The 72,089-nt window shown below is 45.5% G+C and overlaps 2 protein-coding genes and 1 pseudogene across 2 annotated transcripts; 2 read left to right on the top strand and 1 right to left on the bottom strand.

Moving 5' to 3' along the window:
• Positions 1-30,273: 30,273 nt before the first annotated feature.
• Positions 30,274-31,401, top strand: LOC109743518 (glutathione S-transferase U17). The gene is made up of 2 exons (XM_020302612.4): positions 30,274-30,734; positions 30,858-31,401. The coding sequence occupies exons 1-2, from the start codon at positions 30,357-30,359 to the stop codon at positions 31,233-31,235; spliced, it is 756 nt and encodes a 251-aa protein (XP_020158201.1). The 5' UTR covers positions 30,274-30,356; the 3' UTR covers positions 31,236-31,401.
• Positions 31,402-50,627: 19,226 nt separating this feature from the next.
• LOC109761478 (uncharacterized) lies at positions 50,628-52,067 on the bottom strand (annotated as a pseudogene).
• A 1,029-nt stretch (positions 52,068-53,096) lies between these two features.
• On the top strand, positions 53,097-58,200 carry LOC109761480 (cytochrome P450 704C1). The gene is given in 7 exon segments (XM_020320294.4): positions 53,097-53,283; positions 53,286-53,557; positions 56,276-56,491; positions 56,592-56,885; positions 56,988-57,323; positions 57,437-57,640; positions 57,800-58,200. Coding segments are annotated over 7 exon segments (1,539 nt in total). The 5' UTR covers positions 53,097-53,246; the 3' UTR covers positions 57,980-58,200.
• The last annotated feature ends 13,889 nt before the right edge of the window (positions 58,201-72,089 follow it).

Below are 72,089 nucleotides of genomic sequence, written 5' to 3'. Positions count from 1 at the left end.
ATAGATCCCCTATACTTGTGGGTCATCAAGACTCTTTTCTGGCGCCGTTGCCGGGGAGTGAAGCGCCTTTGGTAGGTGGAATTTGGTAAGGAAAAATTTATATAGTGTGCTGAAATTTACTATCACATGTTACTATGGAACATAATCCTTTAAGGGGCTTGTCCGGGGTATTTTCACCCTGACCAGTAGAGCAAAGAGTTGCTCCTCAACCTACTGAACCTACTGAAAATGTTTACTTTGAAATTCCTTCGGGTATGATAGAGAAACTGCTAGCTAATCCTTTTACAGGAGATGGAACATTACATCCCGATTTGCACCTAATCTATGTGGATGAAGTTTGTGGATTATTTAAGCTTGCAGGTATGCCCGAGGATGTTATCAAGGAGAAGGTCTTCCCATTATCTTTGAAGGGAAAGGCATTGACATGGTTTAGGCTATGTGATGATATGGGATCATGGAACTACAACCGACTGAAATTGGAATTTCATCAGAAGTTTAATCCTATGCATCTTGTTCATCGTGATCGTAATTATATATATAATTTTTGGCCTCACGAAGGAGAAAGCATCGCTCAAGCTTGGGGGAGGCTTAAGTCAATGTTATATTCATGCCCAATCATGAGCTCTCAAGAGAAATTATTATTCAAAAAATTTATGCTCGGCTTTCTCTCAATAATCGCTCCATGCTCGATACTTCTTGTACTGGTTCTTTTATGATGAAGACTATTGAATTCAAATGGGATTTATTGGAAAGAATTAAACGCAACTCTAAAGATTGGGATCTCGACGAAGGTAAGGAGTCAGGTATAACACCTAAGTTTGATTGTGTTAAATCTTTTATGGATACCGATGCTTTCCGTGAATTTAGCACTAAATATGGACTTGACTCTGAGATAGTAGCTTCTTTCTGTGAATCCTTTTCTACTCATGTTGATCTCCCTAAGGAGAAGTGGTTTAAATATCATCCTCCCATTGAAGTAAAAGTAGTTGAACCTATTAAAGTTGAAGAAAAGACTATCACTTATAATGTTGATCCTATTGTTCCTACCGCTTACATTGAGAAACCACCTTTCCCTGTTAGAATAAAGGATCATGCTAAAGCTTCAACTGTGGTTCGTAAGAGTAATACTAGAACACCCACACCCCCTAAGAAAATTAAAGTTGAACCTGGTATTGCTATGGTTAAAGATCTCTTAGCCGATAATATTGATGGGCATGTTATTTGTTTCTGTAATGAAGCTGCTAGAATTGATAGGCCCGATACTAAGGGTAAACATAGACCTGTCGTTGGCATGCCTGTTATTTCTGTTAAAATAGGAGATCATTGTTATCTTGGCTTATGTGACATGGGTGCTAGTGCAAGTGCAATACCTCATTCCTTATACAAAGAAATTATGCATGATATTGCACCTGCTGAGATAGAAGAAATTGATGTTACAATTAAGCTTGCCAATAGAGATACTATTTCGCCAGTTGGGATTGTTAGAGATGTTGAAGTCTTGTGTGGGAAAGTTAAATATCCTACTGATTTTCTTATTCTTGGTTCCCCACAAGATGACTTTTGTCCCATTATATTTGGTAGACCCTTCTTGAATACTGTTAATGCTAAGATAGACTGGAAAAGGATATTGTTACTGTTGGTTTACGAGATATGTCTCATGATTTTAATTTTGCTAAATTTCGTAGACAACCCCATGATAAAGAATTGCCTAGTAAAGATGAAATTATTGGTCTTTCTTCTATTGTCGTGCTCCTAATGATCCTTTAGAACAATATTTGCTACACCATGAAAATGATATGTTTATGAATGAAAGAAGGGAAATAGATGAAGTATTCTTTAAACATGGACCTATTTTGAAACACAACTTGCCCTTTGAAATTCTAGGGGATCCTCCTCCACCCAAGGGTGATCCTGTGTTTGAACTTAAACCATTACCTGATACTCTTAAATATGCTTATCTTGATGAAAAGAAGATATATCATGTTATTATTAGTGCTACCCTTTCAGAGCAGGAAGAAGAGAAATTATTGAAAACTCTGAAGAAGCATCGTGCTGCTATTGGATATACTCTTGATGATCTTAAGGGCATTAGTCCCACTCTATGCCAACACAAAATAAAATTGGAGAAAGACACTAAACCGGTTGTTGATCACCAACGATGGTTAAATCCTAAGATGAAAGAAGTGGTAAGGAAAGAAATACTAAAGCTTCTGGAGGCAGGTACAATTTATCCCGTTGCTGATAGTCAGTGGGTAAGTCCTGTCCATTGTGTCCCTAAGAAGGGAGGCATTACTGTTGTTCCTAATGATAAAGATGAATTGATCCCACAAAGAATTGTTACAGGTTATAGAATGGTAATTTAATTTCCACAAACTAAATAAAGCTACTAAAAAGGGTCATTACCCTTAACCTTTTATTGATCAAATGCTAGAAAGATTATCCAAACATACACATTTTTTCTTTCTAGATGGTTATCTGGTTTCTCTCAAATACCTGTGTCAAAAGAGGATCAAGAAAAGACTACTTTTGCTTGCCCTTTCGGTACCTATGCTTATAGACGTATGCCTTTTGGTTTATGCAATGCACCTGCTACCTTTCAAAGATGTATGACTGCTATATTCTCTAACTTTTGTCAAAAGATTGTTGAGGTTTTCATGGATGATTTTTCCGTATATGGAACTTCTTTTGATGATTGCTTAATCAACCTTGATCGAGTTTTGCAGAGATGTGAAGAAACTGATCTTGTCTTGAATTGGGAAAAGTGCCACTTTATGGTTAATGAAGGAATTGTCTTGGGGCATAAAATTTCTGAAAGAGGTATTGAAGTTGATAAAGCTAAAGTAGATGCTATTGAAAAGATGTCGTGTCCTAAGGACATCAAAGGTATAAGAAGTTTCCTTGGTCATGCCAGTTTTTATAGGAGGTTCATTAAGGACTTCTCAAAAATTTCTAGGCCTCTGACTAACCTCTTACAAAAAGATGTTCCTTTTATCTTCGATGATGATTGTGTAGAAGCATTTGAAATTCTTAAGAAAGCCTTGATTTCTGCACCTATTGTTCAGCCACCTGATTGGAATTTACCCTTTGAAATTATGTGTGATGCGAGTGATTATGCTGTAGGTGCTGTTCTAGGACAAAGAGTTGATAAGAAATTAAATGTTATCCAATATGCTAGTAAAACTCTAGACAGTGCCCAGAGAAATTATGCTACTACTGAAAAAGAATTTTTAGCGGTTGTATTTGCCTGTGATAAGTTCAGACCTTATATTGTTGATTCTAAAGTAACTGTTCACACTGATCATGCTGCTATTAAATATGTTATGGAAAAGAAAGATGCTAAACCTAGACTTATTAGATGGGTTCTCCTACTACAAGCATTTGATTTGCATATTATTGATAGAAAGGGAGCAGAGAACCCCGTTGCAGACAACTTGTCTAGGTTAGAAAATGTTCTTGATGACCCACTACCTATTGATGATAGCTTTCCTGATGAACAATTAGCTGTCATAAATGCTTCTTGTACTGCTCCATGGTATGATGATTATGCCAATTGTATTGTTGCTAAATTTATACCACCTAGTTTCACATACCAACAAAAGAAAAAGTTTTTCTATGATTTAAGACATTACTTCTGGGATGACCCACGCCTTTATAAAGAAGGAGTAGATGGTGTTATTAGACGTTGTGTACCTGAGCATGAACAGGAACGGATCCTATGCAAGTGTCACTCCGAGGCTTATGGAGGACACCACGCTGGAGATAGAACTGCTCATAAGGTATTGCAATCCGGTTTTTATTGGCCTACTCTCTTCAAAGATGCATGTAAGTTTGTCTTGCCTTGTGGTGAATGTCAAAGAATCGGTAATATTAGTAGACGTCAAGAAATGCCTTTGAATTATTCACTTGTTATTGAACCATTTGATGTTTGGCGCTTTGATTATATGGGACCGTTTCCTTCCTCTAATGGTTATACACATATTTTAGTTGCTGTTGATTACGTTAGTAAGTGGGTAGAAGCTATTCCAACTAGTAGTGCTCATCATAACACCTCTATTAAGATTCTTAAGGAAGTTATTTCTCCGAGGTTTGGAGTCCCTAGATATTTAATGACTGATGGTGGTTCACATATTATTCATGGTGCCTTTCGTAAAATGCTTGCTAAGTATGATGTCAATCATAGAATTGCATCTCCATATAACCCGCAGTCTAGTGGTCAAGTAGAACTTAGTAATAGAGAGCTCAAATTAATTTTGCAAAAGACTGTTAATAGATCTAGAAAGAATTGGTCCAAGAAACTTGATGATACATTGTGGGCCTATAGAACTGCATATAAAAATCCTATGGGTATGTCTCCGTATAAAATGGTTTATGGAAAAGCATGTCACTTACCTCTCGAACTAGAACATAAGGCATATTGGGCCATTAAAGAGCTCAATTATGATTTCAAACTTGCCGGTGAGAAGAGGTTATTTGACATTAGCTCACTTGATGAATGGAGAACCCAGGCCTATGAGAATGCCAAACTGTTTAAAGAAAAAGTTAAAAGATGGCATGAAAAAAGGATACAAAGGCGTGAGTTTAATGTAGGTGATTATGTGTTGCTATTCAACTCTCATTTAAGATTTTTTGCAGGAAAACTTCTCTCTAAATGGGAAGGCCCTTACGTTATCAAGGAGGTCTATCGTTCCGGTGCCATAAAAATCAACAACTTCGAAGGCACAAATCCGAAGGTGGTGAACGGTCAAAGAATCAACCATTATATCTCAGGTAATCCCATAAATGTTGAAACTAATGTTATTGAAACCGTAACCCTGGAGGAATATATAAGGGACACTTACCAGAACGTTTCAGACTCCGAAAAGGAATAGGTATGTGGTACGGTAAGTAAACCGACTCCAAAACTGTTCTAATAGCAATTTTTCTCCATTTTGGAATATTTAAGAAAATAGGAAAATAAGAAGTAGTCCGAAGAGGACACGAGGCATCCACGAGAGTGGAGGGCGCGCCCTACCTCCCTGGGTGCGCCCCCTGCCTCGTGGGCACCTCGTGTACCCTCCGGACTCCGTTTTCTTGCACGATACTTCTTTTGATCGATAAAAATTCATTATATAATCTCCCAAAGGTTTTGACCACCATACCATGCAAATATCCTCTGTTTTTGTTTCGAGCTGTTTTCTGCCAGAGTTGTCAAAGGCCAGGCATCATGTCGTCCCCCTCCTCCAACAATGAGGGCAATGATGCTTGGCTAATGAAGATAGAGCTAAAGAGAGAACAACCTGGGGAGATCAACAAGGATGATGGGATCAAAAAGGCCATGGAGGATCTCCTATGCTTGATGTGCGACTATCCATCATCACCACCTCCGAAGGGAGAGACATAATCACATGGGTATGGGCACTCCCCTTGGCAACTGCCAAGCTTGGGGGAGGTGTCCTGGTATCGTATCAACATCACACTCCTATCTTTACCGTTTTTCTTAGTTTGATCCTTTTAGTAATATCTTGATCTAGTAGAATAAAGTTTTAGTATGATTTAGTTTTGAGTTTTGTTTTATGATCCCTCTATGTAATCGAGTCTGTGAGCTATATATAATAAAGATTAGTTTTGAGTCAAGGGCTAGATTATCTTGCTATGATCGTGAGGGAATAAAAGAAAAAGAAAGAACAGAAAGAAATAAAGAGATCATATTGATCTTATGTAGAGTAATGAATTCATATATACAGAGTATGATGAATAAAAGTTGTTGAGAGTTGACAAACATATTTTTGGTCATCGTTGCAATTAATAGGAAGTAATAAAGAAAGAGAGGTTCTCACATATAAATATACTATCTTGGACATTTTCTATGATTGTGGGCACTCATTAAAATATGACATGCTAAAGAGTATATGTTGGACAAGGAAGACAACGTAATGGGTTATGTTTTCTTATATCCGAAATAAAGTATACTGTCATGGATTGTCCAACATGTTGAGCTTGCCTTTCCCCCTCATGCTAGCCAAATTCTGTGGACCAAGTAGAGATACTACTTGTGCTTCCGAATACCCTTAAACCCAGTTTTTGCCATAAGAGTCCACCATATCTACCTATGGATTGAGTAAGATCCGTCAAGTAAGTTGTCATTGTTGCATGCAATAAAAATTGCTCTCTAAATATGTATGATTTATTAGTGTGGAGAAAATAAGCTTTATACGATCTTGTGATGTGGAAGAAATAAAAGCGACGGATTGCATAATAAAGGTCCATATCACAAGTGGCAATATAAAGTGACGTTTTTTCGCATTAAGATTTTGTGCATCCAACCATAAAAGCATATGACAACCTCTGCTTCCCTCTGCGAAGGGCCTATCTTTTATTCTTGTCTTATACCCTATACAAGAGTCATGGTGATCTTCACCTTTCCTTTTTACATTTTATCCTTTGGCAAGCACATTGTGTTGGAAAGATCCTGATATATATACACAATTGGATGTGAGTTATCATGAACTATTATTGTTGACATTACCCTTGAGGTAAAAGGTTGGGAGGCAACAATATAAACCCCTATCTTTCTATGTGTCCGATTAAAACTCCACACCCATAAGTATTGCGTGAGTGTTTGCAATTGTGAAAGACTAAATGATAGTTGAGTATGTGGACTTGCTGAAAAGCTCTTATATTGACTCTTTCCGATGTTACGATAAATTGCAATTGCTTCAATGACTGAGATTATAGTTTGTTAGTTTTCAATGAAGTTTCTGATTCATACTTTACATTCAGAATATATTGTTACTTTAGCATAAGAAATCATATGAATATATATATATATATATATATGTTGCTAATATAAGAATGATCATGATGCCCTCATGTCCGTATTTTATTTTATCGACACCTCTATCTCTAAACATGTGGACATAATTTTCGTTATCGGCTTCCGCTTGAGGACAAGTGAGGTCTAAGCTTGGGGGAATTGATATGTCCATTTTGCATCATGCTTTTATATCTATATTTATTGCATTATGGGCTGTTATTACATATTATGTCACAATACTTATGCCTATTCTCTCTTATTTTACAAGGTTTACATGGAGAGGGAGAATGCCGGCAGCTGGGATTCTGGGCTGGAAAAGGAGCAAATATGAGAGACCTATTCTGCACAACTCCAAAAGTCCTGAAACTTCATGGAGGCACGTTTTGGAATAAAAAAATATTGGGCGAAGAAAGAACCAGAGGAGGGCCACCCACCATCCACGAGGGTGGGGGCGCGCCCTACCCCCCTGGGCGCGCCCCCTACCTCGTGGGTCCCCTGGCAGGCCTCTGGTGCCCATCTTCTGCTATATGAAGTCTTCCGTCCTAGAAAAAATAAGGCGGTAGCTTTCGGGATGAAACATCGCCGCCACGAGGCGGAACCAATCTAGGGCTCCGGTGGAGCTGTTCTGCCGGGGAAACATCCCTCCGGGAGGGGGAAATCATCACCATCGATCCTCTCATCCGGAGGGGGTCAATCAACATCAACATCTTCACCATCACCATCTCATCTAAAACCCTACTTCATCCCTTGTATCCAATCTTTATCCCAAATCCTCAGATTGGTACCTGTGGGTTGCTGGTAGTGTTGATTACTCCTTGTAGTTGATGCTAGTTGGTTTATTTGGTGGAAGATCATATGTTCAGATCCTTTATGCATATTAATACCCCTCTGATTACGAACATGAGTATGATTTGTGAGTAGTTACGTTTGTTCCTGAGGACATGGGAGAATTCTTGATATAAGTAGTTGTAGAATATGAAGTATAGGCTGTGTAGACACAATGCATTGATCAGTGCACCAGGCACGTATATATGAGTACAGAGAGGGGCCACAACCTCGACTATACAAAGGAAACAGGAGGTGGGCTCAATACATAATATACTCAACACCCCCCCCCCCCCCCCCCGCGCAGTCGAAGCGGCGCCAGTGACGCAGAGACTAGAACGAAACTCCTCGAAGGTGGAAGTCGGCAGTCCCTTCGTCATCACATCGGTGAACTGCTGTGCAGTTGGAACATGAAGGACCCGAATACATCCAAGGGCCACTTGCTCGCGCACAAAGTGAATGTCCAGCTCAATGTGCTTAGTCTAGCGATGATGAACGGGGTTGGCGGAGAGGTACACCGCAGAGACGTTGTCGCAGTAGACAACCGTAGCCTGGGAGACATCGTGATGCAGCTCCTAAAGTAACTGTCGTAGCCAGGTGCACTCGACAACAGCGTTAGCCACAGCTCGGTACTCAGCGTCCGCGCTGGAGCGCGATACGGTGGGTTGTCGCTTGGACGACCACGAGACGAGTGAAGGACCGAGGTAAACGCAGTAGCCGGAGGTGGACCGACGGGTGTCGAGGCAGCCAACCCAGTCTGCGTCGGAGTAGGCCACCATCTCTAGAGAAGCGGACGCCGTGAGGGTGAGCCCAAGAGTCATCGTGCCACGAATGTAACGGAGGATCCGCTTCACGAGAGTCCAATGGGAGTCACGAGGGGCGTGCATGTGGAGACACACCTGTTGAACTGCATACTGTAGATCTGGTCGGGTGAGAGTCAGATACTGAAGAGCACCAACAATGGACCGGTAAAAGGGAGCATCCGACGCTGGCGAGCCCTCAAGACCAGAAACCTTGGCCTTCGTGTCAACAGGAGTAGCAACAGGGTGACAGTTGAGCATGCCAGCACGCTAAAGGAGCTCGTGCGCATACTTCTGCTGATGAAGAAAGAAGCCATCCGGTCGCCGAACGACCTCAATGCCAAGAAAATAATGTAGAGCACCCAAGTCCTTGATGGCAAACTCGTCATGCAGCCGGAGAGTAATCTGCTGAAGAAGAGCTGCGTAGGAGGCTGTCAGGATGATGTCGTCGACGTAGAGGATCAAATATGCAGTCGTGTCACCATGGCGATAGACAAACAGTGAGGCGTCCGAGCGAGTGACGCTGAAGACCAGTGTCTGAAGAAACCCGGCAATCCGCTGGCACCAGGCGCGAGGTGCTTGCTTGAGCCCGTATAGAGACCGGGACAGCAAACACACATGGCCAGGAAGAGATGCATCGACGAAACCGATGGGCTACTCACAATAAACCTGCTCCTCAAGATGGCTGTGGAGGAAGGCGTTGGAGACATCCATCTGATGAACTGGCCAGCCTCCGGACACCGCAAGCTGGAGGACGGTGCGGATCATGCCCGGTTTGACAACCGGTGCGAACGTCTCAGTGAAGTCAACTCCAGCGCGCTGTCGAAAACCATGAACCACCCAGCAAGCCTTGTAGCGCTCAAGTGTACCATCCGAGCGGGTCTTGTGGCGAAAGACCCACTTGCCGCTGATGACATTGGCGCGAGGAGGCCGGGGAACCAGTGTCCAGGTGCGGTTCCGCTGGAGAGCGTCGAACTCTTCCTGCATCGCGGCAAGCCAGTGAGGATCACGAAGGGCTGCGCGAGCGGCCGCAGGAATAGGGGACAGCTCCATGGTGGAGGCGGCAAGGAGGTACTCGTCGCTCGAGTACCGCAGACTCGGACAGCGAACGCCAGCTCGGGCCCGTGTGACGGGGCGAGACGGCAGCGCCGGGATGTTCGACGAGACAGCCGGCGAGGCGGCCAGCGAGGCGGCCGGCAAAGCCGCCGGCGAGGCACCTGGCATGACAGCCGGCGACGGGGCCACCCCTGAGTTGGCCGGTGAAGATACTGGCAACACGGCGGCCGGCGAAGATGCCGGCGAAGAGGCCGGTGAAGATACCAGTGACGCGGCGGCCGGCGAAGAGGCCGGCGATGCAGCGGCCGGCGAGGCGGGCGACACTGAGGCCCCTGACAGAGTCGGCGAGGGCGACGTGGGGGCGCGAGGCGCAGCTCGTCCCACGGCGCAAGGACCGCCGAAGCCCGGAGGCGGTCCAAGAACCGAGCGGGGCTGTCCACCTGACGGGGTCGCTAGAGGGCCGCCGGTGGCCGGCGGCGACGGGGCGACGGGAGGAACCTGCTGAAATGGAAACACCTTCTCATGAAAGTAAACGTGTCGGGAGGTGAATACATGATGTGAGACGGGATCGTAGCAGCGGTATCCTTTGGTGTTAGGTGGGTAGCCGAGGAAGATGCAAGCGACGGAGCGAGGCAAGCTTATGAGGTGTAGTGGCGGTGATGCTAGGATAGCAGAGACAACCAAAGATGCGAAGGCCATCATAAGATGGGGGCGCACCAAACAGGAGATGGTGAGGGGCATAGTTCCAGCATGGGCGACACAGACGGATGTTGATGAGGAGGGTGGCGGTGGCGAGAGCGTCCGGCCAAAACCGGGGAGGCACGTTAGAGTGAAAGAGCAACGTGCGGACGCAGTCGTTAAGAGTGCGAAGGATACGCTCGGCGCGGCCATTTTGTTGGGACGTGTAGGGACAAGTGAGGCGGAAGATAGTGCCTTGAGAGGCTAGAAGGTTACGAACAGCGATGTTGTCAAACTCTTTTCCGTTGTCAGTTTGTAATGCAAGGATAGGACGACCGAACTGTGTGGTGGCATAGGAATAAAAGGCGGTGGGTGTGGCAAGGGCGTCGGACTTGCGACGAAGAGGAAATGTCCACACATAATGAGAGAAATCATCTAAGATCACCAAATAGTATAGGTAGCCCGTGTTGCTCGCAACCGGGGATGTCCAAACATCACTATGCAATAACTGAAATGGAAAAGTGGAAATAGTGGTAGAGGCGCTAAAGGGAAGACGAACGTGCTTGCCAAGACGACAAGCCTCGCAAGAATGGTCGTCAATCTTATTGCATGAGAAGGAAAAACTTTGAAGAATTTGACGCAAAGTGGCGGGGTTCGGGTGTCCCAAACGAGCATGCCAAAGGTTGACACCTGCATCGAGGGTGACTGGGGTGGTGGAGGCGGTGGCGGAGGAGTGCACCGGATAGATCTCGTCAGGACTATCACAACGGTGAAGGACCATCGGAGTACGGGCGTCCTTCACAGAAAAACCGACATCATCAAATTCAACAGTAATGGGATTCTCACGAGCAAGACGACGAACAGAGACAAGGTTCGTAACTAAATCAGGAGAAACAAGAACATTAGACATGGTGACAGGCGTAGATGTGGAAGGAAACGAAGTACGACCAACATGTGTGATAGGTAGAGAGGAACCGTTACCAATGGTGATGCGAGTAGGAGTACGAACCGGAGTGAAGGAGTTTAAGGTACTGGGATGAGATGTCATGTGGGCGGTGGCGCCCGAGTCCATGTACCAAGCGCCGTCGATGCCGAAGGGGTTCGGTGATGAGGCCGAGTGCAGGGCAGCCAAAGGAGTAGGGCCCCAGGACGGGGAGACCGGCAGCGAGGCGAAGCCAGCGTAGGGCTGAACCGGGGTGGGCGGAGCATGGCCGCCGGCCATCGACGGGGCGGGCAGAGCCGCGGAGCCGGCACCAGTCGGCTGCTGCAGCACGTCGAAGTTGGCCGGATGGCCCGCCGGGAGAGCCGGCGGCGTGTTGTAGCCGCCGAGGGGCTGAACCAGGGCGGGCGGAGCGTGGCCGCCGGCCATTGGCAGCGCCGGCTGCATGTGGGTGAAGGGAGATGGCGCGCCCGCGTACATGGGGCCGAAGGGAGACGACGCAGCAGAAGACATTGTAGCGGCGACAGCGGTGGCTGGGGAAGGAGGCGCGGCGGCGGCCTGGAGAGGGCGTGGCGGCGGCCGGGGTGGCGGCGGCGCAGATGAGTGGCTGCGGGCAGCGGTGGCGCGGGTGGCGGCTGGATGCGGCGGCCCTGGGCGAAGGTGGTGCGGCGGCGGCGGCTATGGAGAATAGCGGCAGCGGCGGGTAGATGGAGAGAGGGCAGGAGCGGGGGTGGGGAAGGGCAGCTACGAGGAGCTGCGGCGGCAGCGGCGTGAGGGAGGCGCGGCGGCGGCTAGGGTTAGGGTTGGAAGGAGGAGGTGGCGGAAGCGAGGAGCAGAGTGCAGCGGCGACCGGCGGCGCAGGAGGCGCGCGGCGGCGACGACGGCGGGTGGCGGCGGCGGCGTGAGGTGGGCAGGGCAGCTGCGACCGGTGGCGGCGGCGGCGGCGCGGAGGGCGTGCGGCGGTGGGTGGCGGCAGCGGCGGCGCGGAGGACGCGGGGCGGCGGCGGCTAGGGTTAGGTCGACCGACCTGCGATAGATACCATGTAGATTTTGAAGTATAGGCTGTGCAGACACAATGCATTGATCGGTGCACCAGGCATGTATATATGAGTACAGAGAGGGGCCACAACCTCGACTATACAAAGGAAACAGGAGGTGGGCTCAATACACAATATACTCAACAGTAGTCATGCGAATTTGGTATTCGTTCGATATTTTAATGAGATGTATGTTGTCTCTCCTCTAGTGGTGTTATGTGAATGTCGACTACATGACACTTCACCATTGTTTGGGACTAGAGGAAGGCATTGGGAAGTAATAAGTAGATGATGGGTTGCTAGAGTGACAGAAGCTTAAACCCTAGTTTATGCGTTGCTTCGTAAGGGGCCGATTTGAATCCATATGTTTCATGCTATGGTTAGGTTTACCTTAATACTTCTTTTGTAGTTGCAGATGCTTGCAAGAGGGGTTAATCATAAGTGGGATGCTTGTCCAAGGAAGGGCAGTACCCAAGCACCGGTCCACCCACATACCAAATTATCAAAGTAACGAATGCGAATCATATGAGCGTGATGAAAACTAGCTTGACGATAATTCCCATGTGTCCTCGGGAGCGCTTTCCTTTATATAAGAGTTTGTCCAGGTCCTTTGCTACAAAAAGGATTGGGCCATCTTGCTGCACCTTATTTACTTTCATTACTTGTCACCCACTACAAATTACCTTATCACAAAACTATCTGTTACCAATAATTTCAGTGCTTGGAGAGAATACCTTACTGAAAACCGCTTGTCATTTCTTTCTTCTCCTCGTTGGGTTGGACACTCTTACTTATCGAAAGGACTACGATAGATCCCCTATACTTGTGGGTCATCAGTCTTCTAGTCAATGCTTGGATGAGTTTGATAATTTTATTGTTAAACAAGAAAACATCAATGCTTATGTTAGTAGACAATTGAAATGCAATGCTTACATGCTTGGCAACTTGGGTGACTATATGAGTAGAACTGTTAATGATCTTAAGCTTATTAGTAAACATGCTTCCATGGCTACGACTCAAGTAGAACAAGTACTTAAGGCACATGATGATTTTCTTAATGAGTTGAATAGTAAGAATAATGATAATGTTGTGAGGGTTATGAGTAGAGGTGGTAAAACAACCAAAGAACCTTTGTATCCTGAGGGCCATCCTAAGAGAGTTGAGCAAGATTATCAAAGAACTAATACTTACGCACCTAGTCCTTCTAATAAAAAGAAAAAGAAAACTGATAGGACTTTGCATGCTTCTAGTGAACCTGTTATAGATACACCTGAGAATCCCAATGATATTTCTATTTCAGATGCTGAGACACAATCTGGTGATGAAAATGAACCTAGTGATAATGTTAATAATGATGTTCATGTTGATGCTCAACCTAGTAATGATAATGGTGTAGAGATTGAACCTGCTGTTGATCTTGATAACCCACAATCAAAGAATCAACGTTATGATAAGAGAGACTTCGTTGCTAGGAAACATGGTAAAGAAAGAGAACCATGGGTTCAGAAACTCGTGCCCTTTCCTCCTAAAACATCCAAGAAAAAGGATGATGAGAATTTTGAGAGCTTTGCTGAAATGATTAGACCTATCTTTTTGCGTATTCGTTTGACTGATATGCTTAAAATGTCTCCTTATGCTAAGTACATGAAAGGTATTGTTACAAATAGGAGAAAGATACCGGAAGCTGAAATTTCCACCATGCTTGCTAATTATACTTTTAAGGGTGGAATACCAAAGAAACTTGGAGATCCAGGAGTACCAACTATACCATGCTACATTAAAAGAAACTATGTTAAAACTGCTTTCTGTGATCTTGGAGCTGGTGTTAGTGTTATGCCTTTCTCTTTGTATTGTAGACTTGAGTTGAATAAGTTGACACCTACTGAATTTTCTTGCAAATGGCTGATAAATCAACTGCTATACCCATCGGTATTTGTGAGGATGTGCCTGTAGTGGTTGCAAACGTTATTATCTTAACAGACTTTGTTATTCTTATATTCCCGAGGATGACAGTATGTCGATTATTCTTGGTAGACCCTTTTTGAATACTGTAGGGGCTGTTATTGACTGCAACAAAGGCAATGTCACTTTTCATGTTAATGGTAATGAGCATACGGTACACTTTCCGAAGAAACAACCTCAAGTTCATAGCATCAATTCTATTGGAAAATTTTCAACTATTACTATTGGAGGTTTTGAATTCCCTCTTCCTACTGTCAAAAAGAAATATGATATACTTATTGTTGGGGACATGCATATCCCCGTTGAGGTAACCTAGTGTTATTCAAAAATTCTCCGGTTTCATGTCATTCAGAAGTTTGTTAATAAGACTTGATCAACCTTGTTAATGGATTCCTTTTGATGAACATGAGATGGATGAATTTAGAAGGCACAACTCTCTGTACCCATCTTCTACTTTCTGTTATTTAGATTAAATAAAGCAAAAACAGTATTTTCTGTCTGTTTTCTGAATTATCCATGCAATAAAAAATGTCCCGAAAATAAAAGTTCTCCAAATGCCCTGAAAATTTAGTATGATTTTTTATAGAATATTTGAGAATTTATGGCACTTAACACACACCAGGGGGCCTCACCAGTGTGCCACAAGGGTGGAGGGCGCGCCCTACCCCCCTGGGCGCGCCCCCTGTCCTTGTGGGCCCCATGTGGCCCCCTTCACTTATTCCAGCACCCATCCACTTCGTCTTCCTCCAGAAAAAATCACTCCATAGCTCAAATTCGTGTTCTTGCTCATTTTGCTGCCATTTTCGATCTCCTTGCTCAAAGCTCCATTCACAAAACTGCTTTGGGGGATTGTTCCTCGGTATGTGACTCCTCCAATGGTCCAATTAGTTTTTGTCCTAGTGCTTTATTTACTGCAAAATTTTGCTGCTGTGGTGACCTTGTTCTTGAGCTTGCATGTCAAATTTATATGGTCCAAATTAGTTTTGATGCATGATATAGCCTCTAGGCACTTGTAGGAGTAGTTGCTATCAATTTTGTTGAGTTTGGTTCACTTTTATTTTGAGTCGCTAAAAATTTCAGAAATTTTCAGAGGAAGAAAAATGTCAAGGAGAATGTACCAAGGTGGTTCTTCGAGGAAGCAAGCACCGAGGCTCGTGATACGTGAACCGGACCTGGAACCACCAAGGGAAGCTCAAGTGCAGCCTTGTGAATGGCCGACGAATGAATTCATGGTTCGTGCAGGTTTCAAGGATGAGTTCTATACATACGTACAAAATGTCGGCCTTGAAGACTTCTTGTCAGACAAGTGCCTACAGTATTATTATCTCACCGATTTCTTTGTGCGGAGGTTTGAGTTCTCATCCAAGCGTAATACTCATACTGTCTTGTTTGATCTTTATAATGAATCTTATACATGGACCTAGAAGATTTTTGGGATGCATGCAAAATTCCACAATGGGGCATTCTTAGTGAGCCTCACAAATCTGAATACAATGATTTCCTTGTTAGAATCACCGTGGGGGAAACTAGAAATATCACACAAGCCACCATAGGGAGCATTCACTTTCCTGCTATACATTATTTTGCTCTCTTTATAGGAAGATGCATTAATGGTAAACATGATCATAGCCACCTTTGTGTTCCACATCTTAGTGTCCTCACGTGTGGGGTGTTAGGTGATAAGCGATATAGCTTGGGGGGTATTATTGTGAGGAGGTTACATCTTAATGCTAAAGATGGAGATTTATTTGGTGGGATTTATGCAACTCGTTTAGCTAATTATTTGGGTGTACCCATAAGAGGGTATCATATTGATTTGCCACCTAATTTTCTGGATTATAATGCTATGGTACGCTACCGGTTTCTTAAGAGGAACGAACAGTTCCTCCAGTACCGACTAATCTTTGATAGACGATGCGCCGTCCATGTTACTCTTCCTGCTCCTGCCTTCTTTAACTTTCAGGTAAACGGGAGATATTTTACAACTAGAGAGGAGGCAAACAAGTATGAGAGAACAACAGAGGCTGCTCCCCTCCATGCTGCAGCCCTTCAGGCGGTAGTTGCTGCATCTCAGTACAACCCCGACTACAACTTTGGATATCCGCCAGGCCAACCATGGCCTTAGACCAACTTACCAAAAGCCTAAGCTTGGGGGAGTACGTATTTCTCACCAACGTTACATTCATGTTCACACATTCACTTCAGTTGTCGGTGTTCATACTTTTTCATTGTATTATCAATGTTAGTTTATTCCTTCCCCCCCCCCCTTTCTTCTTGTGTGTTTGTTAAACCTTAAGAAAAACCAAAAAAATTAGTTGTAGTTAGTTTACTTTCTATGCATGCTTAGTTGTAGTATTAAAAGAAAACCCAAAAAGATTTCTCGTTCTTCTTTTGCTTGTTGGGAGCTTTCCCGTGTAAATAGTTTTTCTCGTTCTTGTTTTACTTTCTTCAAAAAAACAAAAACTTCAAAAATATTCCAGTGTGTTTCTTTGAAATTCGTTTCTTTTCTTTGGAGGTCGAGAGGAGAAGACCACGATGAAAATCTTGAGTGGCTCTCATATGCATTATTGTTGATCTAACAAAAGAGCCCATATTACCTTGTCTTCTCCTTTGAATAAATGTTTGTAGATTCCAGCTTAGTCCAATGCACGTGCACTATTATTATTATCCACACTGTTCGGTCGTGCAAGTGAAAGGCAATAATGATGATATATGATGAAATGATTGAGATGAGGAAAAGCTGGTATGAACTCGACCTGTCTTGTTTTTGTAAATATGATTAGTTCATCGTTCTTGATTCAGCCTATTATGAATGAAACATGTTTGCAATGGCAATTAGATATTATAGTTATTCATGCCATGCTTAATTAGCTAGGAGTTTATAATGGTTTACCTTGCGTGCCAACATGGAAATTAAAATGGTTGTGATGTAGTATGATAGGATGGTATCCTCCTTTGAATGATTCGAGTGGCTTGACTTGGCACATGTTCACACATGTAGTTGAAACAAAATCAACATAGCCTCCACGATATTTATGTTCATGGTGATTTATATCCTACTCATGCTTGCATTCAATGTTGGTTAATCTCAATGCATGTTTATGACTGTTGTCGCTCTCTAGTTGGTCGCTTCCTAGTCTTTTTCTAGCCTTCACCTGTACTAAGCGGGAATACTGCTTGTGCATCCACTTCCATAAACCCAAAGTTCTTCTATATGCGTCCACCATACCTTCCTATATGCGGTATTTACCTGCCATTCCAAGTAAATTTGCATGTGCCAAACTCTAAACCTTCAAATGATAATCTATTTTGTATGCTCGAATCGCTCATGTACGAACTAGGGTTGTCATTATCTTCCATGCTAGGTGGGTTATTCTCACGATGAATGGACTCCGCTCATCATTCACGAGAAAATGGTTGCTAAGCGGGATGCCCAGTCCCATGCTATATCAAATCAAAATTTAATTGCAAATAAAACTCCCCCAGGACTATTGTTAGTTGGACGGTACCCGTTGTTTCGGACCAGCCGTGGAGTGTGCTTGTTGGTGGTGGGGGAGTATAAACTTTACCATTCTGTCTTGGAACCGCCTATAGTCTATGTGGCATGGAAGATCCCGAGATCTCTTGGTTGTTGCGTTGACAATGAAAGCATACCGCTCAAAATAATATTTATCTCTATTTAAAAACTCGAGCTCTGGCACCTCTGCAAATCCCTGCTTCCCTTCGCGAAGGGCCTATCTATTTTACTTTTATTGTTGAGTCATCATCCTCTTATAAAAAGCACCAGTTAGAGAGCACCACTGTCATTTGTATGTGTTGTTATTAATTTATATTGAGTATGACTGTGACTGGATCTCTTTTACCATGAATTACAATGTCTAGTCAGTCCTTGATCTTCAGGGTGCTCTGCATTTATGTTTTGCAGTCTCAAAAAAGGGCTAGCGAGATACCGTCCTGTTATATCATATCATGATTGTTTTGAGCAAGTGTTGTCATCCGAGATTTATTATTATTGCTCGCTAGTTGATTATGCCATTGATATGAGTAAATGTGAGACCTAAATGTTATTGTGAACATGGTTAGTTCATAATCTTTGCTGAAAACTTGAATGCTGGCTTTACATATTTGCAACAACAAGATCAAATAGAGTTTGTAAAAGTTTTTCATTATCACTTTTAGTTTTAAAACGGAATTGCTTGAGGACAAGCAATGGGTTAAGCTTGGGGAGTTGATACGTCTCCATCGTATGTACTTTTCCAAACACTGTTGCCCTTATTTTGGACTCTAACTTGCATGATTTGAATGGAACTAACCCGGACTGACGTTGTTTTCAGCAGAATTTCCATGATGTTATTTTTGTGCAGAAATAAAAGTTCTCGGAATAACTAGAAAATTCACGGAGATAATTTTTGGAATTAATAAAAAATATTGGTGAAAGAATCAAGTGAAAGGGGACCACACCCTGGCCACAAGGGTGGGGGCGCGCCCTCCGTCCTTGTGGGCCCCCTGGACCTCCACAGACCTCAACTCCAACTCCATATATTCATGTTCGGGGAGAAAACAATCAGAGAGAAGGATTCATCACGTTTTACGATACAGAGCCGCCGCCAAGCCCTGTTCTTCCTCAGGAGGGCAGATCTGGAGTCCGTTTTGGGCTCCGGAGAGGGGAATCCGCCGCCATCGTCATCATCAACCATCCTCCATCACCAATTTCATGATGCTCACCGCAGTGCGTGAGTAATCCTATCGTAGGCTTGCTGGACCGTGATGGGTTGGATGAGATTTACCATGTAATCGAGTTAGTCTTGTTAGGGTTTGATCCCTAGTATCCACTATGTTCTAAGATTGATGTTGCTATGACTTTGCTATGCCTAATGCTTGTCACTAAGGCCTGAGTGCCATGCTTCCAAATATGAATCTATTATGTTTTCATGAATATATTTGTGTTCTTGATCCTATCTTGCAAATCAATAGTCACCTACTACGTATTATGATCCGGCAACCCCGGAGTGACAATAGTCGGGACACTTCCCGGTGATGACCGTCGTTTGAGGAGTTTATGTATTCACTAAGTGCTAATGCTTTGGTCCGGTACTGTAGCGATCTAACCTTAGACGGTCAAATCTCTGTGCATAAGTGTCATCCCTGGATCGGTAATGCTGACACACACAGTACTTGAAGGATTTATAACAGAGTGCAATCACACACTTATTACATCGAATGTCTCAAAAGAGAACTTATTACAATAGATATGGCTTAAGGCCATCTAAATAAGATAACAGCGGAACGCTTGGAAGATAAAGTCCATCAACTCCGACGGCATAGCTGAGTGCACGACAACGACCTAGTGCATCTTACTCTTTGTCTGAAAAGTCTGCAACATGACATGTTGCAGCCCGAAACGGGTCAGCACATGGAATATGCTGGCAGTATAACACAGTAGAGCAATGAACAGAATAAATGCTATCACTACATGCATATATGGCTGGTGGAGGCTCTATGGTTATAATGTTTTTGCGAAAAGCCAATTTTTTCCTACAACAAAGGAATATATTCTATTCAACTATCATGGTAGTTGATAAACATTGAGAATGGTAAATCCCCATCTCAATCCCAATTAAAAAGGTAATTAATAACCCAACAAATTAATTTAGAGTGATGAGATCAACATGATAATCCAAGAACCAGATACTCAAGATGTCCATAACTGGGGACACGGCTAACCATGATTAGTTTGTACACTCTGCAGAGGTTTGTGCAGTTTTCCCCACAAGACTCGATCTCCTCCGTTGGATTTCTCGCCATACATGGTGTTTGAGAAACGGATGACCGAGACACAGTCTTTCCGAAACATTAACTCTTTACTCTGGGTAGAAAGTACCAACCTACATCCCCTACATCTGCTAGTCTACCATTGAAAGAGGTCATGTAACATACTCAACTATGCTAGAGCCCATAATAGTTTGTGGCTGCACACGGAATTTTCTAGCATGAATAATCTTATGATCCCTTTGAGCCTGGGTGGCGAACCAAAGGACAACTCTTGTATATCCCAAGGTGCCCGCAACCAATCCACCCAGATGTGTGTTTAAGTAGCCACCTTAAGTTAACCATTAAATTACCAATCTCACATCTGTCATGGATATACTCAAACCCAATCCACGTCTACGAGCATAGCTTAGCAACATGAGCATAACGTAGAAGTAACTCCCAGGGTTTGATAATAAAAGGGCAATGGGTTCTACCTCAACATCTACTTCCCAATACCCACAAGTTAATCATATCCTAATCATGCAGTGTTTGAGGATTATAACTAATGCATAAAAACTGCGTAATAAAGGGGTATGATCAATGTGTTACTTGCCTTGCTGACGATCCGCAAACCCTAGAGACTCGTAGCGCCACGCTTCGCACTCCGGAAATTCTATCACAAACAAACAATAGCATACATAAGCACTCAAGCACAGATGCAAGGGTAAAACTCAAATAAGAAAATCGAATATGAAAGGTCAACTGAAGAGATTCGATCTGCAAAAAGAATCGATCAAAACGAAGCTACGGAACTGAAACTACGGTCAAAAGAACTTCGAATTCAAATCTGCTTGAAACCAAATTTTAGATTGTCAAAACCATGTTCAAGTTGATTAACCAGAAAGAGGGGTTCGAGACGAAGATTTTGGTGTTGGTTTCACTAGATTTGGACAAACGGTTAAAAAGTGCGAGGTTTGAAAATCAGGGGCTAATCTGCGATAAAATAATCGCGGATAGGTCCCTGGCCGAAAATAAACGGAAAAAAGAAAAAAATATCAGACGAACGTCCGCTAATAGAGACTAACGAACAAAAACGTTCGTTAAAACGAGCTAACGAATGAACGTTCGCGGAATAAGCTAAACCAAGAAAAACCGAACCGATCTAAAAATAAAAAAACCAATCTAGGGTTTTTAAAAAACCGACGGTTTTACCTAAAACGAAAAAAACCGACGAGAACCGGCAAATCCGGCGGCGGCGGCTTCCGGCGAGGCGCGGGGTGGCGCGGGGCGGCGAAGTGGAGCGGCGCGGCGGCGTCTGCGGGGCGGTGGTGGGGTGCGGGACGAGGAGAGGAGGGCGGCGGGGCTCTGGTATTTAAGGGGGGGCGGGGTGGCTCCGGCTTGCGCGAGGGGCGACGCGGGCGGCGTGGCGCGGCCGGACTCCGGCGAGTCCGTCTCGCCCACGACTCGGGAAGGCGGCGGCGCTCGGTTGGGCCGGCTGGGCTGTGGCCCAGTTCGGTCCGAAGTTTTTTTTAAAATAAATTCCGCCGAAAGGAAAAATCCTAAATAAATATAAAAAATTTCTAAAAATTGCAAAAACAATTTTTGCCGTCTAAATAAAATATTTAGAACAAAGTAAACATTTTTGGCCTAAAAATGCATATTTTTCTAATTCAAATAAAACAGCAATAATAATCCAAATAAAATAATTATTTGATTTTAACATTTTTCCTCCAATATTTCTTTTATTTTGGACAAGTCATATTATCTCCTCTCTTTTATTTGAAATATTTTCGGAGGGAAAAATAATTAAAACCAAAGTGATCCTCTTTTCAATATTTGGGAAAATTCAAATATGAAAATGAATAAAACCCCCCAACTCTCTCCGTAGGTCCTTGAGTTGCTTAGGATTTCTAGGATCACAAGCAAAATGCCATAAAATATGATATGCATATGATGCCTATGTATAACATTCCAAATTGAAATTTTGGGATGTTACAGGTACTCTATTAAAAGGAGGCCTTAATATCCCTTAGTTTCCAATAGGACCCCGCTGCCACGGAAGGGTAGGACAAAAGATGTCATGCAAGTTCTGTTCCATAAGAACCTATGACTATATTGGGAATACATACCTACATTATATTGATGAATTGGAGCTAGTTCTGTGTCACCCTATGTTATAACTGTGGGATGATGAATGCTATCCAACATAATTATCCATCATTGATCCATTGCCTACGAGCTCGTTTGATATTGATCTTTGCTCCATCACTTTTCCGTTGCCACTGTTACGATTGCTACACAACTGCCACTGTTACTTTTGCTACCGTTACCACTACTTCCATACTACTTTCCTACTAAATATTTTGCTGCAGATATTAAGTCTTTCAGGTGTGGTTGAATTGACAACTCAGCTGCTAATACTTGAGAATATTCTTTGGCTCCCCTTATGTCGAATCACTAAATTTGGGTTGAATACTCTACCCTAAAAAACTGTTGCGATCCCCTATACTTGTGGGTTATCAGTGGTTGGCCTACTTGCTACGGTTGCGAGGTGGAGGAGGCACCGTCGGCTGAAAACTTCATCGACAATGATGTTGTGGTCACCATTTTCCCTTCTTGAAGGCGTCGAGTTTGGCATTGTCCCCCCCCCCCAAGATCTCAAATCCCGAGAGAAATCTCGGACCCGGGATTCCCCATGTCAGATGGTGTCGACGTCTCTACGTTGTTTCCTCCTTGGGGGCATCTTCTTGGATTTCTTCTGCTTCGGGTGGACTCGCCTCTTGCTACTTCATCTCCACCCCGACTTCGATCCTGGCTGGACATTGTTCTTCGCGACTCGAATGGAGCTCGCTTGGACATCCTGGGATGGCCTCAACGACACGCTGCCCTTCGACCTCAGCGGCAGTACACCGATGTTGCACCCTTCGGTCTCGGTGGCACGTTGCCTTCTCCGCTTCGCCGACGGCACACCGGTGCCGCCGCTCGAATTCGGCTATCTGACACTCTTCGTTCACGCCAGTGAGGCTTCTCGGTATGCTTCTAGTTTGGTGTCTCCTTTTCTGCAGGGTTGTGCTTCATGGTGGCTCGGACGATGTTCACGTGGACATCCCGGGGTGGCCTCAGCAGCATGCTGCCCTTCGACCTCGGCGGTGGTACACTAGTGCCATGCTCTTCGGTCTCGGTGGTGCGTTGTCTTTTGGCTTCACCGGCGCACACCGGTGTCGCCGCACCAACTCGACTATCCGACGCCCTTCATTCATGCCAGTGATGTTCCGTTGTGAGTTGGTGGTCTGGTGCCCATATGTTTCTCCGTAGGCCTTGTTGTGGTTCATTGTCAGTGGTGGAACAAGCTGCTCATCGGAGGGGTTTCGGTTTGGTTCTGTTGCCAGCCTTCCCCTCCATTTTCTTTCTTTCTTCTAGTTTTGGGCTTTCTCTTTCCCTTCCCTGTATTTTTCTTTTGCGCCTTTGTTCGCTTACTTGTATCTGTACTGACTGCCAAGTCACCTTAGAGTTGGAATATAACAAGCGGTGTTATTTTGCCCCCACCCTCCCCCCCCCCTCCGGCCGTCAATCTCGAAAAGAAAAGGTTTGACATCTTCTCAAGATAACTGGACCTAATGGCTTACATCCGAACACGTACATGGGGCTTAAATGGGTTGTAGTCACTGCCCATTTTACATAAGTTATTTTTTGATAATTTTGTAAAGTTAGAATATTCCTGTATTATAAATAATATACATAAAAATAAATAGCTTATTTAAAAGAATGTTCGTGTAATTATAAAATAGTTTCACATATTATTTGGAAAAATAATTATATAACTAACATAATATTTATAACTATAATAATATTTGTATAATTCAAAATAGTGAACATATATTTAATAAAGTATAAGTAAAATTTTAAAATATATATATATATATCATTTTTTAAAGTGTTTACGTTTGTTATTGTAGTATATATGAGAATTTTTTTATGTTGTTGTAGAACACGTGTTTTAATAAAGCTTTTGTGTTTGCCAAAACATTTATTTATTTTTAAACAATAATAAATATATAAAAATAAATATGGACCTAATAAACCCCCAGACTGCAGATCCTCAAAAGAAAACTCTGAAATGTTATTCTATAATAAATGAAAATTTCATAATTCTTAAATTTAGGTATAGGAATACTTTCAAAATAATATCTGTATATTTTTATTAAACATACTACAAAGTACAAACATTTTGTTAATAGTTTTTATTAAATATATGAAAACAAACATTCTAATTTTATGTTTTTACAATGATTATAATTTATATATTTTACAGAATTCTAAAAGGGGAGAAATTAACTAACATATGGAAAATAAACCACAATGACTGCATCCCATTTAAGCCCCATCTGGATGTTGATATAAGGTATCAGGTCTATTTATCAGCTTGATCTTTTGTGGCCTTGGTGGCCACCAAAACTGTTGTAATTGGATTAAGTCGCGGGTTTGAACCCACCATGGCAAAATTTTCCAGCTAAATTTTCCTTTGTATTGTTTCCTGGTGGGTGGGGCCCAATGGTCGTTGAGATGTATAGTCGCATTTCGCTGGATTTTTAGAAAAATCGGTATTAATGTGGGGGGTTTCGCCAAAAAAACGACACTTCAACTCCGCCTAGTCACTAACATTGGGCTTGACGCCGCGCGAGCGGCATATACGGCTCCTGACGAGAGTTGCACCATACGTGCATGCTCAGACAAGTTTCAACACCGGTTTCCCGTATTTTTTAACTTTGAGCACCAAATTGCACATGTCGTACAACTCATGATTTTATCTCTATTCCCATGCAGCGCCAACCCCTCGACCAGCCAACAACAAACTACCCATGCCACTACCACAAAACCGTCCATCGACCGGAGATGAGCCCGTTGGCAACCGGACGACACTTGTTTAACGATCAAAACATCAAATAGGGGACGAGGTAGCGTTGCACACGCCTATGAAGACCTAACTTTGGCCACCTCGAGAATGACAAGGTGATATAGGACAAGAACCAGATCTGACGATAAGGAGCCCGGATCTGGACGAGCGATGACTGGAGAGAGCAACCAGCACAAAGTCCGACCAAGCAACCACTGTGAGAAGTGACCAGCCGCCAGATCCGACAAGAAAGCGCCCTGATCTAGCGAGAAGTAATGAGGGACATAGGAGGAGATCCGGGCAGAAGGTCGTGATGGGGCCGGTGACTGATGGAGGTCCTGCTAGGGGAGGGGTGAAATAGCTCAGCGCTGAACAGGAGCACCACAACACCACCACCGAAGAACCAAATTGGCGGCGCACGATCGGGATTTGCGCCTCAAGAACCAAAGGCAACGCGGGGATGGTGATTCGTCACCGCCATCCTTGGAGGACGCACGGGCTCTGACGTCGGTGAACTACGGCGGCGAAGAGGGGGGCTGGTGGTGGAGTAGGGGCGGCTAGGTTTTGGGGAGGTCAGGGGTGAGATAGGTTCATTCTAGTAAGTGTTATTTTGGTAATCGAGTTTGAGTCGTTTTACTTTACGGATGAGTTTCCGGCTTTGTAGTGGACGGTTTATCACTTCCATGTCTTGTGATGTACCTTTTGCTATAGTCTAGGTTGGGTTCAATCGTCTTGTTATGGATCACCATGATCCTTTGTCATTTAGTTTTCGGTCGTGTCACGTCGCGTCACTATGGAGTTGTTTGGGTCGTGCCTTTCTTCTTTCTTAATGATACACATGCAGTTTTCTTGCAAGCTTAAAAATAATCATGTAGTACTACCGTGCTAGCAACATAGAGTACACCAAATAGTAATTAGAGTATTTAGAAAATTAAAAGGTTAGGTATATTTCAATACAACCTAGCAAAATATAAAATTTAATTCAAAGAAAGAACATGCAAAAGGAAAAAAAACTCGGTTATGAATAGTCATTTCAGACTTTCTATATATTTTCTGGGAAATAACTTTTACGAAAGCCTCAGTTTATGGGAATGCACGAAAAATCTCTTATATGGCATGCAAACTACTCTCAAAATAAGGAACAACAAGACATCAAATTTAAACTGAGACGTACGTGCTTAGCCTAAATCATTCATGGTACTGGATTATGCCCCGCATGTTGCCACGGTAACAATAGTAAAATAAATTCATGAAAAGGTGCTTAAAATAACTAAAACTAATGGGAAAATTTTTAAGAGTGTTCATGATTTAATTAGAAAAAATAAAATTAAAATATATGAAGTATGTGACAAACTAACGTATAAAAAGAGGAGAAAATTTGAACTGCACTTAACACAACACAAATAATGAACTATATATTGTTTTCTCCAAACACCCACCCCATATACCATACATTACCACACAAAAATTAGCAAAAAAATCTGACTGGCATGCATCCATGACTTGATTCGAGGGGGAGGGGCATGCATTATTCGATTGGGTGGTATGATTTTCATGGATAGATTAAGGCAAGGAAATAACTTATGAGTTCATGCATGACTTATGATGTCACACAATTCTGATCAGATAGCGACCAATTATTAAGGTGATGTGAAAGCACGCATCTGTAGAGAAATCTAGTAGTGGGGGTTAGATATTTTGATATAGAAGATATATGAGCCTTATTTCCCAATACAACACTCACGTGAGCCTGTGGCACAAAGACAACCGATATCAACTAAATGCCTACATAGGCTAATAAAGAATAGAGGAAACCATGTGTCCTAATAATACAACCGTTAACACATAAACCATGAAAAGAACAATTATAACCCAAAACCCGAGTAACATCTGTCAAACAACTTCTACCACCTTTTCTCTACCACCACCTTTCTTGCTTTTCTTCATTTACCATATGCACATTATCCACGACGCTCTGTACTACCATGAAGGGTTGTGTTGGTACCGGGACTTGAAGTTCTTGATGAAGTATACATGGGTCTAGTAATTGATTAAGCATATATTTCTTATCTCTTTTGGGTACTTATGCATCTCAAACCTATCAGGAACAATAAATACAATAAATGAAGTCAATTTTTATGACATAGTAGAGCAATTCATGCCCGTCAATTCAGCTAAAATTCTTAAAGGGTCACTTAATCAAACTCTTGGCCCATCAAAGAACCTAGTGGAAACAAAGGGCCACTATTAGGTGGGTGAAGCTTGGGGAGGAAAACACTAAATTCATTCATGTCAATGCCGCCATAAAATACAGGCAAAATAATATCCCAGTAAAACAAGATAAACAAGCATAGATTGGGGTCTCAAATCCACACATCTATCAGACTTGATCCATTTTATGTCAGCAAAATGATCTATTGAGCTTGATGCTTCTTTCACTAGTGAAGAAATAGAACAAGTTATCAAGGAATATCACCCTGAGAAAGCCCAAGCTCTGATGGCTTCAATTGTGCTTTCATCAAAGCTTGTTGACACATTATAGAGTCATATTTCCTTAGATTAATCACTAAGTTCTATCATGGGAGAGTGAATCTTCAAAGTAGCCAAGAATTTAGCATGTATATGTTTGCTCAACTGCTCAATTAGAATTATTACAAATTTGCTGGGTAATAAAATACTATTCTTAGTATTATTATTCACAACAATAACTATGCCTTTGTCAAAATTAATTCTGTTCAAGATTTCCTGTCTTGGACCTGTAAATATTATTTATACAAGTCTCATCCATCCAAAGAAGAATCATAATACTCAATCTTGAGCCTAAAAAAGCCTTTGACATGATGGATATCTTGCAAGCAACAGGTATTGGACATAAATGGCTTAGTTTAATCAGAATGAGAATGATGAGTCGTATATTGAATTCTCTTCTCAATGGAGTGTCTTGTAAACAATTTCACTACACGAGAGGGGTCAGACAGGGTGATCCCTCTGTCCCCTCACATTTCTTGTCCTAGGAGACCTCCCTGAAACTATGTTTAATAGAGAATTACACTATCAAGGGCTACTTCCTCCTATTGATAATCCAACAAGCCCTGACTTCCCAGTAGATCAGTATGCCAATGGTACAATCTTGATCATGCAAGCCTAACCTATCCAAGTGCAAAAGGTGTGAGATATTCAAAACATTTTTGCATATGCCACTTGTCTAAGTATTAACTACCATAATTTTATCTTAGTAACCCAGTAAAGTGGGGTACAATAGAATTCAAGCCCTCATTCAAAACCTGCAATGTCAACAAGGAAGCTTCCCTTCCATCCACATGGGGCTGCCATTGCATTTTAACAAGTTCAAAACTGACGACCTCATTCATATACTTCACAGAATTCATCAAAGATTGTCTGGTTGTTCCACATTGCTGGCCTAAGGGGGACACTATAGCTCCCTAAATCTCTTTTCACCTCCCTGCCTACTTTCTTCATGTGGAGCTTGAGTATTCTAGCCACAATTATTGAGCAGATCAATAAATATGTCAAACACTATCTTTTGAGAAATTGGTATGAATGATAAGGGAACATCCCTGATTGCCTGGGGCAAGGCCTTCAAGCCAAAATCTGGAGAAGGATGGGCAATTGAAGACATTGCAACACAAAACAAAGCTCTTCCGATTTTTTTGCATAAGTTCTATAGTTACTTAGACCTTTCCTGGGTCGATCTTATTTGGAACTCCTACTACACACACAACCCCCCACTAGGAAGATGGAAGGGTCATTTTTTGTGAAAAGTCTACTTAAAGGTCATTGCTCAGTATAAGAAAGTAACAATCCACACTCCTGCCCGAGAAAATGCGGTACTGACACGGGCATATAATTGGTTAGAACAACCCTTATGCAGCAATCCCTAGAGCTTCATTCATTTGTCATCACCAAGAAAATCACCAAGAAGTGATAGGAACAAAGTATACACTTATAATCATCACCGATCAATATCAACTCAAGCTTCTGATTAGTTCGTTCAACTCCAAACCATATTAGCTAATATCAAAACCAATGCAGACAAAGATTAGTAGCATTACTCATAGAAGATGGCAACTTACGGTTCAAGACAGGTGTACAGATGGTTGAAACAAGATGCCCTGCCCCACCACCTTCAATTGGATATGAAAAAGTTCCTACCAACTTAAGCACAAAGTGTACTGGTTACTACTTCATTGACAAAGTTAACACCAGAAACCTGCTGCAAAGTAAATCATTTCATCGCGCTGACTACTCGTATGTTCTATGACAAGAGCATGCAGAAGAAAGCAACCTATACATAATCCCGGATTGCCCCTTTGCCCAAGAATGGTGGTTGCAGTTAATAATTCTTTAGAAGAGGAGATGTATATGTTTCCACGTGAAGTGGGACTTCAAATGAAGCATTACATAACCCTATAGGGATTATCATCATCATTTATGCTTGCTGGAATATTTGGAGATAGAGAAATGATAAAAATAGTCCACCTTAAAGATCTAGTTACAGTTGGCGCGGGAATCTCAAAGAAGAACTTACCCTGATCCAGTTACAAATTCTGAAAGCCTGAATATAACGGGATGGCCGTTTTGGCTCTAGGGTGCATAGGCTCTTGGATGAACAGTAAATTCAAAATAAATAGTAAACAAAATTAAAGAATTTTGACTTTTTGTGTAGATGTTCTTGTTACTGTAATAAACGTGCTTGGCAATTTTCATGTGAAATGGGATAGCCGTGCTTCATCGATGAAAACAAAACAAATTTAAGTGTAACATTTGATGTTTGATTTTCTTTTGCACAGGTCAAAATCCTTAAGCTTTCTCCCTAAGATTTACAGGCAGCATTTGAGTGTGACAATGAACCAATTAAATTTTAAAAAATTGACATTTGCAAAAGATATTTTTATTGTGCGGGAGCATATGCTTCCAAGAGCCAAATTGAATTTCCGGAATACAAGAACATATATGACTCTTATATTCTTAATTCTTAGCTTTCTGCGACTTTTGTACACATTTTCCTCTCGTATAAATATCCATTAATATTTTCTACCATTTCTCGGTGAAAGAAATGCTTATAATAAGATACTGCCAAATAATTTTATTGATTTCATAGAAGGCTTTTCTATTTCAGATACTTCCACTATATAATCCTTCCTTCGCAAATATAAGATGTTTCTAACTTTTTCTGAATCGGATGTATACAAACATGTTTTAATGTGTTTCTTCGCTTATTTTAGCCCATATATAGTCCATATTGAAATATTCAAATATTTGTGAATGAAGGGAGTAACAGATTAGCCATACCTATCTTTGATGAAATTTCGCAGAAAATAAAGCTTCCATTTTCCTATAAAGAAAAACCTTCCTACATGGTCTGATGGTCTCGAGAAAGTTACTTGACCACAGAAAATCCGATACACGTTCGCTCATGTGACGAAAGCACTCGCATCAAGTCATAAAGAAACGTGCGTCCAGCTCACTGGTACACAAGTCGAGCGAGGCACGGCTTCAAACCATGACGCACGCGACAACGTCGAAGCCGTAGTGGCCGGCCGCCCAGCAGGTGCTTCAATCCACTTCATATAGACATATCGCCTCAGCTCAGTCCTCAATGCAGAAACACCACACGATCTGGAAAAAAAATCGACAGAACATGTCGTCGGAGAAACAGGAGACGGCGGCGGTGCGCGTGCTGGGCAGGTGGCCGAGCCCGTTCGTGATCCGGGTGCTGATAGTTCTTGGGCTCAAGGGCGTGGACCACGAGCTCGTGGAGGAGGCCGTGGGCAACAAGAGCGAGCTGCTGCTCGCCTCCAACCCCGTGCACAAGATGATCCCCGTGCTCCTGCACCACGGCAGGCCCATCTCCGAGTCCCTCATCATCGTCCAGTACGTCGACGAGGCCTGGGCCTCCCACGCCCCGGCGCTCCTCCCGTCCGACCCCTACGCCCGGGCGGCCGAGCGGTTCTGGGCCCACTACGTCGACGACAAGGTAAAAGGATTAGGCAATCCAGTTTTGATTTTCGCTTTGAACTTCTCAGTTCTCAGCGACAAAATGATAGCCTACGCAGTTTCCCCTGAACAAACGTGTGCTGACTGCTCAATGGATACGTAGTTTCCTACTGCGATCCGGGTCCTGAGGGGAAGGCTGGACGGAGACAAGGACGAAGCGGCGGCTCAGGTGTGCGCTGCTCTGCAGCGCCTGGAGGTGGCCTTCGTCGAGTGCGGCCAAGGGAAGGATTACTTCGGCGGCGACAACGTCGGTTACCTGGACATTGCTCTGGGGTCGCACCTCGGATGGGTCAGGGCGGTAGAGAGGATCGCTGAAATCAGGCTGCTCGACGCGGCCAAGGTTCCTAAGCTGGCGGCGTGGGCGGATCGGTTCTGCGCCCACCCAGCGGTGGCGGACGCCATGCCTGACGTGGACAGGTTCGTGGAGTTCAGCCTCAAGAATGACGGCGCTCTGAAGGCGGCTAGTGCTAATTCCAAGTGAACGAACTGTTGTGGACACTAGACAGTGCTCGATGGCATCACATAGCGGTTAGTGCTAATTCTAAGTGATGCAAATGGAATAACATAATATATGTTACCATTACATAGTAGTTCTTAATGTATAATGAGTCTACAAAGTAATAAATGAAGCCCTCTATGTTATCACATCTATAACACTACCCACTATGGAGGTATTACTAATATAGACTAGTAACATATGCATGTTACTAGTCTTAAGTTACTCCCCACTAGGACTAGCTTAAGCACCTCCGCAAGACTAAGCCGACACATTATCTTTGCCACGCCCGATCATAACTTCCTTCGTTTGGCCTCAACTACGCAATCATTTGTGTAACAGTCTGGGAGTTTATCCTAAATTAGAACTTGATTTTTTATTTTTCTTTTGCATCATCATTGCACCAAGCTCATCTCATAAACCTATTCGCAAAAAAAAACTCATCTCATAAACCTTGCATTAGCATCATATTGCATTCAATAAAAATGAAGATTTAATTAACTCTTAAATTTTTATTAAAAAAACTAAAACCCTGATTATGCCAATTGTCCTAAATGTACCTTCTAAACCATAATATTTTTGGCAATGGCCTCATATTTGTTATGTAGGCCCTATCAATTGTTTAGTGATTAAAAGGATTTTTTATTTTTGGATTAATACTAATATTATTATTTATGGATTTCATTACATATAAAATATAAATGGGTGCCCAAGAATGTTGAAATTTTTTGTGAGGCTTGGAATAAGTCCTTCAAGGTTGCATTTATTTTAAGCCCTCAAACCTATTATATTTTAAGTAGGACCCCCACCAATTTATTTAATAAACACAATGCAGTCATTGTTCACAAATGGGTGAGGCCAGCAAATAAGGAGATGTAGTCTAACTAACCGTCGCCAGCGGGCGCAACTTAGTGTCTCCGCACCCAAGCCCAAATCCAGGTTTATTCACTTTCGTTGTATGAGTTGTATCTTGGTAGAAAGAACTTTGTTGTATTCATTCGTTGCATGACTTGTATATGTATATGTTGTTATTGCGGACAAATTTTTTATCTGTGTTGCGCTATCGACTGCCGTTTCACATGGTGAGCTCGTTCTGATGTGTTCGTTGCGAGAATCTTTAGCATCTTAGGATCGTCGTTATGCAGAGGCTACAGGAATTGCTAGATATGCATAGTGTCAATCCCAGGGTGCTACGGGTGTCCACCCCGCCCCCACGCACAACTGCAATTGCAGGCGCAACAATAGTTGCACACGGTATTTTTCCTATTTTACCTACCCCTCCTCTTTTTTGGTATTTTTGGTTGTTCCATCGCACGAGAAAAACATACAAACACCATTCTTTCCTCAGTGGAGAAATGTGTTTTTGTCCACGTGGTCTTTTTTTAGTTACATGTCCATCCTTAGACATGCAACTATAGGTGTTGTAATCCGACTGTAACTTCATGGGCCACAACGTGATTGCAACTATGGGGAGGGATGTCGATCAGCTGCAAGTCCACCTCTAGACATGCAACTACAAGTGTTTTTAATCTGAATGCAGTCCCACAACCTACAAAGTGACTGTAACTACGGAGATGGATGTCAATCAGTTGCAAGTCCACCTATGACATGCAACAGTAAGTGTTATAACTCAAGTGCAATTGCATGGACCACGTCTCCACGACATGGCTGTAACTATGAGGAGGGATGGCCATCAATTGTATGTCCACCTCTAGACATGCAACCACAAGTGATATTACTCAACTGCAACTCGATGGTCCACAATAGGCCTGCAACTACGGGGATGGATGTTGCCCAGTTACATGTCCACTACTTGAGATGCAATAGCAAGTGTTGTAACGCGACTGCAACTGTAAGGGCACATATGTGATACAACTGAGAGGAGGGACATCTGCTGGTTGCATGTCCACCAATAAACATGCAACTACGCACATCCCACATACCATCCAACAACAAGTGTTGTATCCGACTGTAATTGCGCAGTCCGTAGCGCGACTACAACTAGGTGGGGGTTGGTCAATTACATGCCACCCACTTACACATGCAACTACACGTGTTATAACCCTGCCGCAATTGCATGGGCACACGCCTGACTGCAGTCGGGGAAGGGATGCCAGCTAGTTGTATGTCCACCCCTATACATGCAATTACACACGACACATATACCATGCAACTAAGAGAGGTCCGACGAGATTGCAACTAGAGCGATGTTGCATTTTATTTTCATCTTTTGTCATTTTTACTCCCGCCTGACCTTTTTTAGGAAATATATAGGATAAAAAAGTAGAGAAACAAAAAATACAAGGAGAAAAAATATAGCGGATAACTTGCATCACACTATGAACATTGTCTATTTCTCCTATTTTCTTTTTTACTTTCTAAACCGCTTTTTCCTGTAGGACATTTCATTGTCCAAAAAAATATGATTAAAATGGCGAGCTTCCCGTTTGCTTTTCTTTTTCTTTTTTTTGTTACATAAATGACTTTGCATAAATGGATTTAAAATAAATGATAAGAAAATGAAAAAGAAAAATAAATAAGGGGAAAGTAAGAGAACGATAAAAGGGACACGTTTCGGTTTCAAGGAAGGGGACGGACGAAATTGCCGTAACACTAGCCAAGTTTTTTTCTTGAGAAACACTTGTAACTTTATTAATAATCATAACAGTTACAGGTACACTGATATGGACCTAAGATCCAAAGAAATATAAAGTAACTCCTATGACTAAGAATTACAATGAAATCTCTTGTAAACACCTTAGATATCAACCTTTGCTCGAAGAAATACTCCAAAGACTTTGGTAAAGTGTCTGCAATTAGATTGGAGCAACGATGTTGTCAATCTTTCACCTGCACGAACATTACCAATAATGGTTTTTGAAAGCGCCTTGAGTCGCCCATCAAGAAAGATGGGAAGTCTTGATCGATGAACGTATTTGGGCTGGTGATGATCCCCCAGAAGTGCAGGTCGTTGAATCACTATATCCACCATTGTACCGATGAATTTTTTTTACCTCCACAAAGAATCAAACCAACAAAAAAAGTTTGACACAACAACATAAACTCATCAGATCTGAACAATCGGATCTGCGAGGATAGAAAACTCTCTCCAACCTCATGGCACCGCCAAATGAATGAGAGGAAACTTATTCTCACACAACTATAATGATCACTGGACGTTGACGAAGAACATAGAGGTCCTGAAGATCCGAGGTCCCCCCCCCCCCCCCCCCCCCACCTCGCAGCGCCAAGATGGCAGGTGGCAGCTAAAGGCGAGGCGACCTAAATTTCTTATATGGCGGCGGCGACGGCGACACGAAGGAAACCCTATGAAACCCTGTAACACTAGCCAACTGAGCGGACGAATATAAGACACAAACTGGGCTGAATTTGGGCCCATAGAGTGATCACACGCTTAGCAATTATCTGGTGAGATCCTATTTACTGCTTTTGGCGCTACTTCTAGCTTTAACCGTATTGCACACACACATTGATCTAATTGGCCGGCCCATCTAAGTTTCCTGCGAGAGAAAGCTCGTCCCGGTTATCGGATGCTTCCGCCTGGTTCTTTTCTGGGTTTTTCGAATTGGGTTTTCTTTGACATTTTTTTGGTTTTTTATTTTATTTTTCATCTTTTTTATTTTTAGAATGCACAAACTTTTTGAAATTTGGTGATCTTTTCTCAAATTTTGTTTTTTTCAAACTTTATTAACTTTTTGTGGTTGTGAACTTTTTTTTCTAATATTATGAACCTTTTAAAAATGTGTGTTTTTGTATTCACAAAAACATTTAAAATTCCCAAAGCTTTTTTGAGTTCGTGATATTTTTCAAATTCATGAAACTTTTTCAATTTTAATGATTTTTTTTGTATTCACGAACTTCTGTCAAATTTCTGAACATTTTTTGTATTTCTGATTTTTTTAATTCATGAATTTTTTTATTTACGATCTTTTTTCAAATTCGTTAACTTCTTTTGCATGCTTAAATTTTTCTTTAGAAATGCGAGCAAACCAGCTGTGGAGCAATCGAGCGAAGTGAGTGCTCCTGCTAATGGGCCGGCGCAAGAGAAGGCGCTTGCGAGCGCCTTTGCCTCGAAAAAAAAAACAGCGCTCGAAGCGCGGATATAGCTCTCGATTTTTGGTGTACGTGAAACCAAAACGTGGATGAGTCACCCGGCTGAGAGATAGCAAACCCTTAGGCTGTGTTTGGTTGAGCTGCAGATTCTGTAAAAGCTGATGTGAGCTGTGAGCTGTGAAAAAGCTGCTGTGAACATTCTGCTGTGAAAAAGCTGGAAGCCGTTTGGTTGAAACAACTGTGAAACTGTAGATTTGACTGTGAATGTTCTATGATGCCCCTTAGGCCATAGTGAAATATGTTAATTTCCTTGTTGACCGTAGAGCAGTGATACATATATGGTAGGCAATTGAACGTCCATTTTGCAAAGGAAAATTATGACAATTAAGATGACTCATAGGTAACACATATGTAATTTAACGATTATGGTTTGATGTTTCATATATCCAAACAGATAGATACACCATAATATTATTATGGAAGACGTGGAGCATAGAGAAAACACATATGGTTCACATGATGATGACCTTCATCGACATAACTAACTTATCTTGCCATGGCAAGACAAGCATCAGCTATCCTACTACGAATATTGTTCATGCTATCTTCGTTCTCCTCTTCTTCAACGGGATCCGCTTGTGTTGGTGCCACCTCCTTTCGTAGCACTGGAGGTACATACTCATCATCGGCATCACATTTATCAAAAACTTTGTCACTCAACTTGCTATCACGAATGAATTTATGCAATGCCATGCAAGCAATGATGATATGCTTCTGTGTACGAGGTGAGAAACTTGGGACCCCTTTCAAGATGCGCCATTTCTGCTTGAGTACCCCGAAAGCACGCTCAACAACATTTCGAAGGGATGAATGTGAAAAGTTAAACAACTCGTACTTCCCTTCAGGTGGACGATGACGGCGAAGACGAAATTCGGGCAGATGGTATGTACTCCCCTTAAAAGGAGCAAGGTATCCCGTTCGGTTTGGATACCCAGAGTCGACAAGATAGTATTTCCCTGAAAAAGAACACAAAGTTAGCGTCACACATTGTGACGCCCCCGATTTGACCGTACACTAATCATGCACGCAAATGTGTACGACCAAGATCAGGGACTCACGGGAAGATATCACAACACAACTCTAAAACATAAATAAGTCATACAAGCATCATAATACAAGCCAGGGGCCTCGAGGGCTCGAATACAAGTGCTCGATCACAGACGAGTCAGCGGAAGCAACAATATCTAAGTACAGACATAAGTTAAACAAGTTTTGCCTTAAGAAGGCTAGCACAAAAGTAGCAACGATCGAAGAGGCAAGGCCTCCTGCCTGGGACCTCCTAACTACTCCTGGTCGTCGTCAGCGGCCTGCACGTAGTAGTAGGCACCTCCAGTGCCGTGGGAGTCGTCGTCGACGGTGGCGTCTGGCTCCTGGACTCCAACATCTGGTTGCGACAACCAGATAGAAAGGAAACGGGGGAAAAGAGGGAGAGAAGCAACCGTGAGTACTCATCCAAAGTACTCGCAAGCAAGGAGCTACACTACATATGCATGGGTATATGTGTAAAGGGGCATATCAGTGGACTGAACTGCAGAATGCCAGAATAAAAAGCGGGATAGCTAGTCCTGACGAAGACTACGCTTCTGGTCATCTCCATCTTGCAGCATATAGAAGAGAATAGAGTGAAGTCCTCCAAGTAGCATCGCATAGCATAATCCTACCCGGCAATCCCCTCCTCGTTGCCCTGTTAGAGAGCGATCACCGGGTTGTATCTGGCACTTGGAAGGGTGTATTTTATTCAGTATCCAGTTCTAGTTGTCATAAGCTCAAGGTACAACTCCGGGTCGTCCTTTTACCGAGGGACACGGCTATTCGAATAGATAAACTTCCCTGCAGGGGTGCACCACATAACCTAACACGCTCGATCCCAATTGGCCGGACACACTTTTCTGGGTCATGCCCGGCCTCGTAAGATCAACGCGTCGCAGCCCCACCTAAGCACAACAGAGCGGTCAGCACGCCGGTCTAATCCTAAGCGCGCAGGGGTCTGGGCCCATCGCCCTATGCACACCTGCACGTTGCGAACGCGGCCGCGAGCAGACCTAGCAACCCACATGATCACGGCGGTTACGTCAAAGCGGTCCAACACGGCGCGCGCCACTCAGTCGCTGACGTCACGAAGGCTTCGGCTGATACCACGACGCCGGGATACCCATAACTACTCCCGCGTAGATGGCTAGTGCGTATAGACCAAATGGCCAGACTCAGATCAAATACCAAGATCTCGTTAAGCGTGTTAAGTATCCGCGAACGCCGACCAGGGCCAGGCCCACCTCTTACCTAGGCGGTCTCAACCTGCCCTGTCGCTCCGCCACAAAGATCCACTTGCGGGTACTCCTACGAGCCGACCCGACTTTAGTCATCACATGTGTCATGTATATGGTATATAAGTATATACCCGCGATCACCGCCCAGGTGATCACGGCCCGATAGTGTAGCACAGCAGACGGACAAGAATGTAGGGCCACTGATGGAAATCTAGCATCCTATACTAAGCATGTAGGATTGCAGGTAAAGGTATCAACAGTAGTAGCAAGGATAGGCTATGCATCAAAATAGGATATCGAAAAGCAGTAACATGCTACACTACTCTAATGCAAGCAGTATAGAGGAGAGTAGGCGATATCTGGTGATCAAGGGGGGGGCTTGCCTGGTTGCTCTGGCAAGTAGGAGGGGTCGTCGACTCCGTAGTCGAACTGGGCAGCAGCAGTGTCGGTCTCGTAGTCTACCGGAGAGAAGAGGGGGAAGAAACAGTAAATACAATGCAAACATAAGCATGACGATGCGTGACATGACAGTGAGCGGTGCTAGGGGTGTCCTAACGCGACAGTAGGTGGTACCGGTGAAGGGGGGAACATCCGGGAGGTATTCCCGATGTTACGCGCTTTCGGACAGACGGACCGGAGGGGGAAAGTTGCTAGTTCGATAGGTTAGGGAGGTGTGGTGGACGAACGGACCACGTATTTGGATTCGTCTCGTCGTTCTGAGCAACTTTCATATAGAAAACATTTTCATCCGAGTTACGGTTTAAAAGATATGAATTTTCAAAGTTTATTTGAATTTCTGGAATTATTTAATTAACAGAAAAAGGGATATGACGTCAGCGGTCAACAGTCCGGGTTGACTGGTCAAACTGACAAGGGGGACCCACCTGTCATAGACAGTGGGTTAACAGAGGATTAAACTAATTAGTTTTTAGTTAATTAACTACTGGGCCCACCTGTCAGTGAGAGATTAATTAAACTAATTATTTTTATTTATAAAACATTTTCTTTTTTTAATTTTTGCGGCGGGGCCCGCATGTCAGTGACTGGGCCTGCCCAGTCAGCAGTTGACTGGGTCAACCCAGTCAACTGGGAACCGTGGGGGCCACTGGCAGTGACCCAGGGGGTGGCCCCAGGTGTGCCACGTCGGCGGCCGGCGCCGGCGCAACTCCGGCGACCAAAACCGCGGCGGTCCCTCGCCGGAGTTGGCCGGAATCGCGCTACGGGGCTCGGGGAGGAACGGGGCTAGGCCCATTCGAAAGAACTCGCAGCGCCGCATCCAGTGGTGGCCGGGGCTTCGCCGGACTTGGCCGGAATCGGCGCCGGCGAGGGGCGGAGGCGGCGGCGCGCACGGGTGCTCGACGGAGACATGGCTACGGCGAGCTATCGAAAAAGCGGAGGGGCTGGGGGGCATCTACAAACGGCGGGGAGTGTAACGGGCTTGACCCCGTGACCATTTGGTCACCGGAGACCCGCCGGCGGCGAGCCTCGCGGCGCGGTGTTCGGGCGCGCGTGGGGGGCAGCTACGGAGCGCGGGCGAGCTAGCGGAGAGGGGGAGGAGGTAGAGGAGCTCACCGCGCGGCGCAAGAAAGGCCCGTGGGTGGCTTAGTAGCAGCAGGTCGTCGCCGGGGAAGAAGGGGGTCGCCGGCGCCCGAAGATGAAGGCGAGCTCGGGGAGGCCGATGCAGTGGCTCCGAGCTTCGACGGAGAGGCGGAGGGGGTGTAGTCGAGGGCGGCGACGTCGTACGACACGGCGAGGTGGCGAGTGGGGCACGGTGGCCGCGTGAACGAGGGGAACGGCGGCGAGCGCGTCGGGCGTGGGGAAGAGGGGGGCGGCGCGGATCCGGGGGAGAGAAGGGGGAGGCGCGGGGGCCGAGAGGGAGAGCGGGGGTGAGTGGGAGAGAGGCCCGAGGAGGCGGGGGAGCTGGCGACCTTATCCCCTCCGGCGTCGGTGCCGGCGAGGGGGTCGGGCGGCAGCGCGCCCCTGTTCCGACCGGGTCGGGGGAACAGGGAAGGGGCGAGGGAGGAGGTGGGCTGGGCCGGGGGCGCGGGGGTGCGGGTGGCGGCCCAGCTTGGGCCGGGGGGGTTCGGGGTTTGGGCCGGGGGGGTCAGTGGGGGGGAGGCCTGCTCCTTTTTTTTCTTTTTCTCTGACTGTTTCTGTTTTCTTTTTATTTGCTTATTCCCTTTTCTGTTTTATTTCATTTAAAGCATTTAGGCATTTTATAAAAATGTGTTCTCTCCACCATAATTACCAGTGTAATATTTGGCACCCACTGAACATTTTTGTTTGAGTTTTTGAAAACTTTTATTTTTCACTTTAATTATATTTGAAGTTTGAACTAGGAGTTAGAAAGGAAGGTGATTCAAATGTGATCAAGCCCTGTTTAGCAACATGATTAGCTTAATCACAGGGAGTTACTGTAGCATGATTCCCAGGGTGTTACAAATCTCCTCCACTACAAGAAATCTCGTCCCGAGATTTAGGAGGTAGAAGGAAACAGTGCGGGGTATTCTTCGCGCAGACGATCCTCTCGTTCCCAAGTGGCCTCATCTTCAGAATGGTGCGACCACTGGACTTTGAGAAACTTGATCGCCTTCTGACGTGTGCGGCGTTCAGCTTGGTCGAGAATGCGGACCGGTTGCTCCTTATAGGAGAGGTCTTGCTGCAATTCGAGCACTTCATGATCCACAGCTCGGATTGGATCCTTGAAGCAACGGCGGAGCTGTGACACATGGAACACATCGTGAACCTGAGAAAGGTTCGGCGGTAGCTCCAGTTGGTATGCCACTTTTCCACGCCTTTCGAGAATAGTGAATGGGCCAATATAGCGAGGAGCTAGTTTGCCCTTGATCCCGAAGCGGTGAGCACCCTTCATAGGTGTGACTCGAAGATAAGCCTTTTCGCCAGGTTGATAGACCATGTCTTTATGATGACGGTCATACTGACTCTTCTGACGTGACTGAGCAGTCTTGAGATTCTCGCGAATAATGCGGACTTGTTCTTCGGCATCTTGGATAATATCCGGTCCGATGAGTGGACGTTCCCCAGTTTCTGACCAGTTCAGGGGGGTTCGGCACTTTCGTCCATATAACACTTCGAAGGGGGCCATCTTCAGACTAGCTTGATAGCTATTATTATAAGAGAACTCAGCATACGGGAGAGATTCCTCCCATTTCTTGCCGAAGGAAATAACGCAAGCTCGAAGCATGTCTTCGAGAACTTGATTGACGCGTTCAACTTGTCCTTGCGATTGAGGATGAAACGCAGTACTGAATGACAGATGAGTTCCCATTGCTTCTTGGAAACTTGCCCAGAATCTTGAAGTGAATAAGCTACCACGGTCTGAACTGATAACCAATGGAATACCGTGGAGTGAAACAATCCTGGACATATAGAGCGTTGCCAACTGGCTAGCAGTGATTGTTTCTTTGACTGCCAGAAAATGTGCAACTTTGGAAAGTCGGTCAATGACGACAAGAATAGCATCATTACCTTTCTGTGATTTGGGAAATCCAGTGACGAAGTCCATTTCAACATGGTCCCATTTCCATTCAGGAATAGAGATAGGTTGCAGAGTTCCAGCAGGCCTTTGATGTTTTGCTTTGATTCGACGGCAAACGTCACACTCAGCAACATAACGAGCAATGTCTTGCTTCATATTAGTCCACCAGAATCTCTGACGGGTGTCTTGGTACATCTTTGTACTACCAGGATGGATGCATAGAGGCGTATCATGAGCTTCTTTCATAACTTCCTGTGTCATATCCAGGTTTTTCTCTGTACATGGCACCACTAGGCGGCCCTTGAAGTATAGGGTGCCATCTTCAGAAATGGTGAAGAATGAGGGCTTTCCTTCTGCGAGGTAGCGCTTAATCTTGTAGGCTTCAGAGTCATACTTCTGTAGCCTTTTGATGCTGTCCTCGAGATCTGGTTTAGCAACTAGGGTATTGAGGGAACCCTGGGCAACAACGTGGAGGTTCACCTTGCCAAACTCCTTGGGAGGGGGAGTGAGTGCACCCGGAGGAACAATATGGAGGTTCAGCTTCCTGAATTCCTCAACAAGCGAGGGCTGAACTTTGTGAACCTGAAGGTGGTTGCAGTAAGACTTGCGGCTCAAGGCATCAGCCATTACATTAGCCTTGCCTGGCGTATAGGAAATACCCAAGTCAAAGTCTGCAACAAGCTCCATCCATCTCTGCTGGCGGAGGTTCAGATCTGGCTGAGTAAACAGATACTTCAGACTTTGGTGGTCAGTGAAGATCTCGCAACGATTACCGAGAAGGTAATGTCGCCACTGCTTCAGCGCATGAATGACTGCAGCAAGTTCGAGGTCGTGAACTGGGTAGTTCTCTTCGTGAGGGCACAATTGTCGGGAGGCATAAGCAATCACTTTGCGGTCTTGCATTAGGACACAGCCTAACCCTTGACGGGAAGCGTCGCAGTAAATGACGAAGTCCTTCTTAGTATCAGGTGGAGCTAGAACTGGGGCAGAAGTCAACTTGTCTTTGAGTGCCTGGAAACTTTCCTGACATTTGTCTGTCCATTGGAACTTGACACCCTTATGCAACAGGTTAGTCAGAGGCCTGGCGATCTTAGAGAAGTTCTCGACGAATCGACGGCAACAGCTGGCGAGACCGAGAAAACTTCTGACTTGCTTAACGTTCTTGGGAGGAGTCCAATCAAGAATAGCCTGAACTCGCTCGGGGTTGACGGCAATACCATCCTTAGAGATGACATGCCCCAGATAGGTTACTTCCGGTAGCCAGAATTCACATTTAGAGAACTTGGCATATAGTTGATGTTCTCGTAGTTTTTCCAGCACAAGTCGAAGATGTTCAGCATGTTCTTCTTCGTTCTTGGAAAATATCAGGATATCATCCAGATAAACCACGACGAACTTGTCGAGGTAATCCATGAATATGTAGTTCATCAGACGAGAGAAGGTGGCTGGAGCATTGGTTAAACCGAAAGACATGACGGTGTACTCGTATGAACCATAGCGAGTCACGAAGGCGGTCTTTGGGATATCCTCTTCGCGAACACGGATCTGGTGGTAGCCCAACCTCAAGTCGAGCTTAGAGAACACTGACGAACCCGCCAGTTGATCATACAGATCATTGATCCGAGGAAGAGGGTATTTATTCTGAATGGTAGCTTGGTTTATAGGACGGTAGTCTTGAACTAACCGGTTTGTCCCATCCTTCTTCTTGACAAAGAGAGAAGGTGCTCCCCAAGGAGAGCAACTTGGACGAATGAATCCTTTGCGAAGAGACTTGTCGATTTCCTCCTTAAGCTCAAGGAGTTCATGCGGCGGCATCTTGTAGGGTCGCTTGGCTATAGGAGTGGTGCCTGGTTTCAAGTCGATGATGAATTCGACAGCTCTAGCAGGGGGAATCCCTGGAAGTTCTTCAGGGAAAATGTCGAGGAATTCACGCACGACGGGAATGTTTTCAATGCCCTCGAGTGGTGCAGCGTTCAATGCATTCAATGCATAGAGCCTTGCCTCGGCATTTTGCACCAGATGGGCTTGGTAAGTAACTATCTCATCTGAAGGGTGTAGCAGATGGACGGTCTTAGTGGTGCAAACGATTGAAGCAGTATGCGCTTTTAACCAATTCATTCCCAGAATGAGATCAATGCTACAGGACTTCAGTACGATGGGAGAGACAAGAAATTCCAGTCCTTCAATTTCAACAGTAACATCGCGACTAACCATAGAGGTTTGGCATTGGCCCGCAGGGGTGTGTACCACTAGCGGAGTGTTTATCTCTCGTAATGAATGCCATGCAGGAATGCAAATTCTGCTGATATGAATGAATGGGATGCTCCTGTATCAAATAAAACGGATGCTGGTACTGAATTTACGAGGAGTGTACCCATCACAGTAGCAGGCTGGTCTTGAGCTTCGCTGAGATCAACGTGGTTGGCATGAGCGCGACCATGAGACTTAGCATTGTTGTTGCGGGGTTGGTTGTTACCACGGCCAGCTGCTGGAAGGGCCAGTTGATTCTGGTTCTGATAGCAGTTCCTGGCAAAGTGACCCGGTTGACCACACTTGAAGCACAGACCATTATCGGGAGTGGGAACAGGAGCCCCAGGTGGGGGAGCTGGTAGCTTTGACTGCTTAGATGGTGGAGGAGGCAGACGCGGTGCAGCATAAGATTTCCTGGGAGCAGGTGCATTTGGACGATACATGCTGTTTGGGATCCATATCTTACGCTTCTGGGAGGGCGAGCCCGAAGATGAGCCCGTGTCACGGTTGCGCCTCTGAGAGCTCTGGTATTCCTGCAAACCGGTCTCGACATTGATGGCCTTATTCACCAAGGTGGCGAAATCGGCGAAGTCATGCACTAGAAGTGCGAGCTTGATGTCAGCTTGAAGGCCATCACGGAACTTCTCCTGTCTGCGTGCATCAGTTGCAATGTCTTCTTCAGCATAGCGGGACAAGTCCAGAAACTCCCGCTGATAAGCTTCAACAGTTTTGTTGCCTTGGGTGAGGTTGCGGAACTCACGCTTCTTCCGGTCCATGACTCCCTGAGGAATGAAGCGGGCACGGAAAGCAGCTTGGAAGTCTGGCCAGGTGATGATTGTTCCAGCTGGCAGAGTACGCCTGTGGCTGTCCCACCATTGAGCTGCGGGTCCCTTCAAGAAGAAGGAAGCAAAATTGACATAGCTGGCAGGGGCTACATCAGCAGACTCCATCTCATAGGTGATGTCACGGAGCCAGTCATCAGCATCCAAAGGCTGAGTTGAGCTGCGGTAGATGGTTGGGTTGAGGCGTATGAAATCATGAAGAGTCACTTGGGCTGGCTGCTGGTTCATATTGGGGCGAGGAAACTGAGCCATCATATTTTCCATGAATTGGCGGTTCAGTTCGAACTGTTGGATCATACCAGCCATGTACTCAGGTGGTGGTGGGGCATCGCCACCGCGACCACGACCACCTGGTCTAACCATCCTGCTAATATATAACAGGGGTAGTTCAGCATTGAGAAAATTTGCAATGACAAGAATCATTCATGATGAAACATGCATAATTGAAAGGAGCACGATAGCTACTGCATAGTAGTCGGCATAACTTACAAAAGGGGTCATGCATAGAGTTCAGTACATAGACTAAAACATCATAGGCGGCACACAGGCTCGCGACGACTGAAACTAATACTACCATCAAGCCTACATCAGTCCCAAGAGGTACTGTGGAGGTAATCGTAGCCCGACAGCTGGTAGTGAGGCAACGGATAGCCCTCGACGTCAGCAGACTGGGGGGCGCGGATACTCAAGTGTAGAGCCCGACGCTCAGGTGGCAGAAGAGGACCAAGTGCGGGAGAGTAGCCTCCCACCTCTGGCCAACCAACACCGTGGGGCATCACGGTCCTGGCTGGGTAGATCGCAGTACGCGGTACCTGTCCAGACCGGACAAAGGGGTGCAGTAGCGTCAGAGCACGGTAAAGGTGCTGACGGGTGGTGTACATCTCGTGGCGAAGAGCTCGGTTAGCTCGATCCAGCCCATCAGCATGCAGAACCAGGTGCTGATGGTAGAAGGGCTCTCGGGTGACAGTGGAGTAGGCAGCAGTATAGTATCCCTCTGCACCAACATCAGAGGCGATAGCAATGTGCCTGAAAGGGGAGGTGTCCAACTCCCGATACTCTCCACGAAGACGTGTCAGAGCAGCATAGGCTGCATCGTGGACAGCCATATCGATGGTCACACCAACACCATGTGCGGTGTGCAGCACAGTAGTGGAGTCATACTCCCGAGAGTAGAGGTGGACGATGGCACGGTACTGCTCCTGGTTAAAGTCCTGGTACTCCTCGTAGACGGTGAACTCAGGGTGCCAGCGATAACCCAGATAGGTCATCATCTCAGCTAGCACCGCAGGTGATCCCGAGGCACCAATGGCCGTCGTGTGGCGCACGACCTGCCTCGAGGGTTCCATCTGAAAGCAAAGACGTTTCAAAGGAGTCAATTGATAGTGTGTGAATTGTTCAAAATACTATTCTAAGAAACAACTATGGCTTATCCATCTTTGGGGTGAACGCGGTCACGGGATCCTAGTGTTAGAGTTAGTAAATTCGTTTAACCCGAGTAGAAGAGAGTTCAGAGTCCCAGAGTAAAGGTCGAGGAGTAAAAGATCCTAGTACCACCCAATGGCGACATGGGCCCGTAAGACACACAACCATGTTAGTAAAAGTTTTGTAATGTCTAGACTCGACTTCGGCCAAGGAGTGTGGAAAGGGGGATTCCTACAGGCAGTCGGCTCTGATACCAACTTGTGACGCCCCCGATTTGACCGTACACTAATCATGCACGCAAATGTGTACGACCAAGATCAGGGACTCACGGGAAGATATCACAACACAACTCTAAAACATAAATAAGTCATACAAGCATCATAATACAAGCCAGGGGCCTCGAGGGCTCGAATACAAGTGCTCGATCACAGACGAGTCAGCGGAAGCAACAATATCTGAGTACAGACATAAGTTAAACAAGTTTTGCCTTAAGAAGGCTAGCACAAAAGTAGCAACGATCGAAGAGGCAAGGCCTCCTGCCTGGGACCTCCTAACTACTCCTGGTCGTCGTCAGCGGCCTGCACGTAGTAGTAGGCACCTCCAGTGCCGTGGGAGTCGTCGTCGACGGTGGCGTCTGGCTCCTGGACTCCAACATCTGGTTGCGACAACCAGATAGAAAGGAAAGGGGGAAAAAGAGGGAGAGAAGCAACCGTGAGTACTCATCCAAAGTACTCGCAAGCAAGGAGCTACACTACATATGCATGGGTATATGTGTAAAGGGGCATATCAGTGGACTGAACTGCAGAATGCCAGAATAAAAAGGGGGATAGCTAGTCCTGACGAAGACTACGCTTCTGGTCATCTCCATCTTGCAGCATATAGAAGAGAATAGAGTGAAGTCCTCCAAGTAGCATCGCATAGCATAATCCTACCCGGCAATCCCCTCCTCGTCGCCCTGTTAGAGAGCGATCACCGGGTTGTATCTGGCACTTGGAAGGGTGTATTTTATTCAGTATCCAGTTCTAGTTGTCATAAGCTCAAGGTACAACTCCGGGTCGTCCTTTTACCGAGGGACACGGCTATTCGAATAGATAAACTTCCCTGCAGGGGTGCACCACATAACCCAACACGCTCGATCCCAATTGGCCGGACACACTTTTCTGGGTCATGCCCGGCCTCGTAAGATCAACGCGTCGCAGCCCCACCTAAGCACAACAGAGCGGTCAGCACGCCGGTCTAATCCTAAGCGCGCAGGGGTCTGGGCCCATCGCCCTATGCACACCTGCACGTTGCGAACGCGGCCGCGAGCAGACCTAGCAACCCACACGATCACGGCGGTTACGTCAAAGCGGTCCAACACGGCGCGCGCCACTCAGTCGCTGACGTCACGAAGGCTTCGGCTGATACCACGACGCCGGGATACCCATAACTACTCCCGCGTAGATGGCTAGTGCGTATAGACCAAATGGCCAGACTCAGATCAAATACCAAGATCTCGTTAAGCGTGTTAAGTATCCGCGAACGCCGACCAGGGCCAGGCCCACCTCTTACCTAGGTGGTCTCAACCTGCCCTGTCGCTCCGCCACAAAGATCCACTTGCGGGTACTCCTACGAGCCGACCCGACTTTAGTCATCACATGTGTCATGTATATGGTATATAAGTATATACCCGCGATCACCGCCCAGGTGATCACGGCCCGATAGTGTAGCACAGCAGACGGACAAGAATGTAGGGCCACTGATGGAAATCTAGCATCCTATACTAAGCATGTAGGATTGCAGGTAAAGGTATCAACAGTAGTAGCAAGGATAGGCTATGCATCAGAATAGGATATCGAAAAGCAGTAACATGCTACACTACTCTAATGCAAGCAGTATAGAGGAGAGTAGGCGATATCTGGTGATCAAGGGGGGGGGCTTGCCTGGTTGCTCTGGCAAGTAGGAGGGGTCGTCGACTCCGTAGTCGAACTGGGCAGCAGCAGTGTCGGTCTCGTAGTCTACCGGAGAGAAGAGGGGGAAGAAACAGTAAATACAATGCAAACATAAGCATGACGATGCGTGACATGACAGTGAGCGGTGCTAGGGGTGTCCTAACGCGACAGTAGGTGGTACCGGTGAAGGGGGGAACATCCGGGAGGTATTCCCGATGTTACGCGCTTTCGGACAGACGGACCGGAGGGGGAAAGTTGCTAGTTCGATAGGTTAGGGAGGTGTGGTGGACGAACGGACCGCGTATTTGGATTCGTCTCGTCGTTCTGAGCAACTTTCATATAGAAAACATTTTCATCCGAGTTACGGTTTAAAAGATATGAATTTTCAAAGTTTATTTGAATTTCTGGAATTATTTAATTAACAGAAAAAGGGATATGACGTCAGCATGACGTATGAGTGACGTCAGCGGTCAACAGTCCGGGTTGACTGGTCAAACTGACAAGGGGGACCCACCTGTCATAGACAGTGGGTTAACAGAGGATTAAACTAATTAGTTTTTAGTTAATTAACTACTGGGCCCACCTGTCAGTGAGAGATTAATTAAACTAATTATTTTTATTTATAAAACATTTTCTTTTTTTAATTTTTGCGGCGGGGCCCGCATGTCAGTGACTGGGCCTGCCCAGTCAGCAGTTGACTGGGTCAACCCAGTCAACTGGGAACCATGGGGGCCACTGGTAGTGACCCAGGGGGTGGCCCCAGGTGTGCCACGTCGGCGGCCGGCGCCGGCGCAACTCCGGCGACCAAAACCGCGGCGGTCCCTCGCCGGAGTTGGCCGGAATCGCGCTACGTGGCTCGGGGAGGAACGGGGCTAGGCCCATTCGAAAGAACTCGCAGCGCCGCATCCAGTGGTGGCCGGGGCTTCGCCGGACTTGGCCGGAATCGGCGCCGGCGAGCGGCGGAGGCGGCGGCGCGCACGGGTGCTCGACGGAGACATGGCTACGGCGAGCTATCGAAAAAGCGGAGGGGCTGGGGGGCATCTACAAACGGCGGGGAGTGTAACGGGCTTGACCCCGTGACCATTTGGTCACCGGAGACCCGCCGGCGGCGAGCCTCGTGGCGCGGCGTTCGGGCGCGCGTGGGGGGGCAGCTACGGAGCGCGGGCGAGCTAGCGGAGAGGGGGAGGAGGTAGAGGAGCTCACCGCGCGGCGCAAGAAAGGCCCGTGGGTGGCTTAGTAGCAGCAGGTCGTCGCCGGGGAAGAAGGGGGTCGCCGGCGCCCAAAGATGAAGGCGAGCTCGGGGAGACCGATGCAGTGGCTCCGAGCTTCGACGGAGAGGCGGAGGGGGTGTAGTCGAGGGCGGCGACGTCGTACGACACGGCGAGGTGGCGAGTGGGGCACGGTGGCCGCGTGAACGAGGGGAACGGCGGCGAGCGCGTCGGGCGTGGGGAAGAGGGGGCGGCGCGGATCCGGGGGAGAGAAGGGGGAGGTGCGGGGGCCGAGAGGGAGAGCGGGGGTGAGTGGGAGAGAGGCCCGAGGAGGCGGGGGAGCTGGCGACCTTATCCCCTCCGGCGTCGGTGCCGGCGAGGGGGTCGGGCGGCAGCGCGCCCCTGTTCCGACCGGGTCGGGGGAACAGGGAAGGGGCGAGGGAGGAGGTGGGCTGGGCCGGGGGCGCGGGGGTGCGGGTGGCGGCCCAGCTGGGGCCGGGGGGGTTCGGGGTTTGGGCCGGGGGGGTCAGTGGGGGGGGAGGCCTGCTCCTTTTTTTTCTTTTTCTCTGACTGTTTCTGTTTTCTTTTTATTTGCTTATTCCCTTTTCTGTTTTATTTCATTTAAAGCATTTAGGCATTTTATAAAAATGTGTTCTCTCCACCATAATTACCAGTGTAATATTTGGCACCCACTGAACATTTTTGTTTGAGTTTTTGAAAACTTTTATTTTTCACTTTAATTATATTTGAAGTTTGAACTAGGAGTTAGAAAGGAAGGTGATTCAAATGTGATCAAGCCCTGTTTAGCAACATGATTAGCTTAATCACAGGGAGTTACTGTAGCATGATTCCCAGGGTGTTACACACATAAGAATATAATTAATGATGACATCAGTTACTACATTATACCTTTGGGTGGTATAGGAAATGAAGAGAAGTGTGCTAATGCATGATTCAAGACCCTTGTATCATGTGCACAGCCCGGCCAACCCGCAACCACAAACGTAAACCTCATGTCAAAGTCACATACTGCAAGCACATTCTGAGATGTGAAACCATGTCGACATCTATGGTTAACCGCATCATCTGCAGGCACTGAAACTGGCACATGTGATCCATCTATGGCACCAATAGCGCCTTTGAAATGAGGCCAGAAACGCTCTTCCTTAATCTTTTCATGCTCATGCCTAAAAGTAGGATCTCTAGGTTTGATGTTATCTTTCGCTAACTTGCGCAAACATAACAAAACTTCCTTAAACTTTGTATGAACTGTCCAAAGTGATCGTACAAAACGGTTCTCAGCTTGAGCAAATGATTGAGGGCCTCCAACAATCCATAAGAACATGGCCAGTGACTCAATTGATGAAACATTAGTGGTTGACGTCAAACCATATGCAGAGACAAGCAAATCATGAAGTGCCATGAAAACATCATTGCCCATTCGAAACATTTTATAAAAGTATCTAGGTCGACCGTAACACTCCATGACCCATTGAAGTCCTGTTTGCTGAGGCACTCTGTATGTTTTGTTCAAGTATCGCTCAACATAGAGGTTACCTAGGTTTCCCATGATAGCAGCCTGATTCGCAAGTTCAGCTAGAAGTTTCATTCCCTCCTGTCCCTTTATGGCCACTTCTTGCATTCTTGCATCCATCTACATAACAATATAAAAATGTTAAAATATTCATGGGCATCACATAAATATGACCAAACTACACGAGCAATTATTTCTCGCAAGATAAATATTGTAAAACAACACAAGCAAATATTTCTCACAACATAAATATAGTAAACAACACGAGCAAATATTTCTCACAACATAAATAAGGTAAAACAACATGAGCACATATTTCTCACAACATAAATATGGTAAACAACAGGAGTAAATATTTGTCACAACATAAATATGGTAAACCAACATAAGCAAATATGGTCCACGACAAAAGCAATTACATCCACAACGAAAGCAAATATGGTCCACAAATAACCAAATTTGGTCCACAATGAAAGCAAATATAGGTCTATAACATAAACAAATATGATTCACTACACGTGCTTCAACATCTCCTTCTCATGCTCCCTCTCCAAAAAATCAAACCTCCCTTCTTTTGTTTCAAGAACATTGAAGATTCCCTAAACTCGGGCTTCACTATAAGAGTGAGGGTTGTGTGCATGAGAGCAGTTTTTTTCCTTCACACCACATTCTTTGACCATCTTCATTACTTCTGAAATGGTGGGAACATGGTTTGTGAGAGGAGCGGATGATGCTTCAACACTTGAAGTTATCTTCTCCACTCCACTTTCTATTTTCTCGCATGTCTGCTTGTACAATCGTAAGAATGGACTCTTCTCTTCCTTCTCCTCATTTGCGTTAGAAGGTTGCTTGCGCTTCTTGCTTGGTTTTGGTTTCTTCGAAGATGCCAACTTCATTTGAGCACTACCATCGGGCTTCTCGAAAGGAATCGCATTATCATCACTTGATTCATCAGAAGATATATCTCCAGCACAAGAAGCACTAGCCCCAGTAACATGTACTTTGTCAAATATGATGTGCAAATCTTCAAGGTGCTTTGGTCCCTGTTTTTTGAACTTCATATGATTGCATTTCTTTCCTGTACTCTCTTGGCATCTCTGAAATGGATTTCAATGTACAAGTGAGATAATGCAACCATATAGAACCATGCCAAATGAAAAACAAAATGGCTAGTCCTACCTTGATATGTTCATCCCACCATTCTTTAGAGCAATCAACGGTTCTCTTCGCATCATCCCATCCAAGCCCAGTTGCTTCATTTTTCAACTCCATGAACCAAGTGTACTCATTTTTTATGGCATCCCACTTGTTTTTGAATTTATCCTTGGGATACTTCTTTCCCGTTCTAGCTTCCCATTTCTCCAAAACGTTTTCCCAACCCCTCTTGTTTAAATAACCTAATGGCCTATTCCCCTTTTCAACCTCTTCTCTCAATATTTCAATGAGTTTCTTGAGATGGGCATCATCCCACACCGCCTTCTCAGTCATACTTCAATAAAGCAATATGAGAAAAGCACGTATCAAGAATAATGCATTACATAATAGCAGCAAGTACTCAAATAGTATGTACAAGTAGCAAACATAATATCTATGTACAAGAAATTTTTGTGAATGTTGTTTGCTGTCTTTTTAGATGGCATGTCATGCAAGCTTATACATCACACAAAAAATAGGTATATCATGTTCAGCTTCTGTACATATCATGTATACAAGCAATTAAACATTACATAAATAAAATTGTGCAAAAAATTCAAAGGAAACCTAAACAGGGAGGGTGAGGAGGAAGGAGAGGGGGAGGGAGCAGGGAATTGGGGAGGGGGCTAGGAGGACTGAGGCCGGTGAGCTGGCGCCGCCGGCCGGCCGGACGGACCTAGGCCGCCGGGAACAGGTGGGCCGGAAGGGGCGAGCAGGGAGGAGGATAGACGAAGGATGGATAAAGTGTGGAGGAGGGAGGAGGGAGGAGGGACTTGGGGGTACTAGGAGTGGCCGGTGCGCCGGCGAGGATGGCCGGCCGGAGCTGGGCCGCCGGTAACAGCAAGGGGAGGGAGGAGCATGGAGGAGGGAGGAGGTTGTAGAAATTTTACCTTAGAACGGAGCGGGCGGCAGCGGAGGTTCGCCGGAGCAGGCGGCGGCGGAGGATGGCCGGAGCAGGCGGCGGCGGAGGATCGCCGGAGCCGGCGGCGTTGGCGGGCGGTGGCGGCGGCCGACCCTAGATCGATCTGTTGCTTCGTTCCTGGCGAGAGTTGAGAAGAAGAGATTTAAACAGGTATGACTTGGGAGTGGCATTGGTGGGTAAATACCATCAATTATTATGGAAACAGCTGAAAGTGGTTGGTTTAGAAGCTGTAAAAGTTGGGGGTACCTCAGCTGTGAAATTTATACTACGTAAAAGCTACAGATTATTAGAAGCTACTTCGATAATTTATCCCTTTGGTTAGCTTTTAGCTTCTAAAAAGCAGAAGTTGGGACAATCTGTCCAACCAAACACAGCCTAAGCCTTCGCTACCCCCTTCAGATTTTATGAGGTAGAAAATGTATTTTCGACGAAACAATAAATAGAAGGTTCCCTACAGCCCGGCCACCAAATGCACCCTTCAGTACAACCAACAGTCGCTGCCCTAGTTGTCAAAAAAAAAAACAGTCGCTGCCCTAATCAATGCATGGCCCTACACTGCGGTACACCGTCCCTAAACAGATGTGCCACCAGTAGATGATGATGGCCATCTTTGGCCAGCGTCTAGAACGTCCGCTCTCGCAGCATTTCTGCAGATCCAATGGCGGTCCAGCCGGCCGGCTGACGTCTAGCGCGAGCATAGTTTTATTCATTCTAGACACAGCCATCCAGAAATCCACTTATCCACAGGTAGTTTAAAGCCTCGTCCGGCCGATTCACCGCACATACGGTAGCTATGACGACGGGAATAGCAGAGTGCTCTCCGTCCTTCTTGCCGCTGCCGGCCTCGCCGTGCTAGCGATCTGCTGGTACCTTTCCGTCGTCCTCGGCCGCGGCGGCGTCGCCGGAGCGAAGCGGTATCCGCCCGCGGTCGGCACGGTGTTCCATCAGGTATACCACCTCCGGCGGCTGCACGACTACTACACGGACCTGTTTCGCGAGCACATGACCTTCCGGCTGCTCTCACCGGGACGGGGCCAGATTTACACGTCCGACCCGGCGGTGGTCGAGCACATCCTCAAGACTAACTTCTCCAACTACGGCAAGGTGCGCAATACAGTATCCTCAGGACTAATTTTATTTTAGGGAATCTCATGACTAACTCATGCATATGAGATTATGAGTTAAATCAATCAGACTGACATGTTAAATGAAGGGTGTGGGTAGATCTCAGTCGAACGAGACTTAACCAAGTCTCAGTCAAATTACATAATATATAAAAAAGAAGAAATAACCTTTTTTTTAACTTGCACAGATCTCTACGTAAAATCTCGTGAATATAACATCGACTGAGACATCGTTAAGTCTCAGTCAACTGAGATTTAGCAATCCCGTTAGATGAAGATCCTGCTCTCTGCTTTGACCTCAATCTTATTACCTCCTTCCTGCTATCGTTGGTCTAGTTTCGGCTTAGTTCAGTTTGGTATTAAAAAAACTCTTGTGTATGTTGGAGAATGGCGTTGCTATTTCCTAGGGGTGGTCATCTGGGGGGGGTTGTGTGCTCATTGAAAAAGTATTTTTACCGGAGCCGGGAGCTATTGGTGCAGCATCCATCGTTAAATGTTGCTTTGAGATTGATCTAGCTGAAGACCTCATTATGCTTTTATTTCTGTCTTTTAGCAATACAAATCTTATACAAACATATATACTTCGCTGTATGGGGGCCACAACAGATGTCAGGGAGAGAGCAAATGGTTGCACCACGGCTGCATGCGAACACTAAATGCATACACTTTATTTTCCACGTGACATTTTAAAAGGTTGATAACTTTTGAACTAAATATTCAGTTTTGAAATATTTTATATTTTTCAATTCGGGGTGAGAAGACCTTTAAAACTGGATATTTAGTTCACTCATTGGCTAGTTTGAATTTTATCATTTCACTCATTTCAAAAAACGCATTTCAGTCAGTTTCATAAAACCTTTCAGTCAGTTTCACATTTCACTAGATTCGGAAAACACATTACACCCATTTACAAAATATAGATTTCACTCATTTTAGAAATCACATTTCACTATATTTAACATATTTCACACCGAAATATGTGTCATGTGTATGGAAAACAAATTTCACTCATTTCAAATATTGGTTTCACTCAATTCGAAAAACATTTCATTTACTCGGGAAACTGTTTTCACTCATTTCAGAATAGTTAAAAAAACCATTTCACTTGTTTCAAAAATAGATTTCACTCATTTCTGAAAACACATTAGACTCATTTGCAAAAGTAATTTCACTGTGAATTTATGAAAAATATTGAATGTATTTCACTCATCAAAAATATCAACTTCAAACACTAAAAAAGCAGTTTCATACAAAATATTGGTTATCTTTCACTTTTTTCACTGATCAAAAATATTGAAATACTCCTATGTTTCACTCGTTTCAAAAACTAATTTCACTCGTTTCAAATACATTACACTTTTGAAATACAAAGTTTCACCCTTTTGTGAAATATATTTCTGAAAGGATAAAAATATGCTTTTTAAGAAAACAGATCAGTTCTTCATAAGTTGAAAAATAATTAGTTTCACTCTTTTGGGATATATGAAATTGAAATAATTAAAATCAGTTTCATAAAAAAGTGTGAGGAATTAGTGTTTTGAAAATGAGTGAGATTTGTTTTCTAAAAGAATTGAAATTAGTTTTTGAAATAAATTGAAATGTTTTTTTTCAAATTCAAATCTACTTTACAAAATATTTCAAATAAGTTTAGAGTGAGAGAGGTTGATCGGTTGAAGAAAATGAACTGGCATAGTCTGTACTTCTGAAGTGAGAGGTGAGTGACATGCACATGGGTGGGGCCCAAGCTGATCAAATACAATGAAGTTAAATGAATAAAGAAGAGAAGTACTGTATATAGCTTTTGAGTTGGCTGCCTCCTATTGGTGAAAGAAGCACCGGTAGCTCCCGCCACCGGTAAAAGACACTTTGGGGTGTGCTCATCCTCTTAACTTGCCTCCCTGATGAGGGAGTTGTGGTTTCAACTTTCATCGTCGAGGGAAGCGCATCGTTCAAGAAGCTCGCTTGCTGCTTGCTTGCTGGTAGGTGTGCGTGGGTGATGTAGTAGTAATGTACTCCCTCCGCTGTGGTGTCAAAAACGCTCTTATATTATGGGACGGAGGGAGTAAGACGTTGTGATTTCTGTTAATGGAAGTCAGATAGGAAGCTCTCTTTTTCAACAAAAAAAAAGATAGTAAAGAACTAAAACCACGACACTATTATGGATCGGAGGGACTAGTAGATTGTTATCCTTGTTAGAGATCTTAGACTTGGGTTCGTTAACTGTAAAACAGTATCGGTTCCCCATTTTATCGTGCAATTGGACGTGCTAACAACACAGGTGTAAGAATTTTGACGCGGAACTAGCTAATCTATATGTTCCATAATATAAGATCATTTTGTAAGCTATTTTAGCTTGTAAAAACATCTTATGTTGTGGGACGGAGGGAGTACAAGAGTTGGCCTCAGCAAGTGAGAGTGATGTTATTGGCTGACACGTGTATGATGCTTAGGACAAATACACAGGGCGTACGAGTTAGACACGCTTGCACCAATATACTGCTTCTGTTAAGACGTTTTAGACAGTACAAACAGTGCCCAAAACAATTCATGGTCAGTTGTCTAAAGTGTCTTATAAAAAAGAATGGAGGGAGTACTAGCTAGTACCAATATACCCAAAACTAACAAAATAGATGCCCTCACAAAGTCGGCCAGATGTTATTCGCTGACATGCGTACGATGTTTCTGGACAAACACATAGGGCGAGTCTAACTACGAGAACACGAGCGATCTCTTCGGCGACGGCATCTTCGCGGTGGACGGCGACAAGTGGAAGCAGCAGAGGAAGATCGCCAGCTACGACTTCTCCACGAGGGCCCTCCGGGACTTCAGCGGCGGCGTCTTCAACAAGAACGCCGCCAAGCTCGCGCACATCGTCTCCGACAACGCCGCGGCGAAGCAACCCATGGACTTTCAGGCACGGATCTGATCAATCTGGCAAACCATCATTTCCTATCGATCAAAGGAGGGCTCTGACAAGGCTGTCCTGCATGGTGCATGTCTCTTGGATCGGTCAGGCCTTGCTGATGAAAGCGACGATGGATTCCATCTTCACCATCGCCTTCGGCCTGGACCTCAACACGCTGTCCGGGGAGGCGGCGGACGAGGGGAGCCGCTTCGCCGCGGCGTTCGACGACGCCAGCGAGTTCATCCTGCTCCGCTTCGTCAACGCGTTCTGGAAGGTGTCGAGGTTCCTCAACGTCGGCGCGGAGGCGGCTCTGAGGCACAGGATCAAGGTCGTCGACGAGTTCGCGTACAAGCACATCCGTGCCAGGGCCGACGAGATGTCCGCCGGCAAGGCACACGACGCCGTAACTAACCTGCTCTGACCTCCTTCCATCAACTTGAACACGCTTGCTGCGCTTGAAATTGAGCTCAAGTCTTGACTTGGTTACTACTGCTCGACTTGATAGGAGTCGAAGTGTGATTTGCTGTCGAGGTTCATACAGGCGACCACCAGCGATTCCGGGGAGGTGGATTACAAGTACCTGAGAGACATCATAATGAACATCGTCATAGCCGGCAAGGACACGACCGCCGGAGCGCTTGCCCGGTTCCTCTACATGATGTGCAAGCACCCGGAGGTGCAGGAGAAGATCAGCGAGGAGGCCAGGGAGGCTGCCGACGCCGGGGAAGCCGCGTCCATCGACGACTTCTCGCAGAGCCTGACCGACGAGGCGCTGAACAAGATGCACTACCTGCACGCCGCCCTGACGGAGACACTCAGAGTGTACCCCTCGGTCCCGCTGGTGAGTCCATCCATCCATAACAGCACGCTCCAAACTTGTAATCATCAAAGGAAAAGTCATTGCTTTGTGGGATTGCATGTAAAATTGTACGTAATTTTTGTTGGGTGTTTCAGGATAACAAGGAGTGCTTTTCGGACGACGTTCTGCCCAACGGCTTCAGCGTCGGCAAGGGAGACATGGTGTTCTACGCCCCCTACGCCATGGGCCGGATGGAGCGCCTGTGGGGTGAGGACGCCCAAGTCTTCCGGCCCGAGCGGTGGCTAGACGAACACGGCGTGTTCCAGCCAGAAAGCCCTTTCAAATTCACAGCTTTCCAGGTAACCATGTCACCCATGAACATCACCATGACCTTACAAAAAAAACTGCATGCCAATGTTCTTGTCACTGCCGCTGAAATGTGCTCTGAAGTAAACTAGCTGTAGTTGTGAGGAATTTTTTTTCCAACTACCGACACCTGCTTCATGGTCTGCATGCAGGCCGGTCCGAGGATCTGCCTGGGAAAGGAGTTCGCATACTGGCAGATGAAGATCTTCGCGGCGGTGCTGCTCCGTTTCTTCGTGCTGGCTCTGCGCGACAAGGACGCCAGCGTCAACTACAGGACCATGATCACGCTCTACATCGAGCAGGGTCTCCATCTCACGGCTGTGGCGAGATGATTCTGCAGTATGTGGCAGCTGGCTTGGCCAGCCGAGCGTCCTTGTGCAGAGACACGAAGGGTGCTATGCGACTTGTGTGCGGTCGCCACGCGCGAATAATAAGCTGAGTCCAGCGTCAGTATATAATGTGGTGTGTGCACAGTAGCATCTCTTGTGAATGTGATTTGTGAATCGGACCTCTCACCTGTACCAGAATGGGTTGCTTTTTTTTTCTCCGCAAACTCTTTTTTCTTTCTCAGAAGAGTACGTTTCTGGGGGCCTTCGTGTTCGTGACAAATGGACCGCGGGGACTTGCGCATGTTTTTCTTTCTTTTTGGGATTTTTTTAATCTATTCATCTAGTACCAGCGTTCCGGCGCCTGCGTGCGTCTTCACAGCGCCGCAGCGCGTGGATCCAGTCAGCTTCGAATAGGGATGGCACCCGCAGGGTATGGGTACGGGTGGAGCTACCCCATACCTTTACCCGTCCGCCGTGAGTTTATCCATCACCCATACCCATACCCGTCAAGGGTATAATTTTTTCCCATACCCGTCACCCGACAGGGTTTATGGGTACCCGCAGGTAAAAGTACCCGCGTTTAGAACACATCAATTGAGTAGAAAATAGTTGTAAAAAGCAACATATAATCATAAATTATTAATAGCAACACATCTTAAACAACAATGTACAACAACATATTGTAACAACAACATATTCTCATAAACAAAAGTATTTGCCTATGAAGTGACATATAAAAATGTTAAACAACAACACATAATCATAAATAACAACACATATGCATACACTTTAAGTTCACGAAATCATGATAAATTATAGAGATAATTTGAATACATATTAGAGTTTTTACCTAGCATGATTAGGAGGGAAATGAATACATTGGGATATTAACGGAAACCCACCTGTCAACATTTTAGATGGGTACATGGGTACGCGGGCATGGGTTATACGATCCCATACCCGTACCCTCTCTACCCGATGGGTATGATATTTCCCCATTTAAGTACCCATGGGTAATTTTTTGTCCCATACCCTTACCCTAATAGGGTTTTTACCCACAGGGTACGCGGGTAATGGGTACCCATTGCCATCCCTAGCTTCGAAGTTGGGGCAGCGCGAATGGAGATGAAAATCATGCCGACTTCGATCACAGCGGACGACGGCGGCGCCTTTGGTGTCTTTTTTCCTTCCGAGGGTATCGTTTTAAAGCAGGTGCTGACTGGAGGGGCCAAGAGGTGGTCTGGCGTTGCATCTATTGCATCGTCGACGGCGGGTCTCGGCGGCGTGGCGCAGTGGAGTCTCAACGGTTGACGCGTGTAAATGGACGCCCGCAGGGTGTTGGCGTTGTCTGGCGTAGTGGTGACGTCAGACGACGGTTGATTCCTCCTGAAGATGGGATAACAGAAGATGGTAGCGGCGGATTCTTTAGTGTGTGCATGCAGAGCATGCTGAGGGTCTGCTGGATCGGTTGGTGCTCTCAACTTGCCGTGGGGCGGCTTCGCGAGGCCACCGGGTTAGATGGTGTGTGTTGGTACGAGGTCAGGGCACACCATCAAGATTGTAGGTGTAGCGACAGATGTCATCGGGGAGGTAGCTTTGAATTGATCCTTGTATTTATTTTGTCAAGTTATGTTGAATAATTTAACAAAGATGATGGTGTGCATCCTTGGATGTAGAGGCCGGGGTTTCAACCTCCTTTTCAAAGAAGAAAAAGTACAAAGAATACCAGAAGTAACATGGATTACATCCAGGTCCGTAGATCATCTAACGACAACTATAATCACTGGAGCAAGCCGAAGGCGCGCCGCCATCATCGCTTCTCCTTCACCGGAGTCGGACATACCTTGTTATAGTAGATAATTAGGAAGTTGTCATGCTAAGGACCCTTAGGACCATCACACTAGAACATCAACCGTCGCCAATGAAGAGAAGCATAGATCAGAAGGATCCAACCCGTAGATACAGGAACACAGACGAAGGAAAGACCAAATCCAAGTGGACCCACCAAAGACCAACACCGATTGTATCCAGCGAGATCTATTGGGAACACACCTTTACACGCCCTCCGACGACGCTAGACGCACCACCGACACCAGGGCTAGGTGAGGAGAAGCTTATCCCATCTTCTGGGAGCCGTCGCAGCCTCGCCTTCGGCCTTCCCGAGTAGGGCACAAAGCCTAACCAAGCTAAGAAAAGCACCTAAAAATAGTACCCACATGTAGGTAAGGGTAGGGATCCATCGTGTCTTCATGACCCTAGGGCGTTTCCAACTCATAGGGAAGTAGTATGGGGTACAAGCACAACGAGCATACACTCGACATTTGCACAATTTGGATATGCACAACCAACATCAACGCACACACACAAATGATCGGCCGACAAACAGGGAAGAAAACCAACACAATGCCTAGACGGGGGGATAAAAAGGTAAAAGGGAGTAGCATTGATCCTCGCTCGGCAGTTGCAGCCACCAAAAACGATGTAAGTGTTGGAAATATGCCCTAGAGGCAATAATAAATGGTTATTATTATATTTCCTTGTTCATGGTAATTGTCTATTGTTCATGCTATAATTGTGTTATCCGGAAATCATAATACATGTGTGAATACATAGACCACAACGTGTCCCTAGTGAGCCTCTAGTTGACTAGCTCGTTGATCAACAGATAGTCATGGTTTCCTGACTATGGACATTGGATGTCATTGATAACGTGTAACATCCCAAATTTTCAATTTGGTATGTTATACATAGATCATCATTGCATATCATGTTTTATTGCATTTTGACAAAATCCTCGATAAATCCTAAGCAACTCAAGGACCCTCGGAGAGAGTTGGGGATTTTCTCGAATTTTCACATTTGATTTTCATCAAATAATAAGACGAGGATTTTGGTTTTAATTATTTTCTCTCCGGAAAAATATTTCATTTTAAAAATAAACGAGAGGAGAAAATATGACTTCTCCAAAACAATTGAAATACTGGAGGTAAAATGTTAAGATCATTTATTGGAATTTATTCGGATTTTATTTGCAATTTTTATTGCATTAAAAATATTGCATGTTTTCAAAATATTTATTTTGATTTAAAAAAATGTTCACCCTATTCTAGATTTTCTAACTAGACGGGGAAAATTTATTTTATATTTTTCTGACTTTTATTTATTTTTCTGTAAATTATTTTCCGCGGAACGTTTTAAAAAAAAACTGCGCGACGCCCGACCGGGCCGAAGCCCAACCGAGCGCCGGCCCACCCCGTCGCCCTCTCCTTCCCCAGCACGGGAGCGCCGCCGCGCCGAGTCCCGCCGCCGCACGCCTCCTCGGCCGCCCCCTCCTCCAAGCTGAGCTCTCCCCCCCCCCCCATATAAATACCCGCACCCCCCCTCTCCTCTCACCTCGCCCGCCGCCGCCCGCACCCGCCTCGTCCGCCGCCGTCGGAGCCGAGCCCTCCGCCGCCGTCGTTCGTCGCCGGAGCCGCCCCTCGCACCCCCCCCCCCGAGCCCCGCACCCCCGCCGCACCCCGCGCCCCGCCAGAGCCCTGCCGGATATCTGCCCCGACGAGGTACTGCCTCGCCTCGTTCGTCGCCGGTTTTTGTTTTTTTTAAAAACCGTTCGTTTAAAAAAAACCTAGATCGGTTTTTTATTCGGTTTTGTTATTTTGCGAGCGTTCACCGAACCGTTCGTTTTAACGAACGCGTTCGTCGGTTTTTCTTTGTTAACGAACGTCCGTTCTTTAAGCGTTCGTCCGTTTTTCTTTTTCGTCGGATTTTTCCGCGATTATCTCAGATCTCGATTTCTGATCGAATCTTTGTTTCTGTTTAACTTCTCACTCGTTTATCGGAATCAGGCGATTCAAGCGCCTAGAGTTTCGTCTCGAAATTCTCTTTCCGTTTAACCTACTCAAACAAGTTTTTGCTACAGTAAAATTTGACCTAGATCCAGATTAGTAAACGAAGCTTCTTCCTTTCGCCGTTTGACTTTCGTTGCTTCTTTCGAGTTGATTCTTTTTGCAAACCGGAGTTCTTAAGTTGAACTTTCTGGTTGGATCTTTCATTCGAGTTTTACCTGTGCATTAGATGAGTACTGATTGTATGCTTGTTTGTTTGCGATAGAGTACCCGGAGTGTGCCGCTTGTTACTTCGAATCGCTAGGTTTTGCGGATCATCAGCAAGGCAAGTAACACTTTGATCATATACCTTCCATACCCAGTTTTTATTGCATTAGATCTATTCCTCAAACATTGCATGATTAGGATCTATTTAAATTGTGGGTACTGGGAAGTAGTTGAGGTAGTACCTATTACCTGTTTTCCATTCAAACCCTTGGGAGTTACTTCTACGTTGCTATTATTATTGCCATGCTATGCTCGTAGACGTGGTTTGGGTTTGAGAGATATTCATGACAGATGTGAGATGTTTATTAATGGTTCAACTTAAGGTGGCAACTAAAACTCACATCTGGGTGGATTGAGGCACCTGGAGAACCCAGTGTTGTCTGATTTTATAAGGTCCGCCACCCAGGCTCAAAGGGATCATAAGATTGTTCATGCTAGAAACTTCCGTGTGCAGCCACAAGCTATTATGGGCTCTAGCATAGTGGAGTAGGTTACATGATCTCTTGAAGAGGTGGGCTAGCAGATGTAGGGGAAAGTAGGTGTACCGGTCCATCCAGAGTAAAGAGTGATTGTTTCTGAAAGACTGTGTCTCGGTCATCCGTTTCTCAAACACCATGCAGTGCGAGAAATAAAACGGAGGCGATCGAGTCTTGTGGGGAAAAGTGCGCAAACCTCTGCAGAGTGTACAAACTAATCATGGTTAGCCGTGTCCCCGGTTATGGACAACTTGAGTATCTAGTACCTGGATTATCATTTGAATCTCATCACCATGTTACTTTTAATTAATTTTGTTGGGTTAATGATGACACTTAATTGGGATTGAGTTGGAGGTACCTTCTCAATGTTTAACAACCACCATGATAGTTAAATAAAATTTATTCCTTTGTAGTAGGGGAAAATTGGCTTTTCGCATAAACTTTAACCATAGAGCTTTCCACCAGCCATATATGCATGTAGTGTAGCATTATTACTGTTCATTACTCTCTATGTGTTACTTTGCCAGCATATTCTATGTGTTGACCCGTTTTCGGGCTGCAACGTTTCATGTTGCAGACTTTTCAGACGACGAGTAAGGTGCCTTAGGTCGTGGTCTTATACTCAGTGATGCCGCTGGAGTTGATGGACTCACTTATCTTCCAAGTCTTCCGCTGTTATCGTATTAGATGGCCTTAAGCCATATTTATCATACTTAATCTCTTTGGAGATATTCGATGTAATAAGTGTGTGATTGCTACTCTGTTATAAATCCTCCATTTGTACTGTGCGTGTCAGCATTACTGATCCAGGGATGACACTGGTGCACAGCAGCACAGACCATTTGAGGTCTGGTCGTTACATAACGGGATCACATCATTAGGAGAATGATGTGATGGACAAGACCCAATCCTAAGCATAGCACAAAGATCGTGTAGTTCGTTTGCTAGAGCTTTTTCAATGTCAAGTATCATTTCCTTAGACCATGAGATCGTGCAACTCCCGGATACCGTAAGAGTGCTTTGGGTGTACCAAACGTCACAGCGTAACTGGGTGACTATAAAGGTGCACTACGAGTATCTCCGAAAGTGTCTGTTGGGTTGGCACAGATCGAGACTGGGATTTGTCACTCCGTATGACGGAGAGGTATCTCTGGGCCCACTCGGTAATGCATCATCATAATGAGCTCAATGTGACCAAGGAGTTAGTCACGGGATCATGCATTACGGTACGAGTAAAGTGACTTGCCGGTAACGAGATTGAACAAGGTATTGGGATGCCGACGATCGAATCTCGGGCAAGTAACGTACCGATTGACAAAGGGAATTGTATACGGGATTGATTGAATCCTCGACATCGTGGTTCATCCGATGAGATCATCGTGGAACATGTGGGAGCCAACATGGGTATCCAGATCTCGCTGTTGGTTATTGACCGGAGAGGCATCTCGGTCATGTCTGCATGTCTCCCGAACCCGTAGGGTCTACACACTTAAGGTTCGGTGACGCTAGGGTTGTAGAGATATTAGTATGCGGAAACCCGAAAGTTGTTCGAAGTCCCGGATGAGATCCCGGACGTCATGAGGAGTTCCGGAATGGTCCGGAGGTGAAGAATTATATATAGGAAGTCCAGTTTCGGCCACCGGGAAAGTTTCGGGGGTTATCGGTATTGTACCGGGACCACCGGAAGGGTCCCGGGGGTCCACCGGGTGGGGCCACCTATCCCGGAGGGCCCCATGGGCTGAAGTGGGAAGGGAACCAGCCCTTAGTGGGCTGGGGCGCCCCCCTTGGGCCTCCCCCTGCGCCTAGGGTTGGAAACCCTAGGGGTGGGGGCGCCCCACTTGCCTTGGGGGCAAGCCACCCCCTTGGCCGCCGCCCCCCCCCCCCTCAGATGGGATCTCCAGGGTGGCCGGTGCCACCCCCCCCCCCAGGACCCCTATAAATAGTGGGGGGAGGGCAGCAGCACCACAGCCCCTGGCGCCTCCCTCTCCCCCTGCAACACCTCTCCCTCCCGCTTGCGCTTGGCGAAGCCCTGCCGGGATCCCCGCTACTTCCACCACCACGCCGTCGTGCTGCTGGATCTCCATCAACCTCTCCTTCCCCCTTGCTGGATCAAGAAGGAGGAGACGTCGCTGCTCCGTACGTGTGTTGAACGCGGAGGTGCCGTCCGTTCGGCACTCGATCGTCGGTGATTTGGATCACGGCGAGTACGACTCCATCAACCCCGTTCACTTGAACGCTTCCGCTCGCGATCTACAAGGGTATGTAGATGCACTCCTTTCCCCTCGTTGCTAGTATACTCCATAGATGGATCTTGGTGATGCGTAGAAAAATTTAAAATTCTGCTACGATCCCCAACAGTGGCATCATGAGCCAGCCGTAGTTACTATGCACGAGTAGAACACAAAGCAGTTGTGGGCGTAGATGTTGTCAATTTTTCTTGCCACTACTAGTCTTATCTTGTTTCGGTGGTATTGTGGGATGAAGCGGCCCGGACCGACCTTACACATACGCTTACGTGAGACAGGTTCCACCGACTGACATGCACTAGTTGCATAAGGTGGCTAGCGGGTGTCTGTCTCTCCCACTTTAGTCGGAACGGATTCGATGAAAAGGGTCCTTATGAAGGGTAAATAGAAATTGGCATATCACGTTGTGGTTTTACGTAGGTAAGAAACGTTCTTGCTAGAAACCTATAGAAGCCACGTAAAAACTTGCAACAACAATTAGAGGACGTCTAACTTGTTTTTGCAGCAAGTGCCTTGTGATGTGATATGGCCAGAAGATGTGATGAATGATACATGTGATGTATGAGATTGATCATATTCTTGTAATAGGAATCACGACTTGCATGTCGATGAGTATGACAACCGGCAGGAGCCATAGGAGTTGTCTTTATTTTTGTATGACCTGCGTGTCATTGAATAACACCATGTAAATTACTTTACTTTATTGCTGAACGCGTTAGCCATAGAAGTAGAAGTAATCGTTGGCGTGACAACTTCATGAAGACACAATGATGGAGATCATGATGATGGAGATCATGGTGTCATGCCAGTGACGAAGATGATCATGGCGCCCCGAAGATGGAGATCAAAGGAGCAAAATGTTATTGGCCATATCATGTCACTATTTGATTACATGTGATGTTTATCATGTTTTGCATCTTATTTGCTTAGAACGACGGTAGTAAGTAAGATGATCCCTTATAATAATTTCAAGAAAGTGTTCCCCCTAACTGTGCACCGTTGCGAAGGTTCGTTGTTTCGAAGCACCACGTGATGATCGGGTGTGATAGATCCTAACGTTCGCATACAACGGGTGTTCACGAGCCTAGCATGTACAGACATGGCCTCGGAACACACGCAATACACTTAGGTTGACTTGACGAGCCTAGCATGTACAGACATGGCCTCGGAACACGGAAGACCGAAAGGTCGAGCATGAGTCGTATAGAAGATACGATCAACATGGAGATGTTCACCGATCTTGACTAGTCCGTCTCACGTGATGATCGGACACGGCCTAGTTAACTCGGATCATGTTTCACTTAGATGACTAGAGGGATGTCTATCTGAGTGGGAGTTCATTGAATAATTTGATTAGATGAACTTAATTATCATGAACTTAGTATAAAATCTTTACAATATGTCTTGTAGATCAAATGGCCCATGTTGCCCTCAACTTCAACGCGTTCCTAGAGAAAACCAAGCTGAAAGATGATGGCAGCAACTATACGGACTGGGTCCGGAACCTGAGGATCATCCTCATAGCTGCCAAGAAAGATTATGTCCTAGAAGCACCGCTAGGTGATGCACCCATCCCAGAGAACCAAGACGTTATGAACGCTTGGCAATCACGTGCTGATGATTACTCCCTCGTTCAGTGCAGCATGCTTTACAGCTTAGAACCGGGGCTCCAAAAGCGTTTTGAGAAACATGGAGCATATGAGATGTTCGAAGAGCTGAAAATGGTTTTCCAAGCTCATGCCCGGGTCGAGAGATATGAAGTCTCCGACAAGTTCTTCAGTTGTAAAATGGAGGAAAATAGTTCTGTCAGTGAGCACATACTCAGAATGTCTGGGTTACACAACCGCTTGTCTCAGCTGGGAGTTAATCTCCCGGATGACGCGGTCATTGACAGAATCCTTCAGTCGCTTCCACCGAGCTACAAGAGCTTTGTGATGAACTTCAATATGCAGGGGATGGAAAAGACCATCCCTGAGGTATATTCAATGCTGAAATCAGCGGAGGTGGAGATTAGAAAAGAACATCAAGTGTTGATGGTGAATAAAACCACCAAGTTCAAGAAAGGCAAGGGTAAGAAGAACTTCAAGAAAGACGACAAGGGAGTTGCCGCGCCCGGTAAGCCAGTTGCCGGGAAGAAGCCAAGGAATGGACCCAAGCCTGAGACTGAGTGCTTTTATTGCAAGGGAAGTGGTCACTGGAAGCGGAGGTGCCCCAAATACTTAGCGGACAAGAAGGCCGGCAACACCAAAGGTATATGTGATATACATGTAATTGATGTGTACCTTACCAGTACTCGTAGTAGCTCCTGGGTATTTGATACCGGTGCGGTTGCTCATATTTGTAACTCAAAACAGGAGCTGCGGAATAAGCGGATACTGGCGAAGGACGAGGTGACGATGCGCGTCGGGAATGGTTCCAAGGTCGATGTGATCGCCGTCGGCACGCTACCTCTGCATTTACCTACGGGATTAGTTTTAAACCTCAATAATTGTTATTTAGTGCCAGCTTTGAGCATGAACATTGTATCTGGATCTCGTTTAATGCGAGATGGCTACTCATTTAAATCCGAGAATAATGGTTGTTCTATTTATATGAGAGATATGTTTTATGGTCATGCCCCGCTGGTCAATGGTTTATTCTTAATGAATCTCGAACGTGATGTTACACATATTCATAGTGTGAATACCAAAAGATGTAAAGTTGATAACGATAGTCCCACATACTTGTGGCACTGCCGCCTTGGTCACATTGGTGTCAAATGCATGAAGAAGCTCCATGCAGATGGACTTTTAGAGTCTCTCGGTTATGAATCATTTGACACATGCGAACCATGCATCTTGGGAAAAATGACCAAGACTCCGTTCTCCGGAACAATGGAGCGAGCAACCAACTTGTTGGAAATCATACATACTGATGTGTGCAGTCTAATGAGTGTTGAGGCTCGCGGTGGCTATCGTTATGTTCTCACTCTCACTGATGACTTAAGTAGATATGGGTATGTCTACCTGATGAAACACAAGTCTGAAACCTTTGAAAAGTTCAAAGAATTTCAGAGTGAGGTTGAGAATCAACGTGACAGAAAAATAAAGTTCCTACGATCAGATCGTGGAGGGGAATATTTAAGTCACGAATTTGGCACACACTTAAGGAAATGTGGAATCGTTTCACAACTCACGCCGCCTAGAACACCTCAGCGAAATGGTGTATCCGAACGTCGTAATCGCACTCTATTGGATATGGTGTGATCTATGATGTCTCTTACCGATCTACCGCTCTCATTTTGGGGCTATGCTTTAGAGACTGCCGCATTCACTTTAAATAGGGCTCCGTCGAAATCCGTTGAGACGACACCGTATGAATTATGGTTTGGGAAGAAACCTAAGCTGTCGTTTCTAAAAGTTTGGGGATGCGATGCTTATGTCAAGAAACTTCAACCTGAAAAGCTCGAACCCAAGTCGGAAAAATGCGTCTTCATAGGATACCCTAAGGAAACCATTGGGTATACCTTCTACCTCAGATCCGAAGGCAAGATCTTTGTTGCCAAGAACGGGTCCTTTCTGGAGAAAGAGTTTCTCTCGAAAGAAATAAGTGGGAGGAAAGTGGAACTTGATGAGGTGATAGTCACCCCTTCCGAACCGGAAAGTAGCGCAGCGCGGGAAGATGTTCCTGTGGTGCCTGCACCGACTAGGGAGGAAGTTAATGATGATGATCATGAAGCTTCGGATCAAGTTACTACTGAACTTCGTAGGTCCACAAGGACACGTTCCGCACCAGAGTGGTACGGCAACCCTGTCCTGGAAATCATGTTGTTAGACAACGATGAACCTTCGAACTATGAAGAAGTGATGGCGGGCCCGGATTCCAACAAATGGCTTGAAGCCATGCAATCCGAGATAGGATCCATGTATGAAAACGAAGTATGGACTTTGACTGACTTGCCCGATGATCGGCGAGCCATAGAAAATAAATGGATCTTTAAGAAGAAGACAGACACGGATGGTAATGTGACCATCTATAAGGCTCGACTTGTCGCTAAGGGTTATCGACAAGTTCAAGGGGTTGACTACGATGAGACTCTCTCACCCGTAGCGAAGCTGAAGTCCGTCTGAATCATGTTAGCAATTGCCGCATTCTATGATTATGAGATATGGCAAATGGACGTCAAAACGGCATTCCTTAACGGCTTTCTTAAGGAAGAATTGTATATGATGCAGCCGGAGGGTTTTGTCGATCCTAAGAATGCTAACAACGTATGCAAGCTCCAGCGCTCCATCTATGGGCTGGTGCAAGCATCTCGGAGTTGGAACATTCGATTTGATGAGATGATCAAATCGTTTGGGTTTACACAGACTTATGGAGAAGCCTGTGTTTACAAGAAAGTGAGTGGGAGCTCTGTAGCATTTCTCATATTATATGTGGATGACATACTATTGATGGGAAATGATATAGAATTCTTGGCAAGTATAAAGGCCTATTTGAATAAGTGTTTTTCAATGAAGGACCTTGGAGAAGCTGCTTATATATTAGGCATCAAGATCTATAGAGATAGATCAAGACGCCTCATTGGTCTTTCACAGAGTACGTACCTTGACAAGATATTGAAGAAGTTCAATATGGATCAGTCCAAGAAGGGGTTCTTGCCTGTATTGCAAGGTGTGCAATTGAGCACGGCTCAATGCCCGACCACGGCAGAAGATAGAGAAAAGATGAGTGTCATCCCCTATGCCTCGGTCATAGGGTCTATTATGTATGCCATGTTGTGTACCAGACCTGATGTAAACCTTGCCGTAAGTTTGGTAGGAAGGTACCAAAGTAATCCCGGCATAGAACACTGGACAGCGGTCAAGAATATCCTGAAGTACCTGAAGAGGACTAAGGATGTGTTTCTCGTTTATGGAGGTGACGAAGAGCTCGTCGTAAATGGTTACGTCGACGCTAGCTTCGACACAGATCTGGATGACTCGAAGTCACAAACCGGATACGTGTATATTTTGAATGGAGGGGCAGTAAGCTGGTGCAGTTGCAAGCAAAGCGTCGTGGCGGGATCTACATGTGAAGCGGAGTACATGGCAGCCTCTGAGGCAGCACAGGAAGCAATCTGGATAAAGGAGTTCATTACCGACCTAGGGGTGATTCCCAATGCGTCGGGCCCGATGACTCTCTTCTATGACAACACTGGAGCTATTGCCGTTGCCAAGGAGCCCAGGTTTCACAGGAAGACCAGGCATATCAAGCGTCGCTTCAACTCCATTCGTGAAAGTGTTCAAAATGGAGACATAGATATTTGTAAGTACATACGGACCTGAATGTAGCAGATCCGTTGACTAAACCTCTCCCTAGAGCAAAACATGATCAACACCAGAAATCTATGGGTGTTCGATTCATCACAATGTAACTAGATTATTGACTCTAGTGCAAGTGGGAGACTGTTGGAAATATGCCCTAGAGGCAATAATAAATGGTTATTATTATATTTCCTTGTTCATGATAATTGTCTATTGTTCATGCTATAATTGTGTTATCCGGAAATCATAATACATGTGTGAATACATAGACCACAACGTGTCCCTAGTGAGCCTCTAGTTGACTAGCTCGTTGATCAACAGATAGTCATGGTTTCCTGACTATGGACATTGGATGTCATTGATAACGGGATCACATCATTAGGAGAATGATGTGATGGACAAGACCCAATCATAAGCATAGCACAAAGATCGTGTAGTTCGTTTGCTAGAGCTTTTTCAATGTCAAGTATCATTTCCTTAGACCATGAGATCGTGCAACTCCCGGATACCATAAGAGTGTTTTGGGTGTACCAAACGTCACAACGTAACTGGGTGACTATAAAGGTGCACTACGGGTATCTCCGAAAGTGTCTGTTGGGTTGGCACGGATCGAGACTGGGATTTGTTACTCTGTATGACGGAGAGGTATCTTTGGGCCCACTCGGTAATGCATCATCATAATGAGCTCAATGTGACTAAGGAGTTAGTCATGGGATCATGCATTACGGTACGAGTAAAGTGACTTGCCGGTAACGAGATTGAACAAGGTATTGGGATGCCGACGATCGAATCTCGGGCATGTAACGTACCGATTGACAAAGGGAATTGTATACGGGATTGATTGAATCCTTGACATCGTGGTTCATCCGATGAGATCATCATGGAACATGTGGGAGCCAACATGGGTATCCAGATCCCGCTGTTGGTTATTGACCGGAGAGGCGTCTCGGTCATGTCTGCATGTCTCCCGAACCCGTAGGGTCTACACACTTAAGGTTCGGTGACGCTAGGGTTGTAGAGATATTAGTATGCGGAAACCCGAAAGTTGTTCGGAGTCCCGGATGAGATCCCGGACGTCACGAGGAGTTCCGGAATGGTCCGGAGGTGAAGAATTATATATAGGAAGTCCAGTTTCGGCCACCGGGAAAGTTTCAGGGGTTATCGGTATTGTACCGGGACCACCGGAAGGGTCCCGGGGGTCCACCGGGTGGGGCCACCTATCCCGGAGGGCCCCATGGGCTGAAGTGGGAAGGGAACCAGCCCTTAGTGGGCTGGGGCTCCCCCCTTGGGCCTCCCCCTGCGCCTAGGGTTGGAAACCCTAGGGGTAGGGGGCGCCCCACTTGCCTTGGGGGGCAAGCCACCCCCTTGGCCGCCGCCCCCCCCTCAGATGGGATCTCCAGGGTGGCCGGTGTAGGGTAACGCAGCAGAAAACAAAAAATTTCCGACCTACGCACCAGCCCAGGACCACTATGGAGACTGCATACATGGTTTGATCTTTTTCGTTACCGACTCGTAGCGCAGCGGGAAGTAGAGTCGATGACGATCGGCGGTGCAGATCCCCGCAGCTAGGATTTACAACCTCCCAACCGCGAGGATGTATACCCTCATCTGCTCCTCAGACAGCCCTCCGGGAGGCGGTCGAACAGCCCCCCGGACGGTGTCGCAGACAGCCCTTCGGGAGGACCTTCGAAACTCGAACGGTCACTCGGACAGCCCTTCGAGAGGACCTTCAAAACTCGGACGGTCACATGGACAGCCCTTCGGGAGGCACTCACGAACTAAGAACGAAACTACGATCTCTCTACAGAGTTGCACACATACGGTGTCATCTATCCGGCGGGGCTTCGCCGTCCAGAACTAGTTCCTGCCGGAACCCAGACAGCCTTACGGCTCTATGAAACTCTTTTCGTGGGAGGGAGAGAAGAAGCCAGATAATGCATGGCATGTGTATGAGAGTAAGGGATGAGTGTGGAGGGCTGCCCCTCCACCTCTGT

This window comes from Aegilops tauschii, chromosome 1 (genome assembly GCF_002575655.3).
Source record: "Aegilops tauschii subsp. strangulata cultivar AL8/78 chromosome 1, Aet v6.0, whole genome shotgun sequence".
Classification (NCBI taxonomy): domain Eukaryota; kingdom Viridiplantae; phylum Streptophyta; class Magnoliopsida; order Poales; family Poaceae; genus Aegilops; species Aegilops tauschii.
Note: the sequence above shows the minus strand (reverse complement) of the source record. Positions and strands in the feature narration are given on the sequence as shown.

Coding starts and splice junctions, on each gene's coding strand:
- LOC109743518 (XM_020302612.4), top strand. CDS start 30,357: ATGCAGAAACACCACACGATCTGGAAAAAAAATCGACAGAACATGTCG. Junction 30,735..30,857: donor CCCACTACGTCGACGACAAG/GTAAAAGGATTA, acceptor ATGGATACGTAG/TTTCCTACTGCGATCCGGGT.